This window comes from Malus domestica, chromosome 14 (genome assembly GCF_042453785.1).
Source record: "Malus domestica chromosome 14, GDT2T_hap1".
In the NCBI taxonomy this organism is placed as follows: Eukaryota; Viridiplantae; Streptophyta; class Magnoliopsida; order Rosales; family Rosaceae; genus Malus; species Malus domestica.
In genome coordinates this window covers 13227763-13299851 of record NC_091674.1, presented here as the reverse complement: position 1 = coordinate 13299851, position 72089 = coordinate 13227763, and the positions used below count along the sequence as shown (strand labels likewise).

At 36.0% G+C, this 72089-nt stretch overlaps 3 protein-coding genes and 1 pseudogene across 6 annotated transcripts; 1 reads left to right on the top strand and 3 right to left on the bottom strand.

The window, feature by feature from the left end:
* Positions 1-5303: 5303 nt before the first annotated feature.
* Positions 5304-11608, bottom strand: LOC103440715 (CDPK-related kinase 7-like). 2 transcript variants are annotated; one of them, XM_008379415.4, is made up of 11 exons: positions 10564-11608; positions 9814-9941; positions 9154-9195; positions 8923-9031; positions 7769-7847; positions 7386-7682; positions 6828-6940; positions 6312-6419; positions 6170-6235; positions 5888-6055; positions 5304-5799 (listed from the first exon to the last, which is right to left on the bottom strand). In XM_008379415.4, the coding sequence occupies exons 1-11, from the start codon at positions 11050-11052 to the stop codon at positions 5662-5664; spliced, it is 1737 nt and encodes a 578-aa protein (XP_008377637.3). In that variant the 5' UTR covers positions 11053-11608; the 3' UTR covers positions 5304-5661. The 2 variants fall into 2 exon arrangements, with proteins under 2 accessions (XP_008377637.3, XP_008377644.3); XM_008379422.4 differs by having other exon boundaries at positions 6170-6232.
* A 29028-nt stretch (positions 11609-40636) lies between these two features.
* Positions 40637-46235, bottom strand: LOC103441390 (fruit protein pKIWI502-like; annotated as a pseudogene).
* On the top strand, positions 46163-50332 carry LOC103440694 (cytochrome P450 714C2-like). Of its 3 annotated transcripts, none has more exons than XM_008379406.4 (3): positions 46163-46605; positions 49236-49416; positions 49706-50332. In XM_008379406.4, exons 2-3 carry the CDS (start codon positions 49309-49311, stop codon positions 49964-49966), a joined length of 369 nt encoding a protein of 122 aa, XP_008377628.1. In that variant the 5' UTR covers positions 46163-46605; positions 49236-49308; the 3' UTR covers positions 49967-50332. The 3 variants fall into 3 exon arrangements, with proteins under 3 accessions (XP_008377628.1, XP_008377619.1, XP_008377612.1); XM_008379397.4 differs by having other exon boundaries at positions 46197-46633; XM_008379390.4 differs by lacking the exon at positions 46163-46605 and adding an exon at positions 48033-48224.
* A 900-nt stretch (positions 50333-51232) lies between these two features.
* Positions 51233-53026, bottom strand: BHLH18 (transcription factor bHLH106-like). The gene is given in 2 exon segments (NM_001294355.1): positions 51233-51962; positions 52677-53026. Coding segments are annotated over 2 exon segments (723 nt in total). The 5' UTR covers positions 52974-53026; the 3' UTR covers positions 51233-51536.
* Between the last annotated feature and the right edge of the window lie 19063 nt (positions 53027-72089).

The following is a 72089-nucleotide window of genomic DNA, read 5'->3' as shown; positions in this document are numbered from 1 at the left end:
TCCACCTCTTCTGATTAGCTTGGGTAACCATGACATACGGCTAGGTGTCACTCATGGTTTGTGGAAGCCCTAAACGTGTGTAATCACTAAAGGGAGAATTGAAAATAGTTTCAATTCACAATCGATGTAAAATGGTTTTAATCGCCCACTACCTCGCTAAAAGGAACCTAATGGATCGTACACCGTGTAAGGTAGAGATGGACGAAATAAATGAAATGAGTAAGATTAATTGAATGGTTTAATTATTTATGGCAAGGGTTAATTAATCAAACGAATAAGTTCGTTAAAGACCACGGGATAGTTTTGGACCTTAAGGCCCAATGGGCTTCGAACGTCAAGCCCATTAACTTAAGTTGTATGACAATTTAATGAATAAAGATTCATTAAAGCCCAAAAGCCCAAAAATCCCTAAATGGCCGGCCATAAGGAATGAATTAGGGTTTTGGTTATTTAGGTCACTTAAAGAAGTGACTATATAAATGACTTTATAGCCAAATATTCATTAAGTGAAATAAGGGTTTATTTTTGGGGAAAATGGGTGATAATTGTCTCTCCATTTTCTCTCTAAAGAGGCCAACACCTTGGAGGTGATTAGCTAGTCATCTAATCCTCCAAGGTCACTCATTCATCATCCAATCTCTCCTTGGTGTAGAGACTTAGAGGTTCTCAATTTTGGGAACTTGGAGAACCTATTCTTCCATCCAAATCCATGGATCTAAGAAGCAAGGAATGAAGGCCCTTATCTCTTTGGGTGATTAGCCTTTGCTTATGCAAAGAGGAATCTACAAAGGTATTAATTTCAACTCACTTATTTTTGAGTTGATTATTGGTTCACCAATCTACTAGGCTTTGAATTTCATGGGTAAATGTTTTGTATTTGAGTGCATGTAAGCATGATTCCGCCTTTAATTGTTAATTGCATGCTATATGATGTTGCTCAAATGAACATGTTTTACAAAATAATCCCTTCAGGATGTCACAATCCACCCCACTTAAGGGGAACATTTTGTCACATACCAGTCTTGGCTCTGCCGTAGCTCGATATTTTCCGTTTTTGGCCCTGGCCACACCCTCACGGTTTTATTTCTGGGAACTTAGACGAGCACTTCCCAATGGGTCACCCATCTTGGGAATGCTCTCGCCCGAACTCACTTAATTTCGGAGTTCCAATGGAATCCGAAACCCACTCCCCAAAAGACCTCGTGCTATAGGGAGGGGAGCATGTACATATAAGGCACATCAGCCCCTCTCCGTTAGCGATGTGGGATGTCACATATACTCACTTGATCTTAATGTACTCTTTTTCCATACGATTAAGAGCACTTTTCCTATTGTGTTTTTTCTACCTAACTAGGTTTTAACGAGGCACTCATCCTAAGCTGGTCATACCTTTGTGAGCTCTTCTACTTGCGTCCAGAAAGCGTATAGTTTTGACTTAATGCAACTTCTCACTTTTCTCCTTAGTCTATGGGTTTTTCTCCCACCTTGGGTTTTACCATAACGAGTTTTTGTGAGTTATACCTTTTTATGCGTTCTTCTGTTAATTTGAGACTTGCATTCGCTCATTATGCCGACAACTTCATCAACTATACATACTTCATCGCTGAAGACATAATGTGCCATTTGTTTGAGTATTTACACACTCAATGGGGGGTGTTGCAGTCATATTGGAATATGAATGTGATTGTGTAAATCCTAACATATTTAGGATATCCTTATGAGATTCTACCATATCTCTTAGACTAGATATTATCCTTTTAGAGTTGTAATCGTAAAAGGGTGAGGAATTAACCTTCCCTACTACTATAAATAAAGGCACAATGGGGTGGAATAGAACACACCTTACAATTACACATCTCTCTCTACTCTCTCTACTCTCTCTATATGTTGCACCCTCTCTTTCTGGCCCTCATAATTGTTCAGTAAATTATGCCTACAACACAACCTATTTTACTTATTTCTTTGTTTTTTGAAATATATAAGATATTATTTATACTATGCAGTTAGGGAATTGATTTGATTTTACCTTAGGCAATTATCGAACTAAAACTCTCACTTATAAGTGGAAAAGAATACCACATACCGTAATAATAAGAGCCAATTTGGGATTATCACGCTTTATTAAAAAAATTGTTTCTGATGTTTTTTTAAAAGAAATGCTTTAACAAAAGTGGAGGTATAGTGGTGGTGCCAACAATGGGGTGTGGTGGTTGGGGTGTAGAGGCAACAATGGTGGCTAAGGGCGGCGGCAATGACAGTAGTTGTGGTTGTGGTGGCAATGGCGGTGGCTGTGGGTATGGTGGTAAAGGCGGTGACAACAATGATAGTGGTGGCAATGGCGGTAGTGCAGTTATGGTTATGGTTATGGTGGTGGTAACAAAAATGGTGGCGGTAATGGCAGTGGTGTTGTAACTTTAGTGTTTGTAGTGGTAGGTGGTAGTTGTCATTTTGTTCTCCAAAAAAAAAGGAGTGCAAAAGGTTAAACAAAGTCATTTTCAAAAACTAATGAGGGTACTACAAGAATTAAAGATGTTCATTAAAGGCTTAACTTCGCTTTTTATTAAAACAACTTTTAAAAGCAACCTTCATGATGCTTTTAAAATATGTTCTCTAGAGGGCATTGCTTTAAAATAAACAGGATATTGTTGTGACATTTAGCTTTTATGTTGGCACAAGTTATTTATCGAACCGGCACAAGTTATTAGGTCTTTACCATTAAGGATACGACAATATCTTGGAGGTTCACGAAATAGACCTTAGTTGCAAAAAAATTTGAATTATTCCAAGCACTGCACCTCACTACACCACCACTCGTAAGAGATATGGTTTGAGAATTTTTGAAGCACTTGCTATTTTTTATTCATTGTTAAGTCCAACAATGATTTGTGAAGACAGTGTCGCATGTATTAGCCATATCAAGACATGATACATCAACAAAGTCAACACCAATCATATTGCGCCCTCATTACATCAGTAAAGCATCATAATATTGAAATCAAGCAGATTCAATCCCAAGACAACATTACCAACCTCTTACTAATTTCGATGCTGAAGTTAAACTCCCATAAGCATTTTTCCAAGTTTGGTATGCTAGCCATCTCTTTTGCAACGTTTGTAGTTTTTAGATCATGAGGACTTTCCCAATTGGGTTTTTGCTGCCTGACAAGATTTTAAATATGCACCTATCCTGAGATGGTTGCACCCTTTTCTACGTCTTCCACTGCTTACGTCGTGAAGATGTTAATTATCAACTTGTTGTATTAACTCATCTTTTCTCCAAACTATGGGTTTATCCCAGCGGGTTTACCATAGCCAAATTTGGGTGAGACTTACTCCTATATGCAATCCTCATCAAAGATTCACGTTTGCCACTTGTGCTGAATAAACAAGACGACTTCATAAACCGCTTTTACTTTTGCCATGAAGACTTGATAGGTCATATACTTGAATATTTACACACTTTAAGAGTTGTGTTGCAACATAAGTTCTAGCACATGTGTGATTGTGTAAATTGTATTTAGGATACTAGAAGATCTTATAACTTTATTACTTGCATGGCAAGAAATCCTCCTTGGTTTACTATAAATAAAGGCACAAGGCATCCCAAATGACACAAAATTCCTCAAACCTTTCTTCATCTTTCTCTCTTTGCAGCACCCCTTCAGTAAAATAGGCCACAACAGATATTTTATTTTACCAAACAATTTTTTATTGTTTAATTTTAAAGTGAAGCAGTTTTTTAGGAAAAGCAAACAGTACCAAATGGGACTTAAGTGGCTTCAACCCATTTCATTTAAGATTAAGCCACAATTTGTGGCCCAAGACATTTATAGGCAAAAATATTTATATCTTTGACTCCATTGCAGATGGACTCACGTGCTACTGTTTCCAGTGCTATAAAATGTCACTGACATAGAAAATAGCAATAAGTACAACCTTTTCATCTTCAATTATGTTTGTTGTATATTTACATGTATATGCAAAAAAAAAATAGAAATATTAAGAGAAATTTTATCACCTAACATTTTTTTTAACTCATTATTGGACAGTAACCTTGAGACTGAAAAAAATTTGATAGTCCCCAAAAAAAATTGGCCGGTTGAATTTTCTAGGGGTGGTTCGTTATGGGATCCCAAACTAAAAATGGGATCCAAATCCCAAACTAAAAAAAAATTGGGATGAGAATTTGAAGACCAATTCCGAACCAAAATTTCAGTATTTCCAATTTTCAGGATTCTCGAAATATTTTTAGTATTTCGGGATGGATTGGGATTGCGTTTTGGGCATAAATTTGAGATTTTTGGGTTGTGGATTAAAATTTGGGCCTTTAGCTTATTGAGCATAACTTTGAGACTTTTGGATTGTGGACTAAAATTTGGGCCTTTGGCCCTACAATTTTATTGCACAATTTCATATCAATTGAAATTTAGGCTTTTTATTTATTACAAATTTGAAATTTCTTACCAATTGAAATACCAAATCATTCTTACCAAGTCAAATTGACATTCCAAAGTTCTAAACTAATTATTCATACTTCTATTTATAATATAGTCTACTCTCAAATTACTTAAATTCAACGCAACCAAAATAACTATTTTCGGGTTGGTCCGGGATTCCCGAACCATTGAAGTTGTAATCTCGATTCCCGTACCAAAAGGTTCGGGATTGGTTCGGTATGCATCCCAAAAATTTCAGTATTATTGGTTTGGGAATTTTTCAGTATGGGATCGGAATTATTTTGGTTTGGTTTCAGATTTTCAGAAGAAAAAAAAATTCCAGAATTTTCTATTTTAGATAAACTAAAATATGTAATTTAGCTAAAAGTTTTCTTATAATGGTATGATGCTAAAAGATTCCTGTTTGTTTTGGGTTTTTTTTTTTTTTTTTTTTGTTAATGGGTTGTAAACTTTTAAAAACACTTTTTAGAATTGATTTTTGTGAAATCAACATGGCATCATAATATAGGGTAAGGTTGCACAGTGTTGAGTTCATGTGTGCCACGTTCAGCACAATAACAGAAAAGTTGACAAAATTAGACGAAACAACGACATTGATTGATGTATGATAGTAAAATTCAAATATGATATTGATCGTTTTTCAACTTTACGAACCAAACTGATGAATATATTAATTTCAAGAACCATTTACGATAAAATTTTGTTTATTTATTACTTATTTTTTATTACTGAAAAGTGAAAGCAATAATTGGCCCTTGGCTTGGATCCTAAAACTTGCAAATTTGGTATAAAAAGTTGATCTACTTAACATTAGGCTTTGAAGAAACTAGCAATCTGACATGATAGTTTGTGCAAGATCACAGGAAGATTTTATTAACAAAACTATATTGATAAAGACCACAAAAGTAACTCCAGTTTACAACAGGACAGCTTTGTAATCTGTAAGGGTAAATCCTAAACGCATTCTGAGATCTACCCACTCTCACCTGTACAACCCTCCTCTAACCTTATCAAGGAAACGAAAAGCCGCCTTTGTACAAGTTAGAGGGAGGGGAAACGGAAAGAAAAAATGACACGAGTATGTGCTCCAGACCCTCGTAAAATGAAGTTCTCCAATTAAGCACAAATTTTGTCACCTAGGGACGTTCGAGGTCATCGAGAATAAGGATGGTGGAAACAAGACTTCATGTAGACCGGTTCTAGTTCAAGCCTTCTGAAATGTGCGCGAAGAAACTCCATGCAGTAGTCTGACAAACCCCAGAAAACTGAGCTTGCCATCTGAGTGTCTTATCCAGTCCTGGAGAACAACATGAACTGGTACTGACGGGCTAAGTCCTAATTCCTGATGAATTTCAAATTATAGGGAGAATTCAGTTACCACAAAGATGGTTTTAATGTTTTATTATTTTATTTACTGTGAGAGAGCATACCGTGGCAAGTTCCTCTATCATTATTGGTCTGTTTCCGTCCTTCTCAAACAGCTCGTATGCTCGCCTTGCATGATGTTCCCAGCTCTCCATCCCCTCCAGCTGATACACACTTATGGCAGATGCACAAAATTCTTCGAAATCCAGCTTTCTATACCGAATAGAACTGATCTGCATGATACATATTTACGACCACACTCAGCTACAATTATTATTTTACCTGACTGGGGAGATATAGTTTTGATCAAAGATAAACTAAAGAGTATCCAAATTTAGCGACGTTACCATGTTGACGTAATCTAGAACCAGCGAATCCTTCATGGCATCGGTTGAGTTCCTTGTTAGACCCTGCTGATATACCAATGTTAATTGAAATGACTTCAGAGATGGTTAAATAATAGAAACCAAGTAAAGAAAAAGTGCCAACCATCTTGAAGTTCTGCATAGTGATGAACCCACTTTTATTTGGCCCTAACAATGTAAATTGGTCCCGGAGATAAGCCAGCTGTGCCACACTTAACGTCTTTGCAAGAGTCTGTCAAAACAGAAAGAAAAAAATAATTCACTCCATTTTTCATTGCTTTGAGAAGTGTCAGATATTTACACTAATGACCCTGACAACCGGTACAATGTTTAGGCTAATCCAAAACCTCAAATAGAATAGCTCGGCTTCAACTCAAGAAAAAAATGCTAAAGCAACTGCCAAACCAAAGAGACACCACAAGAGACATTCAAATAGTATTCATGAAGCGAAAATGATGAAAAAGGAAGAGGGTAAAGAAAGAAAATAGAACATTAAGGTGTCACTACTCCATAGTTGTATCACAATAGTTGCAATATTTGGGATATTTCAATTTCAGTCAAATCCAAGACATACACATAAAAGAGAAAAAGATGAATAAACATAAAAGAGAAAAAGATGAATAAACTTGTTACTGCATACCCTTAATGCTGATTTTCGTAGAGCAGATGAGCATATGTAAGCTTTAACAAGTTTGTACACTATCATATCCATCGGTATCTTGACCTCATGATAATTGGCTAACCATGGATGACCTGAATACAAAAGTTGGCTGTCAGCATCCAAATTTCTAACCAAATTTTGAATTTATGACAAAGAAAATGACACCCATCACACCACCCTCGGAATAGATAGACAATAATAAGATCTGGCTTCTCCAATTAACATTCAAATGGGGAGTAACAGTTGCAATCTACAGTCCAAGAATCTCAAGGCCGCTCATATTCAAGAGGAGCCGAAAGCCTGTCACCTTTAGGATTAGCAACTGGCGCCCTCCATTTGAACTTCAAATGGAGAGAACCCTTTTATAAAGAAAAAAGGCCAGAGTTGTCATTTTAGAATGTGTTTCACAAAGGATTGACACAAGATGGAAAAAAAAAAATGGATATAAACAAGTTGTCATCATAAGTACCCATTCGTAACATAGTCCTAAAATGGGTGATAAAAGAAGGGGCTTAATAATAAGACTCGGTGACTTACATAGAGCCTGAGCCGCGGTTAATCTCTTACGGTAGTCCTTGTTCAGTAGTCTCTTTACAAAATCTATTGCATCAGATGATAAAGAAGGCCAAGGAGCTTCATCAAAGCTCGGATCAGCCTTTAGTACAGCTCGAAAGATGCCAGACTCGGTCCGGGCCCAAAAAGGTCGGCTTCCACACAAAAGGATATAAGCAATTACACCGATACTCCACATGTCTGCTTCTGCCCCATATGACCTATGTAGAACTTCGGGAGCGACATAGTATGCACTTCCTACAATATCATTCAACCTCTCATCTGCAGAAACTTAAGTATTAGAACCCAATGGCCTTCAAAATTAACTAGAGTAAGATATATGCTAGGTAGCAGTCCTCCATCCCAACCTGGTTTTACATAGTCAGAGAGTCCGAAATCAATGGCTTTCAACGGGGATTTCTCATCGCTTGAAGTAAAAAGGAAATTCTGGAACAGAAAAATATCAATTCGGGGTCAAGAAGAGAGAGAATAAGGTATAAATAAGGACAAATAAATAATTTTTTTTATCTATCACATTATTTTTCAGACCAGAAAGGAAATTTCAACAATCAAGATTACACGTGTATATCCAGAAAAGGAAGAAAATTACCATCATATGAACTAAATCATATTAAAGAAGGCATGGATACAGTTAGAAAAGAATCATATGGGTTTTTAAATGGCAGTGGTGCAGGATGTGAGATGTCTCTAAATCGCAATAATTACAGCCAGTCGCTCCTATGACACTCCCAGAAAAATCAAATAAAACAAAAGAGAACATTAGAAGTACTTTTAATGCTTTTTTCCACATTAGATAACAAATAAACTTCAGCAATTCTTGTTCTGCTTTCTTTCCCACTTAGCAGATTGAGTGGTTCAAAATAGAAATCAGTAAAACCTGTAATGCAATTCTCTTTCTTCTTCTTCATTTACCAAAGTCTATAAAGACATCCTTTATATCAGCAGATTTCCCAAAAAGTTTTGATAGAGCCATTAGGTTACTTCTTCCCCAAGGAAAACGATTTTCTGAATCATTCTTCAGCCAAATTTCATTTCTTAGTGAACTCTAAAATAACGGAAATATAAAATTTAGAACTATGTTTGTTACGATAAGATATCAGTTAATTAAATATGAAAACAAATTGTCATTGCATAACCAATTAAAGTTGGTCAAAGAACAACAGCTAGAGCAATATTTAGATTAATTGCTTACACCGGCATTGCAGCACTACATATCAAATTTTAATGACATGTAAAATCGAGTGCTACAAAGAAAGTGAGAGTAAAAATCAAACAATTTGAATCTAAAGAAATCATAGGAAAGAAGTTTCGGAATTCAAGATATTTTTCAATGAGCAAAAGTGATTGGTGACCTTCAAATTTAAGGGTAAAACAGGAAAAGTTATTATTACAAATACTTTTAGTTATTATTTTACTTTTTAAATCAATTTTGAGTATATGCAGCTGCCACAATAAGGTAGTATGAACGGACTGCTAAAATTATGTTTTATGAATGAACTACCTCTGGCTTGAGGTCCCGGTGAACTACGCCCTGGAGATGACAGTAGGCAGTTACGCTTAAAATCTGAACCATAACAGCCTTTGCATCAGCCTCAGAATATTTTCCATCCCTTGAGAAGAGAAATGAAAACTTAGTGAGTTTTGAAGATACAGAACAGGCTAGTGACTTTCCATAGAGAAAGAATTGTGTTCTTTTTTGTGGCACAAAAGAAAAACCTATTAGAGCAGGTACCTTGAAAGTATGCTATCCAGCAGTTCACCTCCCTTGCACAATCTGGAGAAAATAACATTGAGTATGCTCCAAAATCTTTAAAGTCTAAATTGTGGCATCACATGCCCTATTTCTATACATAAATAGTGTTTTCCTTTAGTAGTATATGATATCCAGCCAAAAAGGGAAAAAAAATGAATCACCTAAATGATTCAGCACTTGCTACTAGAACTGCTCATTACCCCAATAAAAATGATGTGCTTAAAGTGCCAAATCTGACCGAGTACTAAACTTATTCTGCTGGCCCATCTCTATATTTTAGAAAGCATCGGATTGATCATACCAATATCTTAATCATGGCCATATTAAAGTTACATTCAATGCACCATGTTTATGTAGCAAACATATTACAATGTTTATGGTGTCAACAAAGACACGCGCTAAAGCTAAGTCCAAGTTGTTTTTAAGGGGGTTCATATGTATGCAAGTTGCCGCATGTTCAACAGACAACTTTGGCACCAAATACATAACAAAAAAGGAGAAGATATTAGGGTAATCATATCACAATCTTAAAAGCTAGTAATTCTATTTAAAAAAAACAGAGAGAATAAAATAAGCCACAAGCATCATATGAAATGGAGTTAGATGCATATCCAGAGAGTTATAGCTATTACAACTTACTCCATCGCTACATAAACATTGTCATCGTCTTCATAGGCTTCATAGAACTGCACTAGGTTCTTATGAGTTAGAGCCCTTAGGATCTTCACTTCTCTTCTTACATCCTCTATACTAATTGCCGTGGTCATCTGCAGAAACATAACTCATTAGGCTAATGAAGTGGAAGGAAACATGGGTCCCCTAGAGATCCTCACATTGTAAGAAAATGACTATAGCAATAGAAAAAAGAAAAATTTATAAAGATTTTGTCTGCGTTGAAGTTTTGATAAAATGTCATTACCATTACTACATACTTACAACTTTCCTTCACATCAAGCCAAACAATATAATGGTCCTTCGCTAAGAAAAAGTACTAAAGCTATTAGGCACAATACTGCGAAGCTGCACTGGCTTCACTACGAGTGAGCACCAATTATACATTCTATATCATACTCAACGGACAAACAAGTAGAAAACATGCAACAGTTCTGATATTTCCAGCACAAAGCAACACAGTCAAAACTTAATCAAAGCCTGAGATGTTAAAGATAGCGACAGAGTTCGATAAATTTGTAATATAGGATTAGGAGGTATGGCCTAAAAAACATTAACAACAGGAAATTAAGGTCATATACATATTGGACAGAAGCAATACAATCAAACTCCTATCAGAACTAAGACAATTCAGTTATGAAACTGCATTTGAAACAATAACAGAAAACAGAAACGTAGTTATTCAATAACAAAAGACATAAGGCATGAAAATCCGACCTTTGACTTTGGAATAACCTTGACAGCCACATCCTGGCCCTTCAAGCTTCCCTTCTTGGCCTTGGCACAGCAAGTATACCCGAAATGTCCTCGCCCCACCTCGTCACCAAGCTCATAATGGCTTCCAAACTGTTTTGAAAACCCGAAATTCTTGTCCAAGGCAACCTCACACTCACTTCCTTCAGGGATTGAGGCCTCATTGGGCTTCACAGAGCCGTGCCTCCGAGCAAGCAATGCCCGAATGTGTTTCGCCGGCGACGGAGGCGGGAATGGCCGCTTAAATAACCGCAGAGGCGTGGAGCTGACGCTGGAGTTGGCAGGAGAGTTCTTGAACAGACTTGGCAATGGACTTGGGCTGTAAAATGGGAAGTTGGAGGATTTTGAGGACTGGGAATTGGGTGCATCAAAAGCCTCGTTTTCGCCTGGAATTGTAAGGTCTTGAGAGTGGGGTTGTGGGTTTTCAGTGGGTTTTCCATGACAGAGTCCCATGGGTTAACAGCAGAGCTCCAAAAGTACAGTGAGTGAAAAAATATAATTTACAGAGAATATATTCAAGGGAAGGGAGAGAATTCTTAAAGCAGAAGGACTGAATTGATCAACAAAAACCCAGAAAGGATATCAATCAAACTCCCAAGGAATTTGTAGAGCAAAAGAGAGATGCCCAAGAAGATTAATCTGAGAAACTAAAGGGAAAAGCAATGCAACTTTTTTGTGATGATACAAACAATGACTGAGAGTCTGAGAGAGAGGTGATGGGTGAAAAAAAAAACTGAACAGGAAGGAAATTGTAGGTGAGGAGGAAAGGGAACTGATGGTGGGAAGCACAAGCAAAGGGAAAGAAAACCCAATAAAAGAAAAATTGCAGGAGGAAGGAAGGAATAAGATGAGAGGGAAAAAAGAAAGTGGGGAAGAAGATGCTTGGCAGAGGCAGCAAGAAAAGAAAAGGTAGGAAAAAGGAAAAAACCGGATTCCTCCTTTTTCTGCTTTATGTAAGCTTTTACTGATATTGGTTTCTACGTGTATGTGGCAATGTCACTTTATTCTTAGTAAACTCTTGTACAACGGATTCACTTTTTTGTATTATGTTGCGTCTTGATCTAATACTTTTAATTTACATTTAATATTATGAAGATTTTTTTACAAGTTGAAGTCTCTACCACCTCACATGTTGATATTAATTTTCGTATCAACATCTTTTCTTTTTTTCTTCCTTTTTTTTTATCCCTCTCAACAACCCTCTATTGGTGTCTAATAATAATAATTAATAATAATGAATGATAATTATAGAGAGAAGTGGGGTTTGGGTTTGGGTTTAAGTTTGGATTCTTCCAACCTGTCGTTTTCGATCCCTAAAAACGAAGATAGATATGTTACCTTGTAGTTTTCTGGGTAATATTTTTTACCCAGAAAATTTAAATTTTAACCCAAAAAACTGATGTTTAGCTAGAAATTACTAAAGAATGAATTTAAGATTTTTTTTTCTTAAAGTAACTATTTACAAATTAAAAATTATGTAGAATATTCTAATTTAATTTTATGAACATTTTAACCTAAAAATATTTAGATTCCAATAAATATTGAAAAATCATTAAACCGGGACCATAAAAGTTGTGGAACACTATGAGAAAAAATTAAACACATGAAAAAAAAATTAATTATTTTAGCCATTGGATTTAAATTTGGACTTTTTACCATTGAATTTAATCATATTAGATTTTAGCTGTTGGATTCAATGATTTTATAAATATAAAACTAAAAAAAATACACATATATGGTGGGCTAGCCAGCCCACTAACTTAGGGGAATTCTAACCTAAATTTGCCTCATAATTGAATTTTTAGTTAAAATTTTAAAACCATATTTGGCTCAAGGGTTGAAGCAAGTAGGGGTAAGTTTAGAACCTAAAATTTGAGTTTTACTCTAAAGGTTGGAGTAGGTGGGGATTTACATTTCTAAATATAATGATTTTGAAGTACAAAATTATGGTTTTTATTTTTACAGACATCTAACATATTGTATGCCTCATACAAAATCCTCTTCATTTCTCTTAATATAAATATAAATTAGTGTAAGATACCGTCATATCAAAGGAAAAAAAAGAAGAAGCATGTCATACCATAGGAAAACTAATGAAAAAGGCTTGAAAACTTTGAATTTTAATGATAAGAACAAAATAAAGGGTAAAGTGAATAGTACCAGGTTTGACTTTTTAGTGTAAAAATGTAATTTTTCGTTAAAATGAACAATATTGTGAGCTTTTCATTAAAACTTCCATAATTGTTGTGGGGTTCATTGAAGTGAAGTGAAGTGAAAAAACTTGAAATAATTAATTAATATTTTCTAGTTTCTAGTCCTTCCAAATATAATCCCACACCAAGAAGAAACAAGCTAGTTTATTAGGTTACTCAATAGACTAAACACACCTAAAAGAAATCTTCATGGCCAATACGTACCACGCAGTGACGAATTCTGTCGTGATTATATTAAAGTCCAAATAACGACAAAGAATTTAAATAATCAGATTGGGAAGCTCTTTTTCCCAGGCAAATGGACAAAGAAGATGGATGAATATTTTGGATCTCCGAGATCACTTTATCGTGTTTGTTCATTGTACATTATCCGGTTAATTTTTATCTATTACTATTTGTATTTAATTTTAGATAAAAATTTTGAATAATTTCTAAATGAAAGATGACAAATGAATGTACACAATAAAATTAATTCTTGAGATTTTCTTAAAGAGAATCAGAATTGGATGATGCTATTATAAAGAAGATGATGTATTTTTGCTCCCTTTAGGCTTTATTGTACGGTGGAGCTCTGTGCAAAGACCAAAACAATTATTATTCCTTGATGCTCTCCTCTTTTACCCCTTCTTTTTCTATAGAATATAAACAAAGTTTGGTACATATAAAAACTCATGCTGGGTAGACTTGACAAATGGATCGGATTTGTTGAATTCGTGTTATTTTTATGTCATACTTGTTATTTTAACGAGTTATGTCGTATTAAATATATTATTTTTAATAAATTCTTAACATGTGATCCGATAGCGATCTGATTCGTTATCAACTCGTGTTATTTCATGTCGAGTCAAGGGATTGTGAAAAAAATTGTCTAAAGAATAAAAAGTTAGGAGAGAGAGAGTTGTTTGGTTGGTATAAAAATTGGATTATAAAATTGCATGTGGAACATGCAAGAACATGGAATGCAGATTTTTCCAAGCCATGCAGTGCTAGGATTGCTTGACTAAGAAGACAATGGTTGCCCATAATTTGGACAAATATTGATTGTTTTTTTAGAGCATCCAATACTTTATCTTATGTATGTGTACGTGTGTGTTGGTGGTCACCACAAGTCCAATGAGTTTTATTTGATTCTTAAAACTTTTTTATGCAATTATTATGTGAATTATGGCCATATGGCAACCTATCCATCTTGATTCTTGACAAACGAAAACTTGATTATGTTTGCAATGGACCTATAATTCGACTAATTAACATCGTTTGTTCTGAATTACAAAACGGAGATATTTATTTAATAATTTCACTATCATACGGCCAAATGTGGTCAAATATAACATTTTTTTTATTGCGTATATAAAATCGTGGGATGATAAATGCATTAAAAACGCCTATACTGTAACCGATCTCTAAATCTAAAGTCTAGCAATGGATTTATTTTTCTTTTTACAAAACAAGTATTTGTCGGTTTGCCTCTTGAACTTGTATAGAGCTACCAATTTCTCTCTTAAACTTAAATTTTAGCCGATTACCCCTTATCAACTTTTATAATTGGCAAATTTCTCCCCTAAACTTCAACTTTAGCCGATTACCCTCTAAAATTTTGTAAATAGCCAATTTCTGCTAGCGTTTTTAGATTTTAAAAATTTTCATCCAATTTTCGTCCATCCTATTTTTCTTTCTTTTTACCCCCATACAGTTCTCATGTGTTGTCTGCGTTCTCAAAATAGATGAAAAATTCGATGAAATTTATTAAAATCTAGCGTCAGGGGGAGAATTGGCTATTTACAAAAGTTTAAAGGATAATCAGTTAAAATTAAAATTCAATAGAGAAATTAGCTAATTATACAAAATCAAAGAAGTAATTGACTAAAATTAAAATCCATTAAAAAATATAGATCCATACAAATTGGGGAGCAAATCGATAAATATCCCTTTACAAAAAGGTGTAATAATAACAAGGTATTGGAAATTTTGTTAATGGCTTGAGAAATGTCACTGTTATCCTCACAATGTTAATTTGGTAGACCCCACTTTATCTTGAATACATGATTAATATTGAAATGTTAGGTCTTAGGTGACCCCCTACTACAAGCCAAGTCAGTTTTTATTTGGGAGTTTCTAATCATTCATTCCTCTCTTGCATTGTATGACCGTTTCTTCTCCACAATTTCCTTTGCTTTGGGGAGGGTGGGCGGGATGAGCAATCATCGCTAGCCACGTGTAGAAATGGTGCAGGCCGGTTTCTTTGACTATTCTCTTGCTTACAAAGGTTGGAGAGAGTGTAACCGGAACATTGGATGATACATCACGTGTTATTATACGAATGGTGAGATATATGTGTTAAAAAGTTAATAACTTAAAATATAAAATGTCCCACCACTTATATAAAATCACATAGTGTACCACTTATGTTCTGGTGACAATGAAAATTTTCTCCAAAGGTTGTGCTTTGTTCGGCTTGGACATTCATTGGGATTGGAGATTCTTTGGCAATGTATTCCTCTGCCACTTATTTGGATTAGAAAATTTAAGATGATTCTCAAAAGTGGAACTCTCTAGGGATTTTCTGTCACTCTATGTCCATAAACTTTTTGTCACTTTACGGTTTTGCACAATGTTTTACAGTGTTAACACGAAGATTGACATTAAACGGTAAAATGATAGAGAAAGCATAAAAAGTATCACTTTGAAACAGTCGCCTTAACATTTCTCGAAAAAGACATATATTGTATAATTTTAGGACGCATGTTTATATTGTAAGAGTATGACCTCTTAAATCAAAAAGTCGTACTCTCACCCCAAACATAAGTCCCTATGTTGCTTTACACAAAAGAACAAACATAAATAAAATTTAATTTTACATCAAGGAGTGCAACATAAATCAAGTCAACAATGGATCAATCACAATAAATTAAAACAGAATTTGTCATTAACAAGAATTTAATGTAAGACTTCTCACTTATAAAGGATAAAAAATATTACTCTACAATCACTTAGAAGTTTATAGTAGGATCAACTTTTACGTCAAAGCACAAAAATTCAATAAATTTTAATATTCAAATTCCACCTAACATCGGTGATTTTGTGGTGAAGAATAGAAGGGAATACACAAAAATTGAACCATTCGAACTGCTGCTTTGCTTTCGTCAATTGATATTTGAAACGAGAACGTCAATATAATGTTATTAATATGGTGATTTATAGTTGCAATATCATTGTTCACGTCATCCTAGTCACTTCGTGTATTGTAGTGGGTCACCTTCAACCCGCTTCTATACATTTCATCTGTCTGATTAAAATCAGACTCCACCTACAACCTCTGTATAAATCTCCTTCAAAAAGCGCACTCATTGTAGAAACGTCCAAATGGAAAACAAATTAGTGACAAGCTCTTTGAACACCCTAATTTGAGTCCGATTCACACTAATTCTCCTTTCTCCTAATAAAAAAGTTTAATCCACTAACAATATCGTTTTACTTGACAGTGACAAGCTGCCTTGGGCTAGTCTGGATCTTATTGGCCTTTTCTATACAAAGGCTTTAAGACAAATGTTAATGGGCTCTTTAGTGTAGTTTTGTCCAAATCTGAATAAATATGGGCCATAAACTAATGAGGGGCCTTTATGCGTCTTTTATTATATATTAGTATGTTATATGAGCCCGTTTGATATGGTTGGAATTCTGAGTTTTGGGATTTTGGATCTTACAAAATATTAAATTGGTTTATGCCCATTTTAACTATAATTTGGGCTCTAATGGTTTTAATTTAAATATGCAGTTTCACTTCAAATTCTTTTTTAACAAACGATATTATCTATACTAAGGAGGAGGGGAGGAGTTTTGTCTCACAATGGGCTAGCAATAATGTGGTTCAAATTCGCTTTTGGCGAGAATCAAACCTAAAACCTCTTATTTACAAGTGGAGGAATCCACTAGACCATAGTACTAAATGGTCACTTCAAATCTTAGATGAGTTATTTGTGGATATCTCTTTTATAAGGACCTTTAGATTCATATAGTGTAGGCCCCTTGTACAAAGGGATCCCCATTTTTTGAAAAAAAAAAAGGGGATTAGGTGTGGGGCCCACTTCACATCGAATTTCAACAATCCAAACTGTTTATTTTGTTAGTCTCGATTCGTAGATTATCCTTACAAAAATTCAATTCAATACGAAACAATTTGCCTATTTATTTATCAAGATCAAATTTCATTGTTTCTTATATAACATATTATTTATTTGTTTGTACTATACCCAAATTTACATTAGCTACTTTGATTATAATTATTTCTTCTCTTGCATTGTGTAGACACTTCAAGCACAAGCTTGGTATAATGCCAAAACCAAAAACAAAAACAAATCATTCACCCGGTGGGCATGTTGAAATATTGTCAAAGATTGTCCTAAATTCAGAGTTGTGCTTGTCGGTCCAGAAGTTGTCATGAACAGCACCCCTCTACACTCTTCACCCAATCATAACTCTATGCCTGATCATGACTCACATGTTCATGAAAGCGACACAGAACAAGTGCCGAAAGCAACCCCTGAACAAGGGTTGAGATCGACCTGTTATCTAATTAGGCTTACCTGATCCACGAAATTTTCCCCACTTCAAATATTACTACTAGCTTGTGCCAAGGTGTCTCTCCATGACTAAACGATTGGCTGAGTATTCTCCAACGACTGGACATTGATTCTTTGGTTCTTTTCCCACCAATTTTCTCAAGAAAAAAGGGTATGAATAAGATTCTACATTTATTGCAACTGCATCTCATTACCCGTAATTGGATTATGCGTAAGTTCAACCCAGCTAGAACACAACGTAACATCCTTCAATAAGCATCCAATTCGTACCTGCATCATTAGTCATTTTGTTGGAAACCAATTGGTTGAAACTTTGAGAGAAATATTGGAATGTGGTTGAAAGTATTTGAGAAAATATGAAATTGTGGTGTAAGGTAGAAGATAATGAGAATGTTTTTATAGAAAAGTAAAATCATTTTTTTTCAGATTTTTTATTAATTTTTTACATTTTTTATTAACTTAATTAATTTTTGCAGTTGGATTAAAAAAAATTGAAATCCAACCCTTCAGATTGTGCCACGTGGCACAACGGTAATATATCTATTTCTTTTTTCTTTTTTCCTTATTTTTAAAGGCAAATAATGTGGATCATTGATCTAAAATCCAACGGATAATATTATGCCATGTCATCTAGCCATTAGGGGGGGAGGTTTGAATTTTTTTTTATCGTCGCAAATCCAACGGTCCAAAAAATGTATCCGTTGAAATCCAACGGACGAGAATGTGCCACGTGCCCCTATAAACGGTAACATTTCAGACCTCTGGACCGCGGGCCCCATCGACTGACAAGCTGTCGGTGACGCGCCCCCACGCACATGTGTACGACATGAGCCTGATGCAAATTTTTTAATACGTGGCTGACGTCACCCTGGTCAGCCTTGCATCATCTGGCCTCAGGCACTCAGGCCTGCGATTCAAGCCCACCCTCCTACTCGGGCCCTCCCTTAGCCTAATCACCAGCATGGGTTGGAGCAATGAGCTAGGGTAATTGGGTAGGAAATTCTGCCAGTCAACCGGGCTATTGAATACAGTGGAGTTGCTTTTATCCTCGTAGCCTTTTTTTCCCAACCCCTTCGTCTCAAGTAAACTAAAATAAAATTTTACTTCTTTCTCTCTCTTCCCCCTTTCTTTCCCCTTTCTTTCCTCAGTACGTAATATCCACTATTTTACTTTTTTTTCTCTCTCTTCCCCCTTTCTTTCCCCTTTCTTTCTTCATTACACAATATCCACACCCTACCATCCAATCTTAATAGGAACCACGAGGCCACAACCCACCCCATCAACAAAAACAAAATCTAATTTTGGGTGAAATTGATAAAAGTTGTTTCCTTCTCTTCTATTTGGGTCTGCAAATTGCAATTTCCTTGAGGATTTGGGCGTTCATTGTTCCAGATCATGTTCATCGTTATGGCGTCGTTTCAAACCCCGGGCAATTATTGTTTCAAATCGCAGCACTTGTCGTTCAGTGCTATAACATCATTTCATATTGCCAAGGTGGTGTGGTCTGTGCTTTGAGAGAAACAAATACAGAGGGGATTGATCGATGAAGGTATGAGTTATTTTAGGAATATACATGGGTATTTTGGGTAGAAAACTTTGATTAGTGATGGAGCCCTCTACTCGGATTACAATTAACACCTCTTCAGAGGTAATCCAATTACGGTACCAATTCCGATGAATCATGAATTGCACTCCTAAAATTGGGTGGACCCCACATAAAATCTGATTCCCCAATTGCTGGTAAACGGCAAATTGCTTCGGGAGGAATTCAATTCCGCTTCTTTCCATTCCACTCCCGATTGGTAAATACGCCATAATATTGGAGATAGCCTAATGCACATTCTAAATTTGTTAAAGTTTATGTGGGGAAGTAATTCCACACAAGCATAGAATTGCTTTGGAATTTCTATAACTAAAAATGAAAAGACAAGTAAGACCATGTCGCTTCAATTTGGTGTGAACCAAAAGCTCTCCGATCCTGCGTCGGGCTTAGAAGAGGAGATGAAAACTAAGTGCTTTTTCTTGGAGTAGGATTCTCTCCCCTCTTTTTCCCCTCCCCTTCCCTCCCCTCCTATTTGAATGGTCACGATTAATCCACGTCAACATCTTATATTAATTTTTTATAGAAAGAGAAAGATAAAATAGATAATGTGAGAGGAGTGAGGGGATGGAAGGGGATGGAAAGAGGAGGGGAGAGAATCCTAGTCCCTTTTTCTTTGGGCAAGAAGACCAAGCTCTACATTTCATGGCCAAGGAAAATTACTAATCATTGATGGGTGACATGCCTTTGGCAAGTTTGAGATTAAAGATCATTCATTAGTGTAAATTTTATAGGCTCAATGTGGCCTACCATTATTATCACCAATATTTTTTCAACTTAATCACCTATTACTAGGTGTTGTTTAATCACAAAAGGTATTAGATATATTAGGATTGGAATCTCCCATGTATTAATTGTATATTATTTTGTTGTATGACCGATGGGAGATCCTATTCTCCACCAATTAAAGCATGCATGTCGCTTCTTAAGTGGTTGGTTTGAACTCCAAGTTATCCCACCCATTTTAGTTTGTAACATTTTACTAATGAAGACATGATGAGGGACACCAATTAAGAGGCTCGTTTATACAAGACAATTAACTTCATCCCATGTCATGTATGACTTATGTCTGGCCCATGATAATAGGGATTGTTATACCTCAGTGATCCAATGGATATTTTCATATCGAGCCTTGCTAGGTTAAGTCTCATGCATCTCCAAGCCAATTTGCACTTGTAAATGCTAGCTATGTGTTTAAAAATTATATTATTCTTCCAATAAACAATTAACATGTAGTAAAATAGTTTTCTTACCATGCACAATAAACAAACTAAATGATTTTTTAAAGAACAAACATGTACTGTAGTGGTGGTGGTGCTCCAATATTCGGGAATGTGTTACTTGCAAAGAAGGTTTTCACATCATGAATATGTGACTAGGTACGTACGTGTGTGTACCTAAACTACATACTAATAAAACACCATTTGTCAACCAAAAACTAATAAAATTATTATTTTACCCTTTAATACAAAATTGAAAGGAGATATTAGAAAAGAAAACAATGTGGGCATTAAAGTAATTTTGTACAAACAAGTTTTTACTGTTTGTTTTCTAAACCTCATAACTGCCAACATGTTAAAAACAAATAACTCCTCTCATAAATAAATTAAAAAACAAATATTAATAATATAAAAAATATATTTCTCAACACACAAAATGTGCGATCTTTGCTAGTATATATATATTAGAAGCCTTTAAGGGAAGATATCTCCATATTTTATAAGGATGATCTATGAGGTGCAACTTGTAAAATATATGGTTCGGATTGATGAAGTTCGATGTGGAATGGATCTCACAACTAATCCCTATTTTTTTTCAAAAAGGGGGAAAATGGTGATTAGTTACCGGACCCACACCACATCGAACTTTAACGATCTGAACCGTTTATATTTCTAGTTGCACCTCATTGATCATCCTTACAAAATATTAGCCAAATTGAAAATATTTGAGACATATAATTGAGTTCAAAGAAATTGATGAACATTTTGTTCTCCAAGAAACATTAAAATTTCATCGTGATAATTAAATAGACAAATGGTTTCAGATTGAATTGAATTTTTGTAAGGATGATTTATGAATCGAGACTTACAAAATAAATGGTTCAAGTCATTGAAATTCGATGTGAAGTGGGCCCAATAACTAATCCCTATTTTTTTGAAAAAAATGGGAATCCATTCCTTTAAAGGGCTTGTGTGTGTGTGTGTGTGTGTGTGTAGGTCTTTTAAGGAAAGAGATACTTAACTTTTGAAAAAATAATGGGGATTAATTTGTGAGACTCACTCCATATTGAACTTCAAAATATATGAACCGTCTATTTTGTAAGTCTCTTTTCATAGATTATCCTTGGAAAAATTCAATTTAATCCGAAATATATGCCCATTTGGTTGTCACGATGAAATTTCATGAATATAGTGGTAATCAGTTTCTTTGAACTCAATTAGATGACTCAAATATTTCCGGTTTGACTAATATTTTACAAAAATGACCTATGCGGTTCAACTTGCAAAATAAACGATTTGAATCATTAAATTTGATGTTATGAGCCACACAACTAATCTTCATTTAGAAAAAGAGGGATCATTTTCCTAAAAGTCTACGTATCTATATATGCGCATCACTGTTGAGAAAGAGAGAGAGAGAGAGAGAGAGAGAGAGAGAGAGAGAGAGAGAGAAAGATTGTTACATACAAAAACACAGTCTCAAAGAGCATAGCTAAGCATTTGGAATAAGTGTTGAGTACCACATTGGTTATACAAAAAGAGAAATAATAGTTTAAATATCCTAACCCACTCCAACTAACACCGAGGCCTTTTGTGATAAAACCCCACGGACGGGCTTGTACTGCCAATTGATTAGGTGGGTCCCATTTGGCCCCGCGCGATGGGCGAGACCTGACATGGCTCCACGTAGGTTAAAGTTGCCACGTGATTAGGTGGGTCCCCGTTTGGCCCCTCGTGTTGGGTGAGCCCCGACTTGGCTCTACGTGGCTGTTGATGTGTACATCTTCGCATGTGACCCACAAAATGGGGTCTCACGTGCGGAGGGCATGTTGGAATCCCACATCGGCCAGAAGGAAAGGAAAGAAGCACTTTAAATAGAATTACCCCACTCTAACTAACACCGAGGCTCTTTGTGATAAAACTCCACACCTGACGGATTGTGCAGGTGGTAATTACCAAGTTGGGGACAATATCGGTGTTGTTGGAAGTGGGTCTTCGACCCGTCTCTCTGATAATTCCACATGGTATCAGAACCAGGGAGTGGGCCCATATTGTACTGTCACATAATAGGTGGGTCCCCTTGGCCCTGCACGATGATGGGTGGGTCCTCTTGGCCCCGCGCTTAAGGTGAGTCCCCTTGACTCTACGTGGTTGCCGATTTTTTATCTCCACGTGTGACCCACAAAATGGGGTCTTACATGCGAGGGCGTGTTAGAATCCCACATTGGCCAGAAGGAAAGGAGAGAAGCACTTTAAATTAAATTACCCCACTCTAACTAACACCGAGGTTTTTTGTGATAAAACTCCACACCTGACGGATTAGACAGGTGGTAAAATATGGACAATATCGGTGTTGTTAGAGTGAGTTCTCAGCCCATCGACTTGAAAAATTCTATAATAAGAAGGCAAACAGTAGTAGCTAGGGTTTGTTGAGATCAGATTGAGAATAGAGAGAGAATTAAAACCTAGAGGACAAAGGGGTGGGAGTGGACTGTGGAGTGGGAGGGAGGGCAGAGACTGAAATCACGTCCCTGACAGGCGACAAGGCCACCCAAAGAACAACGCATTTATCTGTTGCTGCCATTTGTAAAAGGCCATTTCAACTTTGAATATGCAATCATCAGTCCCCCACTACACCAATATCTCTCCCTCCCTCCCAATAACCCATCATCATCATTGCCCTTTTTTTTCCTCTTATGTCAAAACTTAAAACTTAATAGATCTTTGGTGCTTTTTGCCAGCCTCATTTTTGCACACTTTTCTACCCTTCTCTCTCTCTCTCTCTCTCTCTCTCTCTCTCTCTCTTTCTCTCTCTCTCATTTTCCAGCGTGATGAACATTATATTTGTATGGCAAGTAGTGTTGTTTTGCGCTTATAACAATTTGTTCCATATGGTCACTCCATGCATGCAATTCAAGTTAGATCATTGGTCCCTCCATTTGTCTAAGGGATAATACTTGCATTCCTTTTAGGGATGAGCTTGTTCTCCCTTTGCGAATAACGTTTATTGTGTTGGAAATGTGCCCTAAAGCCAATCATGTGATGATACTTTACGGATATTTCACATGTTAAACTAATCTAGTTTAACATATAAAGGGCATAAATTATTGTTTGAGCCGTCTCATATAAATGTTATATGCTTAAACGATAAAGTCCAAGGAATATGTGATTGGGAGAATGTAATCTAATGAAGTTAGATTCCTGAGACCATTCTTTCGTAGACACATCCTAAAAGTTCCTGATCATAGGATTGCCAATTGGGCATTGGCAGTCCGTTAAGATCGGTACGTACTATGTCTTCTCTCAGGGAGAGTGAACAGTCTCGATTCATTGGTGTGTGTGACATCAAGACAAGTACGGTAGGTGCTCAATAGAGAATGAGTTCACTGAACGCGATCAACGAAGAGTTCTCATATTCCATGTCACATGAGAACTCATGGTTGGGATAATGCAAAGTAGTCCTTTGACCTGAGGCATCATAGTTGTCTTGTGGTTAAGACCTTGATCTTTGATTATGTCAAAGTCATCCCACCAGGAGGGTGTCCACGGCATCGTTGGGGTCAAGCCGCTTAGCTATGGAGACAAGTGAATGCGCAACAAGGGATCTCTAACCTTCAAACCGTTTGAGGGAGAATACTCTCTGATATGATTTGAATCTCTGGCCAGAGTATGAATGAGATTTGGGAATGCGTTCCTAATCACATTCAAGGTAATCATATAAGCACAAGACACACATTGGATAGTAGACATGAGAAAATAAACTATCAAACCAAACAATGTGGTCAAGAGTATTAGATTAGAGAAGGACCGTATTGCATTTGTAATCCCAGACTGAATAGGTTCTCCACCTCTTCTGATTAGCTTGGGTAACCATGACATACGGCTAGGTGTCACTCATGGTTTGTGGAAGCCCTAAACGTGTGTAATCACTAAAGGGAGAATTGAAAATAGTTTCAATTCACAATCGATGTAAAATGGTTTTAATCGCCCACTGCCTCGCTAAAAGGAACCTAATGGATCGTACACCGTGTAAGGTAGAGATGGACGAAATAAATGAAATGAGTAAGATTAATTGAATGGTTTAATTATTTATGGCAAGGATTAATTAATATGTTAATTAATCAAACGAATAAGTTCGTTAAAGACCACGGGATAGTTTTGGACCTTAAGGCCCAATGGGCTTCGAACGTCAAGCCCATTAACTTAAGTTGTATGACAATTTAATGAATAAAGATTCATTAAAGCCCAAAAGCCCAAAAATCCCTAAATGGCCGGCCATAAGGAATGAATTAGGGTTTTGGTTATTTAGGTCACTTAAAGAAGTGACTATATAAATGACTTTATAACTAAATATTCATTAAGTGAAATAAGGGTTTATTTTTGGGGAAAATGGGTGAGAATTGTCTCTCCATTTTCTCTCTAAAGAGGCCAACACCTTGGAGGTGATTAGCTAGTCATCTAATCCTCCAAGGTCACTCATTCATCATCCAATCTCTCCTTGGTGTAGAGACTTAGAGGTTCTCAATTTTGGGAACTTGGAGAACCTATTCTTCCATCCAAATCCATGGATCTAAGAAGCAAGGAATGAAGGCCCTATCTCTTTGGGTGATTAGCCTTTGCTTATGCAAAGAGGAATCTACAAAGGTATTAATTTCAACTCACTTTGTTTTTGAGTTGATTATTGGTTCACCAATCTACTAGGCTTTGAATTTCATGGTCATGTTTTGTTTTTGAGTACATACAAGCATGATTCCGCCTTTTAATTGTTAATTGCATGCTATATGATGTTGCTCAAATGAACATGTTTTTCAAAATAATTCCTTCAAGTGGTATCAGAGCCTAGGTCTAGTAGTTGGTGAATCCTTTTGGGTTTTGTAGTTCATAGTATGTGATCTAAAAGTTGTAATTGTTACAAGCTTTATTCTTGCTTCTTTGAAAGTAAATTTTGTTGGAAAATTTGCTATCTCAAATGTTGTAGATGTTGTTCATATGAGCATGAATATTGGAGCTAAAATTTGGTGCCATGCTTTTGGGAAAATTCGGCCAAAATCAAAGGGTGAATTTTTGGGTTCTTGTTTGACTTGTTAAAAGTGTTTTAATGTGTTCTTTGGAACCCCTAAGTACCCTAGTTTGGTTAGATGTTATTTCCCTTAAGTAAGAATGGTTTTGGAATGTTTTTGGGTGGAAAAAGTTCATGGAAAAATTTGGGTTTTTCATGGATGTTCTTCATTGTTCTTGATGTTCTTGCCAAGAACAAAAAGGTTTGGTGTATTGATTCAAAGTTTTGAATTATTTCATAAAGTATATGTGATATGTTTTTAAATGATTTATTATGTATTTAAAGTGTTAGATATTTGTATAAATGATGATTGAAATAATTGTGATTGAATTATTTCATAAACTTATCTTACATACACTTGCATGTTTTTGACAAAACTCACTAATCAACACACACACCAACCTTATCCCTCCCTAAAACCAGCCACTCCCTCAAAGGGAGTACTTTTGGGGCTTTTATGCAATTACATAAAGTTTTGATACTTTTGTGTATTTGCACTTTGGCCCAAAAGTTTACGTTTTTACGTTTAGGTCCAAAAACGCTAAAGGACAAATTGTTTTGTTCCTTTAATGATGTTTTTGCATTATTAAAAGTTTGGGTTCTAGTTGTATTTACATGAAGTTGTGACTTTTGTGTATTATACAAAGTGACCCCAAAAGTTTTTGTATTTGCAATATGGCCCAAAAGTTGAGGTTAATTGCAAGATGGCCCAAATAGGATGAGAACAAAATTGTTTTGTCTCTTTAAATGAGAATTGGATTTTCATTTTGTTTAGCTCCATTTAAATCAATTTTATGGATACAAAAACCAAATGAAAATGTTGCATTCAATTAATTAGTTAAAGTGTTAATTAATTAAAGGGTGATTATGAACCTAAGCCTAATATAATTGAGCTATGTGAAAGGCGTTTCAAATTTGTTTGAACCATGGGAATGTGTAGATTAAATTTTGGTTGTAATTTGATTTGATCAAATGTTGTAAAAGGGCTTAAGCTCTTCTTTACTTTAAAGTAATTTGTTATATGCAAATGTTGTAATGAGCATAAGCTCACCTTTACTTTGAAGTACTTCTTTCTTGCTTTATATGATATGCATGAAAATGAAGTAGTTGGGTCCAACGCCCATAAGACAACACGCCTTAATGTGATTAAACGCGTAACTAAAATCAATCTTCATTCCTAGACTGAGGTTCAACACAAGGCTCGTGTTGAATCTAAACAAAGGTTCATAATCATCCTTAGGCCCTAAGGCAACTATGTAGTCCATCAAATGAATGCAAAGTTTATGTTAGTAGTATCATATACTCTTGCTTTAAAAATCGTTTTAAAAGCATAGTGGGAGTATTATGTACAACTAAAACAATGAGATGGACCAATAGTTGTTATAGGACCAAAATAGTTTTAATAGAGATTAAAATGTATGTTTATATGTGATGAGACCTAAAACCCTCAACCAAACCAATATTAAGTTGATAAGCGAGAGATGTTTAGAATATCTCTTCGTGGCCTTCCACCGTGGTGGGATCCAATCGTTTATGACTTGTACACCGGCTTCACCCTATCATGGGGGAGTACACAGTGCATGCTTATACTCAGGAGGAATCCATATACATATGATGAGGTGAGTGTAGGCAACGAGGATAGCTATATATCGTATCATCGTGAGGCTATTCTTGAACCCCTTCACACACTAAGCATGGTGGGAAGAACTTAACTAAGTGCAATGGAACCAATATCATATCATTGTGAGGTTACATTCTCTAGAGGCCAAATAAGATGGGTACTTGCATGAGTTGCAAATGAGTAAGCGTACTCTCTCATTATTATTGTTGCTAGCCATATATCGTATCATCGTGAGGTGGGCTTGGTAATAGTGAGCCTCCCATAACCTACTAGGAGTTTCATCCAAAACTCTCGAATTCCTATGAGGGATATGGAATTTGCCAAAAATAGTGGGTGGTGCTATTTTGATTTAAAGACCCGAATCAAATGGCTTAAAATCAATCAATTTATATTCGTTATGTATTTGTTTACCAATATATTTGCAAACGCTATCCAACACTTGACAAAACCGAATGTTTTAGTTTCCGGACTTAGGTACCACAATCCCAAAGAATGTCTTAAAAGGATTGCATATGTATCTAAGTAGTCTCATCCTCACAATCTTCCTATTGATAATGTATCATTAGAAGAATATGTTAGAAAAGGTCTATCATAAAGAGGACAACACTTTTAATGTCATAATTCTTCAATTACAATTTGTTGTATGAAGAAATAGGAGTTGCTTTGAACAACTCTTAGTCAATGCAAACACTTAGTGCTTGTTTCTTTGTTAAATGAACAAAGAACTTGAGAAGAAAGCACAAAGGCATGAACACTTAATGTGCCATGATTCTTCATTTACAATTGTTGTATGAAGAAATGAGAGTTGCCTTGTACAACTCTTGAAGGTTTGTAATTATGTTTAGAACATAATGGTTGGTTGACAAAAATAGTCCATTAACATGGACTTATGATGATTTTGAATCATTGAATGTTGAAGTGATAAACCACTTAACGAGACGGAAACTAGGCAAGGACTTCACCTTTGTTTCCCTATCCTAATCGTTCACTAAGTTTATTGTAAACTATATAGTGAACAATAACCACATACTCTCCAAAATGTTTGATGTGTATAACACAATTGAAAAAGGTTTCAAGAGAGATAGTGGGAGTTTAGGGACCATGACTAATGTAGTCAAAGGTGAAAGTCAAATAAAGAAGATAAATAACTCCAAGGGAACAAACTTTCTTTATGAAAGGATGGATATTGGAAGGGGTATTTGCAAGAAATGTCTTGCAAGTGTCAAGGACACACCTTTCGAAGGTGTTGTAAATTGTTCTTGAATAGTTCAAAACAGTTGGTTCTTCTACTTGAATGCATGATTCTGTATTAGTGACTATGTTTTACAATCGTTGTAAAAGTGTGGCTAATAAGAAGTAGAAGATAATTGAGAGAAGAGAAAGTACTTCACATTCGAAACGTGAATCAAATGTAGATCTCTGCGAAAGCAGATGGTACTTACTTCCTCATATGAACTACCAAAGAAATTGGAAAAACATAGATTGTCTTTGTATTCCAATTTTAAGGAACTAAATTCAGTCACTATGTGAAATGGATAAATGTTTTGTTTGACAAAACAATGTTCTTTATTAATCAATGATTGGATTATGGTAATCTAATTAATTATCTCTATAGTAGAGATAATATGGTGGTGTTAACTGTTTAGAAAATAATGATGCTTAAAACCCAAAAGGTTGCAAGGTAGTGACTAATCCCAACTAAAGTTGTGATACCTCTAAAAACATAAGTTATGAGTTGGTGAAAGATGGATGCTTTGGATCGTTAGATCCGGATCCAATACCTTCTTGTTAAAATTGTATAGAGGCAAAATGTTTGAATCTTTATTCTTTTGGAAAGAAGAAAGAATCACAAAGTTGTTGAGATTAATTCACTTAAATGTTAGTGGCACTTGTCCACAAACATAATATTACTCATGTTGAATTACATTCACCGAAGATCACTCTCGGTTGGACTATAGTTTATTTTGAATAAACACAAGTCCGAATACTTTGCAAAATGTTTCAAAGAATTCAAGTAATGTAAGTTGATGAGTAAGACGTCTAAAGTATTTACCTCCTTAGATTTGATCCAAGGAAAGGTAACACTTTAGATGAGTTTCCTTGAAAGATATCAAGGAAAATAGCATCATAAGATAATGTATTTCTCCATTAGGAGAAGAACGAACTTGAATAAGATTTAGTTCGTTAGATGTTATCTATTACCCATATATAGGATATATACTTCTAAAAACAATATGATTGTCAATGAGAAGATCTTCCAATATTTTCATGACTCCATAAGATGTAGTTGGAAAAGAAAGACAAATCTTAAGCATGTTAAAGATTTGGGGTTGTGTGCTAACAAGCAATATTTGTTTGATAATAATCTTGTAGGATATCCTTAAAATAACTTTTGGATATCGCTTCTATAAACCAACTAACAAATGTTGTTTTGTTGGATAGTTCATTGTAATTCTACAATGTGATTTGCCTAAAAGCAAATGAACGAGAGATAGAACTCAAAGAATGGGTTCTTTGAGAGACAAGAAAGTAATCAACAAATATAACAACCTAGTTCCTATACCACAAGCTCCAAGGTAGTCGATAAGGATTTAAAAACCGTCTCAGTTGAATGGTTTTGAACTTTATGACTATGTCATAGAGTTGCACCTCTTAATTCGAAAGAAATAAGAATGAAAATCCTTATGACTACATTGAGTGCATATACGATATATACTCAAGGAAATGGTAAAGTACCATTTGACTCGAAATAATGAAACCTTCAAAGCTAATTGGTAGCTTAAGGTGACTACAATCAAAGAGAATGGTTGACTTTAAAGGAACCATTTTTGACGTAGTCTTAGTTTCAATTAATTCGAAGATTGTTAGCTACAACTAAATGGTGATTCAATGTTTTGACATAATATGGGTTTCCGAAACCATTATTAAGATAGTCTTGATAATATATGTCTAAAACTATGAATCACAAGACATGAAAGTTGTAGAGATCCATCCATCATGGATCTTAGCAAGTTAGTGGGAGCTATTTGCATTTTATGAGAAAAAGGATCAAATCGTTTGATTTCTCATAAAGATGTAAATGAATCTTTTGTTTACTAGTTTTACAAAAGATTAGTGGGAGTTAATCATGTTCCTAAAAATTTAAATATATATGATATATTAATTTTGGAAATGAAAAGAATACTTCTTCGTTAAAGTTATGACTTTAATACATTATATGAAGATAGAATGTATATGGGAGATATAGTCTATATACATGGGATGGAAATCTATAATGATATATTTCATGATATAATTGGATTATATCAATCCCTAATAATAGACAATGGATGCTAGGAAGTTTCTCATATGATGATAAACTTCAATAGAAGGACGATTCTAGTGAGACTAGTAAGTTGCCCTTCTCAAAGGGAACGTGCCCCTTTGACTCCCAAAGAAATAATGCGTAAATAGAATCCTTTATGCATACGCAGAAAGGTGATTTATGTATTTCATATTGTATGAAAAACATTGATATGAGTTGTACCTAGAACGGTACAAGATGATATCAGTGCAAGCCCAGGATCAGAACCATGGCAACTGTCAAGTGAGTCCTTAAGTATTTAAGAAATACTAAAGGATAAATTCCTCAAAGATCGAGGAAGAATTAGAGTAACGTAATGGAAGCGTAAATGTATTAGATTATGAATCTAATCCATCATTGGATGTTTCTTCATTATGAATGAAGAGATAAACAGATATCTCTTTATTATGACTAAAGAGATATTTGGATGGAAACATTAAAGTAATGACTTTAGTGTGTTCCATTATGAATGCAAGATATATTGCCATATAGAAGTTTACAACAATGTTGTTTGGATGGGAAAGTTCATTTATGAACTCTCTATTCGATTCCAACCAGAAAGTGTATGACACTAATGGGGCGATAGCTCAAGCCTGGGAATCAAGGTCTCATCAAGATCCGAACACAAATGAGAGACTGAACCACATGATTGAGAATCATGTATAATGGTGACGTCGTTATTCTCAAGGTTGCTTCTGTGGATAACACATATAGATATCCACTGTCTAGGCCTACTATTCAGCCATTTATGAAATGACTACAGAAGAGATATCATCATTGATGATCAAGCTGATTGGCTCTAGTGCAAGTGGGAGATTGTTGGAAATGTGCCCTAAAGCCAATCATGTGATGATACTTTACGGATATTTCACATGTTAAACTAATCTAGTTTAACATATAAAGGGCATAAATTATTGTTTGAGCCGTCTCATATAAATGTTATATGCTTAAACGATAAAGTCCAAGGAATATGTGATTGGGAGAATGTAATCTAATGAAGTTAGATTCCTGAGACCATTCTTTCGTAGACACATCCTAAAAGTTCCTGATCATAGGATTGCCAATTGGGCATTGGCAGTCCGTTAAGATCGGTACGTACTATGTCTTCTCTCAGGGAGAGTGAACAGTCTCGATTCATTGGTGTGTGTGACATCAAGACAAGTACGGTAGGTGCTCAATAGAGAATGAGTTCACTGAACGCGATCAACGAAGAGTTCTCATATTCCATGTCACATGAGAACTCATGGTTGGGATAATGCAAAGTAGTCCTTTGACCTGAGGCATCATAGTTGTCTTGTGGTTAAGACCTTGATCTTTGATTATGTCAAAGTCATCCCACCAGGAGGGTGTCCACGGCATCGTTGGGGTCAAGCCGCTTAGCTATGGAGACAAGTGAATGCGCAACAAGGGATCTCTAACCTTCAAACCGTTTGAGGGAGAATACTCTCTGATATGATTTGAATCTCTGGCCAGAGTATGAATGAGATTTGGGAATGCGTTCCTAATCACATTCAAGGTAATCATATAAGCACAAGACACACATTGGATAGTAGACATGAGAAAATAAACTATCAAACCAAACAATGTGGTCAAGAGTATTAGATTAGAGAAGGACCGTATTGCATTTGTAATCCCAGACTGAATAGGTTCTCCACCTCTTCTGATTAGCTTGGGTAACCATGACATACGGCTAGGTGTCACTCATGGTTTGTGGAAGCCCTAAACGTGTGTAATCACTAAAGGGAGAATTGAAAATAGTTTCAATTCACAATCGATGTAAAATGGTTTTAATCGCCCACTGCCTCGCTAAAAGGAACCTAATGGATCGTACACCGTGTAAGGTAGAGATGGACGAAATAAATGAAATGAGTAAGATTAATTGAATGGTTTAATTATTTATGGCAAGGATTAATTAATATGTTAATTAATCAAACGAATAAGTTCGTTAAAGACCACGGGATAGTTTTGGACCTTAAGGCCCAATGGGCTTCGAACGTCAAGCCCATTAACTTAAGTTGTATGACAATTTAATGAATAAAGATTCATTAAAGCCCAAAAGCCCAAAAATCCCTAAATGGCCGGCCATAAGGAATGAATTAGGGTTTTGGTTATTTAGGTCACTTAAAGAAGTGACTATATAAATGACTTTATAACTAAATATTCATTAAGTGAAATAAGGGTTTATTTTTGGGGAAAATGGGTGAGAATTGTCTCTCCATTTTCTCTCTAAAGAGGCCAACACCTTGGAGGTGATTAGCTAGTCATCTAATCCTCCAAGGTCACTCATTCATCATCCAATCTCTCCTTGGTGTAGAGACTTAGAGGTTCTCAATTTTGGGAACTTGGAGAACCTATTCTTCCATCCAAATCCATGGATCTAAGAAGCAAGGAATGAAGGCCCTATCTCTTTGGGTGATTAGCCTTTGCTTATGCAAAGAGGAATCTACAAAGGTATTAATTTCAACTCACTTTGTTTTTGAGTTGATTATTGGTTCACCAATCTACTAGGCTTTGAATTTCATGGTCATGTTTTGTTTTTGAGTACATACAAGCATGATTCCGCCTTTTAATTGTTAATTGCATGTTATATGATGTTGCTCAAATGAACATGTTTTTCAAAATAATTCCTTCATATTGACCGTACAAATTTTATAATTGGAATTATTCAATTTCACAATCTTCTTTTGACTTCCACCACTACAAAAACTCATTTCAATAAAAAATCATTTAGTCATTCAATATATAAAACAAATTAACGGTGTAAGTACCAAGTAATATATTCATGATGAACTGCAGATTATTTTAAACGTTTGGATGATTAAACGATCTCTGATTCGACTGAATTTTTGTAGGATTAAGCTTCAAATGAAATTAATAAATTGAATGGTTCCGATCTTTGATTTAATTCAGTCAAAATACGCTATTCACAAATGGTAGAATTTATCCTTCTCTAAGTATCAAAAAATCTTACTGCAAAATGTTACAATATTAGCCTCTTTATCTACCCCTAAATATCGTTATAGCCAGAATTTTTTTACATGCCACTCTGTGGGCTGGTCTTTTTCTTACTCAAACGCCATATCGATGTCACATGGGATGTTAAAACATAATTTCTTTAGGATAATGTTTGCATTCCCCCCTTGGGATGAGCTCATTCCCTACTTGCAAATAATGTATCTTCACTACATAAATTGCATAGTCGAAACCACTCAATCTTTTAATCTTGGATTGAAGACCATCACTATAAAAACTCATTCGAATCGGAGATTGTTTAGTCTCACTTTTTTTAATATAGTACGAGATCGCATACAACTAAAAATCACCTAAAACAAACGTTCAGGGATTAGGCAATAAGATAAAATTCTTCAACAATTAGAAACGTATCATCACGATTTAGCGGTTATTTTAGCTCTAATTTTGATGATTTTTTGCAATTACATTGCTCGACCGTAGAATAATATAATGAACTAATCCGATCATTAATAAAATATTTACACTAGTGGTTATCTCAAAAATATTAATAGAAGGAGAGATAAACTCTAAGTGTTTGTTGAATCTTTTGTGTTGATGGAATACATACTCTACTAAGCTAATTTCAAGTTTCAACAACCCAACTGTCACACCTTTTTTTTAATATAGTACGCGATTGTTATGCCAAAAATCATCTAATATGATGTGATATAAACTAACACACAAATTAAACCCTCTTTTAGATAATTGTAGTATGCGTAAGTAGGGATCGTTCTAGGCCCGGGATTAGGAGGGACTACTAATCTACTCAAATTAGACTTAATTATACTTAACTAGACTTAAAAATACTAAACTAGACTCTTATGACTCAAAACTGACTCAAACTACTCAAAACTACACAAAACAAATAAATTGACTCAAAACTAACACTAAGGATGACTTTGGACGAAAATTGAACTAAAAAGACTCAAAACATTAAAAAGACACCAATTGGACAGATTCTAACCTAAGAACATGAAATATAAAAGGGGGTTTTGTTTTCGACAAATTTAAAGCTTAAACTAAGTTACTTGCAGAAAACAAACTAATTGCTATGAATTTAGGGTGTTTTAAGGGTGAATGGCTAGCTAGAGGGTCCTTCTCCACACATGACACATATACATACGAATCGATTTCCAGTTATTCTTCCTATAAACCATGAATGACAATGCCCCATATTAACCGTGAACAACACTAATTAACCTTCAGATTTTCCTAAGTTCATTGAATTGGACTCAGCGTCGCAACCAAATTATTCTTATCAAGTTCCCTACATGAACAGCATGATAGAGATACATATCAAAGAGCATTAAGTTCTATGAAAATCATAAGCATTGACAAGACATTCGTAACTATGAACAACATGATACTCCTGCCAGGAATTCACTTAACACGATCATGACCAGTGACCTCCATTACTTGTAAATATAAGTTCATAACTATTAGGTGAAACTCACTTATATTTTAGCATCAAATTCATGCATGCAAACTAAATAGGCCTCCTTAATCAACATACAAGAATAAGTTCTGAATTAAACAGTTAAGCAAATTGCATTCATGATTCATGAAATCATAATTGAACGTAATCAATTCATATGCAATATATGTTCATGGCTTTGAATTCGCCTCTAGCCAAAATGAGTTTAGTTCCTCATGTTCGCACTTAAACAAAGATAATTTAAATTAAACATTGAAAACAAAAGATAGAATACACCTAAGAATGCTCCAGCAATCCAAAGGTCTTGAATGGTAGGGCACGACAAAGGGTCTCCTCTCATTTATCCTTGCAAAGTTGCAGCACAAGAGGGATTTTCTGTGTATGATGGATGTGTGGTGTTTGGTGCAAAATTGTGGTGAGAGATGGGTAAATTCTTAGTGTTGCGGCAATTGTATTTATAGGGAGAAGGGAAGGCAAGGCATAAGCTGAGAAGGAAAGGAATTAGGACTCCAAATTAGCAAGGATAAAGGACACTTCTCATCAGATTCCAGGGAGAAAAAGGAATAGTCCTTGCAACAGGAAATATAGCTTCTAGAAGGGCTAGGTGCAGCACCAATTTAGGGATAGGGTCTTGGCTTCTAGAAACCTGATATTTAGGTTATTTAATGTGAAATTGATGCCTCATTGCAGCTGGAATTAAAGTAGGATAAGATTAGGATAGGATAAGATAAGATAAGGTTAATTTGGATAAGATAAGGTTGGATAAGGTTGGATAAGGTTGGATAAGATTTTGGATAATGTTCCTTCCTTCTAGCTGATTCCTTATCTTCTTTGTCTTGAATTTATTTTCTTCATCTCTTCGGCATATTCCTAGCCTCTTGAACTTCAAAAATGTCCATCCACCTTGCTCCATTCATATGCTACCATTCTTGGCCCAAAACTACTCCAAATTGCACTTTCTTACCAACTTTGTCGTTTGAACCTAAAAACACATGAAAATAGCTTAAATCACCATAATAAATAGAAACTAGCTATGAAAAAGCAAGAAAACAAGCTAACTAAGTCGCATAAATATGCTCCTATCATAATACAAACTTTTAGAGATTAGGTAACGGGATGAACTCCTTTGAAAGTTAGAAACGTATCACCACGATTTAACGGTTATTTTAACTCCAATTTTGATGATTTTTGCAAGGATGCTAATTGAAGGTCTTTTAACCATTTTAAAATAAATAAATAAAAGGGGAAAATTGAAATTTGGTATTTGCGCTACAAAATTTACAACTATCATCGGCAAACTTACCTAATTTCCTCGGGATCAGTACTAAATATCTTAGGCATGCCCTCAAAATTCCCTATTTTTCCCAAAAAATTAAACTTTTCTCTAGATTAAAGGGTTTGCTCGACAAAATATTGTAAACATTCGTCGGGCAAAAGTCTTTTCCCACCATTTTTAAATAAGGCAGTCATTCCTGTGTAATCTTTGCCCCGACAAATTAGTTAGTTTGCCCAACGAATGTTTTAGGTTAGATATACGTGTCAAATTTTTAAAATCTTTGCCTAATTAACAAACCAATTCATCGAGCAAAGGTGACATGTCTTGATCTAAAATATCCATATGTATACCTGAGTTGAGATGTGTTGGTCGATACCTGAAGAGTGACGTAGCCATAAAGTATAATTGATATGTAAAAGTACGAGTAATTTTGAACTTGAATTAAGTAAAACAGGGGTGCACAATGTGAACGGGTAAGAACCCTTATTACACAATATTAATATCTTGGAAGGGTAGTTATTAATGCAAAAAGTAAAAGAAGCCTACTTTGACCGTAGCACAACTCATCTAAAATCTGAAGTATCCTTAAGTAGCTCAGTTTCTATGTCTTAAAAGGGGAAAAAAGCAAAGGTGAGTGAGTCTATACAATGAATTTTGGTAAAATCGTTTTCGAAAAGTGTAACCCCTTGCTATATTAATCTTTATGAATTTTAATGGCTTTTGATAATTTAGAGGAAAAACATATTATAGTAAAACAGTTCATAATAATTAATTTACAAGTTTGAAAAATGTGAAAAAAATATGCAAACGTTCGTGATTACATCATTTACGCTTTGACGATAGTACATCATCGTTTGAATTTTTTAAACTCTCAATTTGACGATAGTCACATTGTCGTTTGGATTTTAAGGGTTCTAGGATTTAGAGTTTTAGGGTTTAGGGTATGTTGATACTAATTTAATATAATGTTTTTCATTTGATTATTGAAGTAAAATATATTTCCTTTAACGGATAATGAGTCCGATCATATTACCTGTTAATTTTAACGAGTCGGGTCCTATTAACTGTTAATTTTAACAGGTCAAGTTCGGGTGGGATCAAATTACCGTTCATTATAATGGGTTTGACACCACATGATCCGTTAAGATATCTAGAACGTCACAAAAATGATATACAGACATGACAAATACGACACAATCGCCATGTCTACTTTTGTCCAACGAATTCTTTCGTCAAGCTTGTATTTTGTATTTTTTTTTACTTTGAATTTATTGCCCAAGACTGTTCTGTCGAGAGAAATATTTTTAAATTTGTTTTTATTTTTGGAAATGCGACGAAATAATTGCGTCGGGCCATTCGTCAGGCCAAGTTGGCCAATGCACTTTACTCGAAGAAATACCTTCATCTGTCAAACCATATTTGCCCGATGAGTTTTAAATATTCGTTAGGCAAAAGTTTGAGTGATGACTTTTGTCTGACTAAAATTGCCCAGCGATTTTTCATCCAGCAAAAAACTAGGCTATGGAACCTTATTTGGCTCGACAAAATAATTTCGTCCGGAAAGGTTTTGTTTTTTTGTCTTTATTTTCAACTATTTGAAGTCAATTAGTGAAATTTTTCTACTTGCCCTTAAATTGTTAACTTATAATTTATACAAGTTTTATAACTCTGCCCATAAGCTCGACCGCTCAAATGAGTTGGCTAAGATACCGTAGGATAAAGTTCTCCCAAAGTAAAAGCCTCACTTCAACCATGGACATAAAACTACTAGCTTTTTCGAATGAGAGCTCTTTTGGGTTTTGTGATCAGAAAGGAGCTAGCTCGGATCTCGCACATCGAATCAACCCATTTGATGAACAAATTATTTCAAAAGCCATAAATATTGCAGTGAGTTTAGAATAGAGTCTACTTCCATGATTCCATCGTTTTATCTTTCTACTAAAGAAATTAAAGCTTTGCAACTTTTGATTATCTTCTGGTGTTCCCTTGCGAAGGAACCAAAACCAATCCATAATAGAGCACTGCGATTACATCATATAAATTAGCAAAAGGCCACACATTTTGTGTGAGAAACATTTTTTTTTCCTCAAATATTGTTTTTAAAATAGAAGGATAAAGAAAGAGAGTGAGAGAGAACGTGAGCATGTGGAGAAAGGGGAGAGAGTTAACTTTTTTTTTTTGTTATTATTAGAATATGTTAGAATGACATGTAGATGAGGTTTTGAAAAAAAAAGTTAAATTTTGATTGTGTGAAATTACATTTCTGCCCATATTTCTTATTCTTGTTCATCTTTAATTAGAGGGTTATTTCATAGAATTTTGGTTGACAATTAGGATTCTATTACTATGTAGTTTATATAAACAAAAATCCAGAACTAATTTTCTTTTTTCTTTGTTCTACAATGAATCAAGCAATTTGTAGATAAAAAAGTACTCATAAAAGAATTTTGAAGTAAGTAATAAAAAAATGCATGCTTTGGTTCCTTTGTCGTGGACTTAGACGTGGACAAAAATAGTTGAATCTCCAGTACATGTTGTTAGTGGATGAGAGCAATTTAATTACACTAATACTAGAGAGACTAAATTTGTAAACAAAATTTTGGAAACTAAAGGATATGGATATTGATGATTGATTTTGTTGATGCACAAAACCGGAGGTCTTGGAACAACGTAAATCCGACCGTGAATCTACATGTAATGTAAATAACACAAGATGTATCGTGGTTCACCCCAAGGTTTAGGCTACGTCCACACTGATTATTTATTTATTTGAGGGAGAGAGAGCTCTAAGAGTGAGAGCTTTGAGCGAGGAGATGAGCTTTAGGAATTGGCCTCCTCTACTTGTGAAGGTGAGGGGTCCTTTTATAGAATAAGGAATCCTCACTTATTACATATTTGCCCATTCCTTTATCACATAATTACATTTAAGTCCCCCGAGTATTTGTACGAGATCTAAATACGAGGCCCTAAATATGGTATAAACAGTAGTCCCCCAAGTCTTCAGTCAATAGAGTCTTTTGGCTGGAGACTTGAAATTCAGTCCATGTGTGGGCCGAAGTAACTAGATGTTGTCTTAAACTGATGCTCGATGTGAGGTGGTGCTCAATCTGAAATGATGCTCAACTAGAAGTAGCACACGCTGCGACGCTGCGAGGCTCGTGGCTTATGTTGCCTTGGTTGGCTCGGCTTGTGGCGTTTAAAGGTGAGGGAGTCCCTTTTATAAAATAAGGGCTCACTCCTCAATACATGAATGATGGGCTAGAGTTGATGCTCTCTAATGATGGTGAAGGAGTCCCTTTTATAGAATAAGGGCCCGCTCCTCAATACATAAGTGATGGGTTAGAAGTGATGTTGGCGGCGATGCGGTTGCTCAGCTGGCGGCGATGCTCTCTAATAAAAGTGAGGGAGTCCCTTTTATAGAATAAGGGCTCGCTCCTCAGTACATAGAGAATGGGCTAAGTCCCCCAAGTATTTTTTTATGAGGCCTAGTTGAGGCCCAATATATGGTACATAATGTAGTCCCCAAGTCTTCGGTCAATAGAGTCTGTTGGCTGGAGACTTCAAATTGAATCCATGTATAGGCGGAAGTGGCGGTTGTTCGGAGGCGGTATTTGTATACCTTGCACTGAAGCTTTGTAAGTGAAGTTTTGAAGTTGGAGCTCTATAAATGAAGCTTTTAAAGCTAGAGCTTTTGTAAATGAAGCTTTTGAAGCTGTTTGACTTAAGTGATGCTCATGAATGTTTGATTGACATAAGTGATGCTCATGGATGTTGACATGAGTGATGTTCATGAATGTTTATGTATGATTGATATGAGTGATGCTCATGAATGTTTGTGTATGATTGACATGAGTAATGCTCATGTATAATATGAAGTACTGGGCGTACTTTTGATCACCTGGTTGGTGCATGAAGGAGAGTACGGGTTGTACATTTCATCACCTGGTTGGTGGCATGAATGGCTAGTTGCCAAATGATATTAAAGTACGGGTTGTACATTTCATCACCTGGTTGGTGGCATGAGTAGCTAGTTGCCAAATGATTTTAGAGTACATGTTGTACATTTCATCACCTGATTGGTGGTAATAGCGGCAGGTTGCTGAATAACTGTGGAGTATTGAGCGTACTTTTAATCACCTGGTTGGTGGTAATAGAGGGCCTGGGTCTTTTGGGCATATGGGCCTTCACCCATGACATTGTAGCCCATTATTTTTGGCTTTTTTTCTTTTTTAATTACCCTCTGATAGGGTTTATACATATTACCCTCTGATGAGGTTTATACAGACGTCTCCGAAAGATAATAAAAATAAATTACATCATTCTGGTGGGGTGTTTATTCCTTGCTTTTACAGTGTCCCCATGTGTCTTCCTTTTGCTTTCTCTTTTGCTTTTTGCTTTTCTCGTAATTTTCTCAGAAAAGTGGGTTTCTTCACAGTTGTGCTGGGGGTGGAGCTGAGCTGGTTGATGATTATCCCGTCACTTCACCCATCATTAGTGGCTGTCTTTTTTCTTTTTATTATTTATTTATTATTTATTTATTGCAGATGGCAGACATCATCATGGAGAATAATAGGAATATTGTAAAGAAAAACTTATCTTCTTTTCCGCGGGAGAGGGAACCACCACATGCATTTGCAGCAGCCACCGCCATTTTCTTTGTTGCTTTTCTTAGTTTTGATTATGCAATGGACGGTTCAGTCATTTGCTTTTGCCCGCATAGAACAGCAGCTGTGGAGAGAGGATTATCAATTTGCTTTGCTCTGGAAAAAGCAGCATGCACATAACTAGTTTGTCCCGTCCAACCATCATATGGTTATGCTAATACTAGCACAATCTCAACACCTGAAGATTCCCAATCCTTAAATCTATCCTGATACACCATTCTGTCAAGGTTTCTAGCGCCATAAAATAGCTTCACGGCAGATCTCTTACCGACGCAAAACCCCAATTCGATCAGAGATCAGATTGGGCTGATTCCAGATCCTGTGGCGAATATGAGATATGTAAGGTAATTCTCTGGCGGTTCGATCTGATCAATGTCGAAGCTTTTCCCCATAACTTGGTTGAGCTCCACCACGTCCCTTCTCTTGAGCCTGCACAAAAGCTCTGCCGTGGAACCTGCTTCACCAAAAATTAAACATGCCTTTTACGAACACCAACGATGGAGGCGACGCGATGGCCGGAAACGAGGGCTTCGATTCGTTAGGGACGCGAAGCTGGAGGTACTGGTCGGCTCGCATGTGGGACGAAGCGAGGTCGGGGGCGTCGGACAGGTCGACGTGGACGTGGAAGAATGACTCTGCTAATCTTGTGATGCAATGGATGGCTCTATCTCGGAGAGAGGGGTCGGGGACCAGAGCGCGGTGTCTTGGCGTACGGTGGCGGCAACGCTGGCAGCGAAGTTTTAGGTGGTGGGGGTTAAAGACTTTGAGAGAGCTACGTGAATCTCTTGGAAATGGCGGGATGAGGGAGGCGGGTGGCGTTGTGTCTGAGAATTGTTCGTTTTCCATCTCCTGCCCCCAATATATGATTGAGCTTCTGGTATCTTTCTTTACAGACTGGAAATTGGTTGGCAGCAGCTAAAACAATAAAGGCAGGAACAGAAGCAGAAGCAGTAGTAAATCTATGAGCCCTTCATCCAACCCGTATAGCTCGATCAACAATGCTTTTTGTATTTTTCTGTCGTACTAGATAGAAAGTAAGATTTCTATAATTTTGCACTGGGAAAGCTTTGGGTTGTTTGGGTTTTTGCAGATTTTGATTTTGTAGATTTTGCAGATTTTGTAGATTCACAGTGGAGGTGAAAAAATGAAAGAGAACCGACACAACTTTTCGTATTGATTCCCACAGACGGCGCCGAATGTTGATGCACAAAATCGGAGGTCTTGGAACAACGTAAATCCGACCGTGAATCTGCATGTAATGTAAATAACACAAGATGTATCGTGGTTCACCCCAAGGTTTGGGCTACGTCCACATTGATTATGTATTTATTTGAGGGAGAGAGAGCTCTGAGAGTGAGAGCTTTGAGAGGGGAGAAGAGCCTTAGGAATTGGCCTCCTTTACTTGTGAAGGTGAGGGGTCCTTTTATAGAATAAGGACTCCTCATTTATTACATATTTGCCCCTTCCTTTATCACATAATTACATTTAAGTCTCCAGAGTATTTGTACAAGATCTAAACACGAGGCCCTAAATATGGTATAAACAGATTTATTAGTTAAGCATTGATCAACGTGCTTATTTCTATCGGTGACACATCATTACGTTTGCAAATTTGGTCTCCTGATTTAGTTTATCTAGCATTACCCATTTAATTATAAATCTTTTACATAGATAAAAAAATAGTTAGTGTGGATAATTCAGAAACTTAAGGCAAGTTGTTAGGCACTAGTACAAAAACATATTTGCACGATGACAATTTGCGTGACGGAGCAAATTGCATCACACAAAGTGTGTTTGCACAATGGTGACAACAAAACGTTATGCAAAGACATTTTGCGCAAAGAAATTTTGCGCGACGAAGACTGTCGTCGCGCAAAACAGCTTTGTGCGATGAAGGTGTACATTCGTTGCTCAAAATAACTTTGCGTGACGGAGGTCCACCTTCATCGCGCAAAGTCACTTTTTGTAGACCTTAATGAATGGTTCCAAAACTAAATTATTTCTTCCTTAAGATTTTGTGGTATCCATTAGTGTAAATATTTTAAATCGAAGATCGAATTCATTCATTGTAGTCATATAGGATCAAGGAGTGTAGATCAAAATCGGAATTAAAATAACCATTAAATCGTGATTTTTGTTTATAACCATCGAAATTTTTTGTCCCGTTACTTGATCTCTGAATGTTTGTTTTTTGCGAGTTTTGGCATATACGATCTCGAAGCATAGACAAACAAGTTTGACGGTTGGATCGTTGAAACTAATTTCGTAGAAAGCGTATCCCATCAAAATGATAGATTCACTAACACTTAAGAGTTTATTTATACTTTCATTATGTATAACATAAGATTTTGTGGTATCCACTTGTGTAAATATTAAATTGGCGATCGAATTAGTTCATTGTATTCATATATGATTAAGGATTGTAGCTGTAAAAAATCATCAAAATCGGAGTTAAAATAACCGTTAAATCGTGATTTTTCGTTTATAACTGTTGATAGGGCTTTTTACCACCTGCAAAAGTAGGGATAAAAACACTTAAAAATACTTGCAAGAGTACAAGGTTATCGTAGTATAGTAGCTCAAGCAAAATCGATCTCCACAGGGATTGAATGAATAATTTATGTTAAAACCAAATCTTACTTAATTATTTGAAAACAAAGTTTAGAAGAGGTTGATTTTATGACCTAAAATATAAAAAACGAATTTAATTATTATTTGAAAAAAAAAGTTTGGAAGAGGTTGATTTTATGACCTAAAATATTAAAAATAATTTAATTAAAAATAATTATATAAATTGACAACGTAAATAAAACAAAAGAAAATAAATTTGAGCACTAGGGTTCCGCCGTCATCTTAACAATCCTACGTAGTTATTCTAATTACTTATGAATTACACATGCATATTTTGAAGGTTAAGTTTTTCTAAAGTATGTCCTACTTGGAATCTCCAACATGGAACGTATATCAACATGCAATCCGTTCGTGGCGTCCAAATCGAATGTGAACATGCAAGACTCATTAAGTTTTGTGAAAACCTTTTGAAAAACCATACAACCCTTAAGACGTGTCGTCCATCCTAAGAAGTTACACATATTAACCACAAGAAGCTAGCGCCAATTTCAGGAACAACCCTCCGCCAAAATTACATCAAATTACTTTTCTAAATACCTTAATGGTGACCAATCACTAAGACAAATAGATAGTTTAAAGCACAATGATTAACCATTCAAAACCTGCATGCATAATATCATAAGTAAATTGAAAAGAAACTACATATTCTTACTAAGGCTCATGGCCTCGCCCTAACAAATGAAACTAGTTACGAATAATCATAAAATAAAATATTATTAGAAACATGGATAGAAAACACCTTGAAAATAAACTTGAATCGTCAAATCTCTCTAAAGCCAAAGTGCGTGTGCTTGCACCTCATTCTCTTCTCCCCCCTCTCTTCCCTAATGGCTAAAAAAGCCTTATTTATACTACTACAAAATAAAATCCTTTCTAAAAAAGGTCTTAGAATAAAACTAGGAAACATAATAAAATAATAAAACAGAAAATAAAAGGTTTCCTATTTAAACTAAAATTCGGACTTATCAGAAAATCACACTTTTGACTGACCAAATAAACTCCGATTTGGTCCCAAAAGGTATAACATCCCACATCGTCCAGGGGAGTGGATCCTATAAGCCTTATATGTATATTCTCATCTCTACCTAGCACGAGGTTTTTTGGGAGCTCACTGGCTTTGGAGTTCATCGAAACTCGAAAGTTAAGCGAGTAGCGCACGAGAGCACTTCCATGATAGGTGACTCACTGAGAAGTTTTCGTGTGAGTTTCCAGAAACAAAACCATGAGGGCGTGGTCGGGACCCAAATCGGACAATATCGTGCTATGATGGTGGAGCGAGCCCGGTATGTGGTGGACCTCGGGCCGGGATGTGACAAAATGTCTCTTTTTAAAGCTGAAGACGCCTCCTACCAATTCTCAGAAGGAATCTTCCTAAAAATACACCATCGTGACCTTCAAAATACCCAAAACGTCCAAAAACGTCAATCTAGAAAAGCTGCGTGCTGGGCATTCTTTTCTTCATCACGGTCAAATGGCTTGGTAGAAAAATATGAAATTTTGACACAATCATATTGAAAGGCACGTGAACATCCTCCAATTAGAATTACTCCAAAATTCATCCGTTTGATCACTTTTTGCTCCAGAGAAAGTCAAATGTCCTACATTGTAAATACATAACAAAGTATCAAAATTCTACCAAAATGACTAATAAATTAATACTAAGAATAGGGTCAAATATATAGTATAATATCGCCTCATCAACTATCGAAAAGTTTTGTTCCGTTACTTGATCTCTGAAAGTTTGTTTTTTGCGATTTTTTGCGTATGCAATCTCATAGTATATACAAACAAGTTTGATGGTTGGATCGTTGAAATTAGTTTCGTAGAATGCTTATCCCATCAAAATGATAGATTTACTAACACTTAGAGTTTATTTATACTTTCATTATGTACATAAGATTTTGTGGTATCCACTTGTGTAAATATTTTAATTGACGATCAAATTAGTTCATTGTATTTATATAGGATCAAGGAGTTTAGCTGTAAAAAATCATCAAAATCGGAGTTAAAATAATCGTTAAATCATGATTTTTTGTTTATAACCGTCGAAAAGTTTTGTATCGTTACTTTGATCTCTGAAAGTTTGTTTTTTTTTGCAATTTTTGGCTTATGCAATCTTGAAGTATATACAAACAACTTTGACGGTTGAATTGTTGAAATTAGTTTCGTAGAATGCGTATCCCATCAAAATGATAGATTCACCAACACTTAGAGTTTATTTATACTTTCATTAAGTATAACATAAAATTTTGTGGTATCCATTGGTGTAAATATTTTAAATTGAAGATCGAATTCATTCATTGTATTCATATAGGATTAATGAGTGTAGCTATAAAAAAAATCTTCAAAATCGGATTAAAACTACTGTTAAATTGTGATTTTTTGTTTATAACCGTCAAAAAGTTTTGTTCCGTTACATGATATCTGAAAGTTTGTTTTTTGCGATTTTTGGCTTATGCAATCTCAAAGTATATACAAACAAGTTTGATGGTTGGATCGTTAAAACTAGTTTTGTGGAATGCGTATCCCATCAAGTTCAATGATATATGTATTTATAAAGTAGCTTTAATTTTATTTATTTTGTTAAAACACTTAAGAAATTGAATGATATATATATTTATTAAGTGGTTTTAAATTTAGGGTAAATTACATAATACCCCTCAGGTTTGAGGTTTATTATAACCCCATACAACATCTTTAAAACATTCTACTTTCATACCTCATGTACTATTTTATTTCAAAATAATACATTCGTTAGATTTTTCATCTATTGGTATGTTAAATGCTGACATGGCTGCCACATTTGTGCTGATATGGCTACTACGTGGCAAATAAGAATAATTTTTTATACATTAAAAATATTATAATATTAACCTTATTTAAAAAAAAAAAAAAAAAAAAACAAGAACAACCAGAAAAATCCAAACCCAGAAATCCTTCCTCGTCGACATCAGACCACCCTTTCCCCTTCAACAACTCCATCTCTCGCCCTTCAACGTCTGAGCATCTTTCTTCAAATCTTCCTCGATCTCCTTTTTGATGAGTGTTGATAAGAACTCAGGGGTTTCTCCTTCTCCTTCTTATTCTCCGGACCCGAACCTAAAGCCCCTCTCCTCTTACCAGCTTTGGCGAGTTCATGCCATTATTACGCTCACTCCTCAACGCGGACTAATTCGCCTTCTTCTCCTCGATTCTCACCCTCTTAGCACCATCGCCGTCGCCGATTGGAGTCCTCTTCGTCCTTAGACTCCACGACTTCGTCTTTGGCGGCTCTAGTGTGAGCGATGGCACGATCAGCTGCATATTCGTTTGATGGTGGAGCTCATTGAGATCGGAGGAAAAGAGGGAAAGGGTAAGTGTACAGGATGTTAGGTGGAAAGGTAGGTTGAAGGCTGTAATTGAAGATCTGCAATTACAGATCTACTTTTTGCTTTTTACATCTTGTTTTTCATTTTAAAAATTTTAATTTGGTTTAATTGATTATTTCCAGTATTGAAAACTGGAAACGAGAGAGCTCTGCGGTGGTGATGGGGGTGGTGGCTAGGTGGGAAGATATGGGTTTTTTTTTTTTTTTTTAAGTTTTCTTTAAATAGAAGAGAGGGGAGATGTGGGCGATGATGATTTGAGTAATTTGGGGGGAAATTAGGAAAATCGAAAAATAAGCAAAACCTAGTTTGCAGAATCGAAAAATGAGTAGAACCTAGATGGGGATTTGAGTAATTTGGGGAAAATAATTAGGGTTCTTACCTTTGAACTTCATGTGCAACTACATCAGTTTTTGGGTGTGATGTGGTTTTATATAATGATTAAATTAATGGGAAAGCTTAATTGCAATAATTAAATTTGGGAAAAATGTTGTAACTTTTGTGCTAGGGTTTGAAAAGATGGAAGATTGGTTGTTGCGGTTGGCTGTGATAATGACAGTCGTGGAGGCCATCGAAGGAGGAGTATGAAAGAGTGGGAAACTCTCTCTCTCTAGGTTCTGCCTGGCAGACTCTTTCTAGGAGGTTTATGGCATAGCTCAAATTGGGTGGTAGTGTGGGGGAGGAGAGATGTTGGAGAATGAGGGCGGAGGGGCAACCATGGAGTTTGGGCTCTGCATTTGCAGCAGGTTGGGGTGGAAATGGTTGTAGCAGCAGAAGTCAGGGGGGAAGATTTTTGGGTTTGTTTGCACAGGGGGGGATGCGTGGAGGTGGGTTTCAATTTGGTTTTTATTTTTTATTTTTTTTAAGGATAAATTATTATACTATTTTTTAAATGAATAAAAAAAAAATTGCCACGTGGCACACATTTGGTAGTCAAGTCAGTTTTTTAAAAGATTAATGGATGGAAAATGTAACGAATGTAATATATTGAAATAAAATAGTAGTTGAGGTATGAAAGTGAAATGTTTTGAAGATGTTGTATGCGATTATAATAGATTCCAAACCTGAGGAGGTACAGTGTAATTTACCTTTAAATTTATTATTGTAGTTCGGATCGAGTTTTTGTTAGAAAAATATATTATTGTGTTTTATATAAAAAATGAATTTGAAAGGAGTAAAGTCACATTTTCAGTAAATTTTATAATATTTAAAAAAAAATATATAACTTGCATGACGTCGTTGCGCGACGCACCAACCAATTTGTTACGCAAAGACTGTTTGTGTGATGCACCAACAAATGCGTCACGCAAAGGTTATTTGCATGACGTCGTCATAATGTGTACTTGCGTCGCGCAATTTGTTAAAATTTTGGTGGTGCAACTGTAAAAAATAGATGGTTTTTTTAAATTTTCCCAAATTTGGAAAAAAATTTCCCAGATAGCAAAAACGCTTTCACAGACGTCTCTCTTCACTGTCTCACACTTGGTCTCTCTCTTCCCTCTCGCTCATCTCGCCCTCTCTCTCTCACTCCGTCTCTTTTGTTTTCTTTTCCGTAGCCTTCCTCCTCATCTTCTTTCCATCCCTCTCGACCGCACCCAGACAGCAGGTAACTATATTTTCTTAATTCTTAATTTTTCTTCTTTCTAAGGTCAAAATCACGCTTTAATCCCTTAATTTGAAGATTTTGGTATTGTAATTAGATTCAATTTGGAAAATTAAATTAGAAAATCGAATATTAAGATGTTGATGGTGTTGTGAGAGGAGGGCACGGCAATTCGAGTCGGAGAGAAGGCTACCAGCGTTGAAAAACCCGATTCGGTTCGAGTTCCGTCGGTTGTCGGTGGCTGGTGGTGGTGTGTTTTGTTGGTATATATAAATATGTGTATGTCTCTGTTTTGCTATTTTTGTTGTTGTTGGTTGTGTGGTTTTAGGGGAGAGGTGAGAGAGTTGGAGTTCTTTTGTTTGAAGAAATTTCTTTGTAGTAGGATTCATAAGGTTAGAATTTAACTAGCTTTGGGTGTCTGGAACAAGAAGAAGACGAAGAAGAAGAATAAGGATTTGTGCAAATTTGTGAATTTTAAGCAATGTATCAATGCAATTCAAATTAGGGGTTCAAATTGTATGTAGGATTTGGGAGGGTTTTGATGGAGGAGGAGAGAGAATGAAGGAGAAGAAGAAGAAGAAGAATTAGGGTTTTAGTTGGAGGTTTTTCTGTTGTAACTGGAAAGGGCTTTCCAGAATTTCAATTTTATGATGAAAATATTTATTCCAATCGTCGTTCTATCTCCCGACTAATCCATCCTCGTGCTTCATATCCAATTATGTGACATTTTGTTATATTTTCTTCCTACATTACATTGCTAGGTTTCGTGATTGTTCGGGTTATGAATTTTGTACTTATGCATAATATTTTTCTGGTATTGGTAAATCATCTTTCGACTACTTTGCTAGTCGTGAGGTGTGTTCCAACTATTGAGGTGTCGTTCTATTAGGGGATTGGATGCATTTGTTTGCACCATTTATTTTTCTCATCACACTACTCCTAAAATGGTTTCCAGATTTTTTCTACTTTACCTATTACTTTTTAACTTTTAATTTGAATGGAAAAAAAAAACAGACCGCTTCATCGTTGATAACTGCAAGAACATACCGGGTATGAAACCACAGCAGTTTCAGCCACATGGTGCCTCATGCTGTTGGCTTCAAACCAAGAATGGCAAGAACATGTGAGAGCAGAGGCCCTTCAAGTTTGCCAGGGCCACATTCCAGATGCCAAAATGGTTCGCAACATGAAACAGGTATACGATCTTAATAAACGTGTGTGGGAGGTGAAAAATGGTGTGTGAATAGCACTACCCATGTTTTATTATTAAGACATAGTACAATATAACTCCCTGATTAAGATATACGTTTTACATGATCAACGTCTAGAATTTTCCATGTTCGAAAACTACATGTTTTGAGATAATCTCAAGAAAGTCTTGCATAGTAGTATACAACGCCCAGTCTTTAATCTCATTTACATTTAAATTTTTGGGTTGCACGTATCAGTTACCATAAACTTGACTGTTTGAATGATGTGTGCAGCTAACAATGGTGATTCATGAATCATTGCGCCTATATCCCCCGGTTAGTGTGGTGTCAAGGGAGGATTTCAAGGACATGAAGTTCGGGGACATTCAGGTTCCAAAGGTTATCAATGTTTGGATAATGGTGATAACATTGCACACTGATCCGGAATTATGGGGACCAGATTCGTATGCATTCAACCCCAACAGGTTTGCGAATGGGATCACAGGCGCTTGCAAGCTTCCACACCTGTACATGCCATTCGGAGTTGGTCCTTGAGTGTGTCTCGGACAGAACTTTGCCATGGTTGAACTCATAGTATCCAACTTCCCCTTCTCGCTTTCTCCCAAGTACCGCCATGCGCCTACTCTTAGATTGGTCGAAGAGCCAGAACATGGTGACGATCTCTTGGTGAAGAAGTTATGACAAGGAGCAGCTAAAATTTTGCTGGAAAATAAGAGGAGTTACTTGGGTTCCCTGCTCTCTAGAGTTTTAGTTTGTTCACTTGTAAGCTTTTTATTTATATCGCTGGTTCCAATTCGGCTTGTTTATTTGTACTGCTTCTTGTAGTTTTTACTTTTATGTTCGAACATCTTGTGTGTAAATTTTCATATATTTTATAATTAAATATTTTTTCTTGGTTTATTAATTATTGTTTATAATTTATTATAATATTTATAAAAAAATAAATAAAAAGTATTTTTGCCAAAAAAAAAAAAGAAAAAAAAGACTTTGCGCGACACAGGTTCTCTCGTCGCGCAAAGGCCTTTTGCGTGACGCAAGTGCTGTCGTCGGGCAAAAGGACTTTGCCGACACAGGTACTGTTGTCGCGTAAAGGCCTTTTGCACGACACATGTTATCTTTTCATTGTGCAAGCCCTGTTTTTGCAGACTTTGCACGACGGTTTGTGCACGATGAAGATGTCGTTGGGCTAATTATCAAGCAACGTTTTTTGACTTTGCGCGACGAAGGTACATGCGTCGCGCAAACTGTTTTTTGTACTAGTGAAAGGTCCTCCTTGGTTGGTGTGAGAATGTTTACTCTTTCTCAGTGTCAACATATCATCTCTCATTGAAATCCATATATATGTACCAAAAATTTCACAACCCCTTACATGCTTTCTTGAGAATCAGTTTATATAAGGTCAGAATCCAGATTTCAGAGGAGCTCAGCTAGCTCTCATATACATGCAGCAGAGACAGCTAGCTAATACTCTAGTCAAATGTATATAATTGTTTTACGTATGTAATTTCCAATTTTGAGCTTGTAGACTTACATAAGCATTTATATATCTTACCGAAAGACTTACATGTCACGCATATACTGGTATCATTGTGTTCCATGCTAACAATACAATGATGTGTAAGTTTTTTTTTTTTTTTTTTTTTTTTTTTTTTTTTTCTATTTAGTATTGTACTATTAACACGGGACACTGCAATACTGCAATACCAATATGCATGTGCATATAAGTTGTTCGCAATAAGCATTGTATTCAACATTAGGTGCACTAATATCTATCTACTTCATGATCATAAACTCGTCAGATTCTTATAATTCATCAAATATATTTCTGCAAACTTACATGAATACAAATATCACATGCATGCATTGCAAAAGCGGTACTTTCAAAATCCAAAACCCTAAATCAACAAATTGAACCCCGTTGATTACTTTCATTTCCCATCGATGTTTCTCATGGGAATTAATTAAAAACAAACCCACACAACTAATTCCAAATAATATTACATATATATATATATATATATATATATATATATATATAAGAAAATACATATATAGAATAGTAGCCAAAGTTTATATTGAAATTAGGAATAAGTACTACTACTAATTATAGGACTATTGTGCCGTCTAATACGCGTCTTCTTTTCGATCTTTCACTAGAGTTGGAGCGTTCAAGTAATGACTTCAACGCATTCTGCAAGAAGTTGACTGATTCAATCGTGTGATCTTTATCTGCGGCAACAATAAGCACGTTGCGAATTCTTCCCCCAAGAGTGGCAATTTCAGCTTTGATTGTCTTCAAATGGAGGGATTTTAGAATTTCAATTAGGTCAGGTAGGAGGTCGGAGCGGTCCTCGCAGCACAAAGAGGCCTTGAAAACAATTCTTCCGTCGTTTGTATAATCATTAGAAGAAAGTACAGTGATTTCATCAGTTTCAGAAGGGAAGGTCTCGAGCTCTGCGATCTCTGACGTTTGTTGTTTCAGCTCTTTTACTCTCTGGACCACCTTGGCCAACAGGGAGGCTTTGTCTGTCTGAAAATTTTGTTTAAAATAAAAAAAAAAATTAAAGGAGGAAGAAGAAAGATAAGAAACCCTAGTTGTGAAAAGCTCAGCAACTTTCCCAGATAAGCATTTACCCTAAAGACCAGAGTCTGACTACAACACCATATTGATCCCTTTTTCTTTTTCAGAAACGGAATGTGCCACCGTACTTACAATTTGAACAATCAAAAGCTTCAAAAGACTGAATATATCCCAGACTTAGATTCTCAATTGTAATTTGTAAAAGCAATTCGTGACCATAAATTCATAGGATTCTTGTTGGTATTGAGTACGTAAGAATGAATTAATTAATATCTAAATTAATTAGTACAAAAAGAAAACTGTACATTAAGTCAATGAATGTAAAATCTATGCTTCCTTGGTCAAAAGTAACATAAAGTAGGATTCCAGGTCCAGTAGTAGTCTCTTTTCTCGCCAACTTTTTTGGTTCTCACCAACAAAACAGTAGTCAACAAAGAGAAAAAAATGATTGTGGAAGTGAAAAATGATCGATCTAGCGGAAAAGAAAAGTAAACTAGGAGGCGTCAAAGCTCAAAATTTCAAACTTCAAAGCGAAACCAATAGTAAATTAAACAACAACAATATTATAACCGGTTAACTTTGCAAAAACAAATTTGATAAATATTACCACAAAAATAAGAACAACAAATTTGATAATAATCGAGTATGTATATAGATAGGTACCTTGGAATTGCAAGGAAGAAGGCCTCGAAGCTTATCCAGGTGGGAGTTGATTCGCTCTCTCCTTCTTTTCTCGGCCTCCTTGTGATTCTTGAGAGCAGCAAGGGCTCTATCCTGAGGCGAGGCGTCATGTTCAGTACTAACCCCAGACAACTCCAAAGGGTAATAACTATAATTATTAGAAGAAGAGCTGCAAAAGCTCTGCATAGCTGACAACTGATGATCATTATTCACGCTGATTAAGCCGTTTTGGGCAAGAAATCGGTAGAGTTCTTGGCTTTGATGATTACCCGGCTGCATGTTTGTGTGTGTGAGGAATTAGGGTTCTTTCTTGTGGTTCTGATGAGTCTTCTCTCTGACTGGTTTCTGTTGTTGTGTAATTTGGACCAACCAAGTGATAGCTATATAAATGAGTGATGTATATGATATGAGTAGTGCTGAAATGAGTGTTGAAGACTTTCGGTGGTTTACTCTTTTCTCTTTAGGGTTTTTTATATATCCGTGAATTTTGGGGTGCAAATGGGTTCCAATTGATTTCTTTACTTTGTCCTTTATTGGGGAAAAAGTGAACTTCTTATATGATATGAGTGAGGAAAAATGCTAGTTGGGTATTCTATATTTTTCTTAAAATAATATTGGCTACTCAAAGAATGAGTTGGAGTTCTTTCTCAAAATTGTTCGCCGATTCATAGAACTTCATACTTATAATCAGAATCGTTCATATTATAAATCATTCTATAAATATCGCCTCTACAAAAAATCAATTAAAGCTGAGGTCATTTAGTCATCGAACTATACAACAGATGAACGGAATTTGTAAAAGTATTACGAACCGGTTACATATTTGTTGGAATACACTGAATAAACGACCTTATTTTTAGTTCATTATTTGCAGAGATGATCTTTATAGAATGATTTATAATATGGACGGCTTTGATCATTAGCACAAAGTTTTATGATTTGAACACAAAGAGTCTTGAGTAGAAGTTCTTACTCATCCTAAATAGCCAAGCATTGTTTTTTTTTTTTTTTTTGTATCACAAACGACAATACTACTTTAATCTATACTAAAGAGATTATCATATTCATCAAAACAATCTATCACTTGCAATCCCATATTTTTATTTCTTCATGACATTTGCCATATAATATTATTAATTAGCACATCGTTGCTTTTTACAAATAAATTGATGTCTATAGCATTCTATATTTTTATTGTATATTGATAAACTTGTCGCAACCCAGCATTCCAGCAAGACCAAGCTTCGCATTTTCAATGTTACAATGTGTACAACATGACCCACCTACTATTTTACCATATTAATTTCAAATTAATGGCACCTACCTTGGATCCAAGGTGAGCGTGTGGTGCGGGAGGTGAACGATCACGTGAATGCTAGGTCCTGTCCTTGGGCAGAGCACTAACACCGGGGTGTAGATTTATGAACTATAAATGCATCTAATATGGCATATACTACTCATAGGCAACCTGTATGACAATGTCGGATTTGCTTAAAACATAAATGTAGTCATGCCATAACTCAATCATTTCAACAATACCATAAACTCACCTGAACTTACCTGTGCGTCCTGCGTTCACCTTCGCACTTCAAAGCATTCACAATAATTATGTGCAGGTAATATACCTATGGATATGGCATAATGCAATATGAAATTCAACCATATCATAACATTTCCATATATATATATATGATAGGAGCATATTTATGCGACTTAGTTGGCTTGTTCTTAAGCATTTATGTTGTTTTTCTTTAGTTATTTTAGTGTTTAAAGTCATTTTCGTGCAATTTCAGGTTTAGAGACGAAGTATGCAAAGAAGTGCAAAATGGAGCATTTTAGAGCAAAATTGAGCTGGAATGGAGTGTATGCTAATGGAGCACAAGGAATGGACGAGTTTGAAGGTCAAAGGAGCTTAAGAAATGAAGAAATGAAAGTGAAGAACAAAGAATTCAGATTTGGAAACCAAAGTTTCTAAAGTTGGAAGTTTCTATTCTTGGAGGTTTCCATTTTCGAGAGTTTCTATTCTTGGCTTTGGGCTTTTAGATGACCTAAACCCTAATTCCTTGTGGACCCTAACCCTAGCCGCACCTAGGCATCTAGAATATCTGATTTCCTTGCCTTGCAAGGCATTCTAGAAGGCCCATCTCTAAACCCTAACCCTAGCCGCACCTTAGGCCTTATTCCCACTAAAAATCTGATTGTTTTAACCTAATTTCTGGTGGATTTGGGCTTCTAGAAACCCTAATCTGATTGCTAGGGTTTTGAAGTGCCTATATATACTCATTAAACCCTTTTGGCCGGATATATCACCTCCCATATACATGATTCACGTCAGAAACAAAGAGGCTCTCTTTGCCGCACCTTTCCACCACCATATTCCATATTTTATGCCCAAAATCATCCCTAGCCGCACCACCCATCAACCCTACACCTTTCCATACCATTCCCCATCCATTCTACACCATAAATACCACCCAAAACCTGTTCTAAAGTTCTCTGCCGTAGCAAGGAGGAAGGAGAATTCTTGGATGCGCTTGCTGCCAAGTTGGAGCGTTCTAGGTGTTTTCTTTCTTTGGATTTTAATTTCTAAATTTATGTATCTTTGCTTTGCGAGTATGAGGAACTAAACCCCCCTTGGCTAGGGGGGATTCGAAACCATGTTTATGCTTGCTATATGATTTGATTACTTCTAATTGCGTTTCATAAGTTGTGAATTCAATTTACTTATCTACAAGAATTAAAACTGATTTGTGTATGTTGGTTGAGGGTCGACACTTAATTTGCATGCATGAATTTGATGCTAGGATATAAGGAAATTTCACCTAATCGTTATGGACTTATATTCATAAGTAGTAAAGGTTGATGATCTCAATCGCGTTAAGTAAATTCTTGGCATAAGTTTCATGCAATCATAGTAACAAGTGCTTCGTCAATGCTTATGGTTTTCATAGAACTTAATGATTCTTGCTTGTATCTCTATTATGCAATCATGTAGGGGACTTGTGGGGAATGCTTTGGGTTGTCGTATGCAATCATCCAATTCAATAACGTTAGGAAAATCTGAAGGTTAATTTAAGCGGACCTAATTAACTTGGGGCGTTGAGAATTCATGGGTTATTGAAAAGCAATTGGAAATCGTTTTGAATGCAAGTATAACATGTGTGGAGATGAACCCCTTAGCTAGCTTTCTATCCATTCACTTTCACCAAATTCGTTTTAAAATCTGTTTTGATTTACAAGTTTATGTTTTGTTTTCAATTTCGTAAAAAACAAATCCCCCTTTGTTTTCAAGTGTCAAATTAGTTAGAGAGTGTGTTAGTTTGTGTTTTTAAGTGTTTTGAGTCAAGTTAAAACCTATTTTCGTCAAAATCTTGTTTAGAGTTCAAAACTACCCAGAAAGTGGTTTTAAGGCAGTTTTGAGTGTTTTTGTGTTATTTTGAGTCTTTTGGTTTGTTTTGGTGTTTTAAGTTATAGTTTTACATTATTTGAGTCTAGTTTAGTGTTTTAAACTTTGTTTTTACGTTTTTGAGTCAGTTTTCAAGTGATGTAGCAATCCCTCCTAATCCCCGGCCTAGAACGATCCCTACTTACATACTTACTACAATTGATAAAAAGAGGGTTAATTTGAGTGCTAGTTAATATCATATCAATATATATATATAATATGGCATAAAACGCATAAGCTGTAACGCCCCACTCTCGAACTATTACTTCAGGGAATAATTATCGGTGATAAACCCAACTAAAAACTAGTTTAATTAACTATCATTACTTACTATTTTTCACTTCAATTTCTCGATTCCTCACACATTGATTTATGACCAAAATTTAACCACCAAAACGGAAGGTTAAATCTCACACTTTCCACCAATGTCCTTCACTTTGCTCAATTCCCCAAATAAGGCTTTTGTCTCGATTATTTAATCTCACTTATTGTATGACTGCATCTAACGTCTCGTTAGACTGCCTACGTACCCTAAATAGGGATCAAGCCATTCGTAGTTTGCATTTCTAAAATTCAAACCAAAACCGAATATCTTCATTTAATCCAACATCTACTACAATCATACTAATGTTCAAACCACAGCAGTTAGGTCTCAAAAACATAATTAGAATAACGAAATTCGTATAAAAACACAATGTCGACTCCTTGGCTGTGCGCCGCCGCACCAGCCGCCATGGGCGGCGGTCGGCAGTCCCGGCTTATTCAAAAAACTCAACTATTTTTAAAAATTCTCAAAAATTACAGAAATGAAGATCTCAAAGAGTAGAGCAACCTTTATATCTGCGGCCAAGGCCAATTTGGCCGGAAAACACCTCAAACTGGCCACGAACCACCGGAAACCCTTGTTTTGGATGTTCTTGATTCGTCTCTAAAACAAATCAGACGCACCAATCAATGAATGGGCTTTGTTCCAGACCTCAAGAGGAGTCTAATGGTGGTATTAATTGGATGGAATCACTTCAGAATTGGGGGAATCGAAGACATGGATTCATCGCACCCACCTGTGCGGTTTTCCCAAATTCAAGGCCAAATTTCATGATTTTTGGGGTGTAATAGGGAGAGGGAAGGTCATGGAGGGTTTCAAAATGGTGGTTTGAAGTGATTTGCCGGAAAAAAGGGCTAAAATTCGTCGAAAATGGCAAGAAAACCCGATCGGGTCGGGTCGCCCACTCACGGGTCAGGCCGCACCCCCTTCTCTCATTTTCTCTCCTTTCCTTTCTCTCCCATTCGTCCAATCCTCATCTCCTTCTTCTTGATAGGGCAGCAGCCCTCTCCACTTCTCTCATCCGATTAGGCAGCTCTACCCAATCTCTTCATCCCCCCTTCCACCAGCTACACACATATATCAATAAAATCATTTTTTGTAATAATAATAAAATATAGTGTAAGATAATTAAAATAGTGATTCATTCCAAATACTTTCAGGTTTGTAACTCAACAAAACTTTTACCATAACTCCAATTTCACTTTTACGTGTACCTACGCGTCCGTAAGATCGAGCTCTATCCAAATATGTCAAGAAACATGACAAAATATACGAGAATCACATACGTCCTCGAAAAACATGCTTTGTCGCTAGGGTATTTTCGTAATTTTACAAATTAAAATTATAAAACCATAACTTTCAGGGATGGGCTGTTACATTATGTCTTACCTCAAAGATCATTTATATTTCTTCACTTTCATCCTTACTTGGTGTATGATCCATTAGGCTCCAATTAGCGAGGCAGTGGGCGATTGTTACTCTTAATGATCGATTGTGAATTGAAACAACATTTCAATTCTCCCTTTGTTGAAGATTAGTGTTTGCTAATCTTCAGGGCTTCCACAAACCATGAGTGAAACCTAGCAGTATGTCATGGCTACCCAAGCTAAGTAGAAGTGGTTGGAGAACCTATCCAGTTACAATTACAATGCAATATGGTCATTCTCTAATACAATACTCTTAATCACATTGTTTGAGTGATAGTTTGTTTCATGTCTACTATCCAATGTGATACTTATTTATATGATTCAATTGAATATGATTTGGAACATACTTCCTAAGTCATATTCGTATGCTTTGGCCAAAGACTCCCGAATCATATCTTAGAGTATTCTCCTTCCACCATGGAAGGTTAGAGATCCCTTGTTGTGCATTCATATGCCTACATGACTAGATAGCTTGACCCCAACAATGCCATGGACACTCTTGATGGAATGCCTTTGACATGATCAAAGATCAAGGACCTAACCATTAGATATCTATGATGTCTCAGGTCAAATGACTACTTTGCATATTGCAACTAACGAGTTCTTACATGACATGTATGTTCGAACTATCTTTTTATCGTTGTTCAGTGTACTCGATTACTCTTTCGAGCACCTATGTGTTCGTCTTAGTGTCCAACACTAAATGACTTGAGATTAGTCATACTCACGCTTGAGTTGACATAACACATACTAACCTTAGCAGATTGTCAATGCCCAATTGGCAATCCTATGGCTATGAACTTTTTAGGAATGAACATAAGAGAAATGTCTCGTTAATCTAACTTACTTAAATCTCTTATCTCTTAGATCAAATACATTCCTTGGATTCCCTTATTGCTTAAACACATGATACAATAAATAGTGATTAACAATAAGCTTTGCCCTTTATTAAACATATAATAATTTAATACAATAAGTATTCCAAAAGCTATTACATCAAATGAGTGGCTTTGTGGGCATACTTCCAACAATCTCCCACTTGCACTCAAAGCCACCTTCCCATGTATCTAATACCCATCTTTTCCATATGGCGGTCAAGTTGGATTTGAGACATTGGCTTTGTCAGTGGATCTGCTACGTTATCGGCTGAGGCAACCTTGAGGATGTTGACTTTCCCCTCGGCAGCATATCTTCTAATGATATTAAAGCGCCTGTCAAAATGCTTGTTTTTTTTATGAGCCCTGGGTTCCTTGGCTTGAGCTATCACCCCACTATTATCACAGTACAAAGTTACTGGTGATGTAATGGTTGGAACCACTCCAAGTTCAGTAATGAACTTCTTCATCCAGAACGCTTCTTTGCCGGCTTCAGCTGCAGCGACATATTCTGCCTCCGTTGTGGAATCAGCAATTACATCTTGTTTCTTGCTTTTCCAGCTAACAACCCTACCATTTAGAGTGAATACATATCCGGAGTTGGAACTTCTATCATCGACGTCAGATTGGAAATTTGCGTCTATATAGGCTTCCACTCGCAACTCTGTTGCTCCTCCATAAACGAGGAACATGTCCTTAGTTCTTCTTAAGTACTTAAGGACCGTCTTGACAGCTACCCAGTGTTTTGATCCTGGGTTAGATTGATATCGACTAGTAATGCTCATAGCATATGCGATATCAGGCCTTGTGCATATCATGGCATACATGAGACTTCCTATGGCGGAAGCATAAGGAATATCACTCATCTACCGTATCTCTTCAGGAGTCTTAGGTCCCATGGACTTAGAAAGGTGAATTCCATGTCTCACAGGAAGAAGACCTTTCTTAGATTGTTTCATCTGGAACCTACTTAGCACCTTATCTATGTACATAGATTGGGATAATCCGATTAATTTTCTGGATCTATCATGATAGAGCTTTATCCCAAGTACATAAGATGCATCTCCTAAATCTTTCATGTGGAAGGTTTTGGACAACGACATTTTTACAGAAGAAAGTACTGCAGTGTCATTCCCGAATAGTAATATGTCATCTACATATAACACTAGGAATACAACTGCATCCCCAACGACCTTTTGATAAACACAATTGTCGTTTTCGTTTTGAGAAAAACCAAACGATTTGATTTCAGTATCAAAACGAATGTTCCAGCTCTTGGAGGCTTGCTTAAGTCCATAAATGGACCTCTGAAGCTTGCATACCTTAGTCCTTTCAGACTTGGACACGAAACCTTCGGGTTGAGTCATATAGAGCTCTTCCTCTAGGTAGCCATTCAGAAAGGCCGTCTTCACGTCCATTTGCCATATCTCATAATCATGGTACGCAGCTATAGCAAGCAAAATCCAAATGGACTTAATCATGGCTACAGGAGAGAAGGTTTCTTCATAGTCAATCCCTTCTCGTTGCTTATAACCCTTGGCTACTAGTCTAGCCTTATAAGTCTCCACATTCCCATCAGCGCCTAGCTTCCTCTTGAAGACCCATTTGTTTCCAACATGTACTATACCTTCTGGAGGGTTTACAAGAGTCCAGACCTGATTTTGATACATGGAATCCATCTCAGATTTCATGGCCTCTTGCCATCTCTTTGAGTCAATGTTGGACATTGCTTCAGTGTAGTCCCTAGGGTCCTCCTTTGTGTCATTGTCACCTAGAAGGTGCAATTCCCCAAAGTCATTATCTAAGCCATACCTCTTAGGTGGCTTGCTAACCCTTGCAGATCTACGTGGAGCTAGGGGTTCAAGAACAGGGTTGTCAACTTGTCGAGTGCTTGTTTGTGGTTCATCATTAATCTCATTAATTTCCATCGTTTTACTTATAGTTCCTTTGAGAACAAATTCGTCCTCTAGAAACTTAGCAGGTCTGGCGACAAAGACTTTTTGGTCGTCAGGATGGTAGAACTCATATCCCATAGTTTCTCTAGGATATCCTACAAAATAGCACCTAACTGATATTGCTTCAAGCTTCTTGACATATGCTTCACAACCCTAAATCTTAATGTGATTAAGACTTGGCTTTCTTCCGTGCCATATCTCATAGGGCGTCTGTGAAACTGACTTGGAAGGTACTCTATTAAGCAAGTAAGCTGTTGTATATAGAGCGTATCCCCAGAATGTTACTGGTAGATCGGTGGAACTCATCATAGAACGAACCATGTTCATCAAGGTTCAATTTCTCCTTTCAGAAACTCCATTAAGTTGTGGAGTTCCCGGTGGAGTCCACTGTGATATTATTCCACTATTTGAGATAATCTAGGAACTCGCTACTTAGATACTCTCCCCCTCGATCTAATCTTAGGATCTTTATCTGTTTCCCAGTTTGCTTCTCAACTTCATTCTTGAATTCTTTAAACCTTTCAAAGGATTCTGACTTGTACTTCATAAGATACACAAAGCCAAACCGAGAGTGATCGTCGGTGAATGTGATATAGTAGGAGAAGCCTCTTCTCGACGTAGTAGACATAGGTCCACATACGTCAGTGTGGATTAACCCTAGAATTTCAGTGGCACGCTCTCCTTTCCCAGTGAATGGAGATTTTGTCATCTTCCCTTTTAAGCAACATTCACAAGTACCCATTTGGTCATTACCTAATGGGCAGAAATATCCGTCTTTCGACATCTTGCGAATCTTATCAAGGTTCACATGTCCAAGTTTAAGATGCCACATCTTTTCTTGGTTAACTTCTTCTCTAGCCCTTTTGGGTTTTGAGGTATTCCCGCTTTCAATACAATGCATCCCACTACTTGTCTCTAGGTGAAAAAGTTCCTCTATCATATTACCATGAGAGATAATACGACCGTTCAAGTATAAAGTGCAACTCATTTTGTCAAACAATATTGAGTGCCCATCTCGCAAAAGCTTAGAGATAGAAATCAAATTCTTTATACATGAAGGAAAATATAAACAATTTTTAAGTTCCAGGACTTCCCTAGAGGGTAGTTTAAGCATGTAGGTGCTTATTGCTTTTGCAGAGATCTTAGTGCCGTTCCCAACTCGCACAATCATCTCCCTATTGCTCAGTATCCTGCTCCCTGTTAGTCCCTGCAACGAATTGCAGATATGTTGACTAGCGCCTGAATCAAATATCTAGGAATTAGAGCTCACTGTAAAAGCACTCTCTATGACAGAAATAGTCACTTCTAAAGTTCGTGTCATAAGGCTCGCAATGCGCACCCTGTATTTCTTCTTCCAACGTTCATCCTTTCCATAATAAAAGCATGTTCCTTTGGATTTTATTGCCTTCTTCTTATGTAACCTTTTCCTTGTGATTGAATTCTCACTTCCACTGTCCTTTTTGAAACCTTGTTCAAACTTACAGTACATGTCAATCATCTCGGTAAAAGTATGATCAAATCTATTCACTTTATAGTTTACAATAAACTTAGTGAAATCATCCGAGAGAGATGCAAGGAAAAAGTCTTGGGCCATTTTCCCATCGATGGAAGTTCCTAAACTCTCAAGATCTTGAAAGATCATTTCCATCTTTTGTCCATGTTTATGAACCGATGTCCCCTTTGCCATTTTGGCATTCAATAGACTACAAACATTTGAGAATCGTACATTACTAGTCTCAATGTCATGCATCTTATGCAAAATTTCAATCATGGCACAAGAAGTGTCCATGTGCTTATGTAGCTTCATAAGCTCCTCGCTAAGTGAAGTGAGGATTAAGAATTTGGCTTGTAAGTCATCCTCACAGTGTCTATCATAATTTTGACACTCCTCCTTTGAAGCTAGTTTCGTAGGAGGTACATGAGGAGGGGATTGCTTAAGCACATACAATATGTCTTTCACCTTTGAGACATTCTCAATGTGGCGATACCAAGCAAGGAAACGTTGGCTCCTAAGGCCTCTTTTGTTAAGTATAATGGTGGGTGTAATTTTAGGCATGTCATTAACTACATAACATAACAGAAATCGTATTAGATTGTTGATTTTAAAACTACTTGATTGGGTCTTAAATCAAATAGTACCACCCACTATTTTTGGCAAATTCCACATCCCTCAATGGAATTCGAGAGTTATGTTGAACTCTTAGCGGGGTATGAAAGGCTCACCATTACCAAGCCCACCTCACGATGATACAATGTTGGTTAGCAAAAATAATGATGAGAGAATAACACTTTAATCATTTACAACTCTTGTAATTACCCATCTAATTTGGCCTATAGAGAATGATGCCTCACAATGATATGATGTTGGCACCATTGCACTTAGTTAAGTTATTCCCACCATGGGGTTCAAGAATAGCCTCACAATGATATGATGTCGGCCATCCTCGTTGCCTACCTCACCACATCATGTATGTACATATGGACTCCTCCTGAATGTAAGCGCATACTTTGAACTTCCCCATGATAGGGTGAAGCCGATGTAGGAGTCACAAACGATTGGAGCCCACCATGGTGGAAGGCCTCTGAAGAGATGTTCAAAGCATCTCTCGCTTATCAACTTAATATTCGTTTGGTTGAGGGAGTAGTGTTGGGCTACATCAATTTTATTTTAATCTTATTAAAAGAACTTGGGCCTATCACAACCATTGGTCCAAGTTAATATGAATTAGTAGTATATAATACTCCCACTATTTCGATGAAACAAGCGAGACTATATGGAACTACTAACAAATGCATTGCATCCTCATATGGACTATATAGTCATATTAGGTCTTAGGATGATTATGAACCGTTTGATTTGATCCAACACGAGCCTTGTGTTGGACCTTGGGTCTAAGGTAGGTAGTTGTTGATTTTAGTTACGCGTTTAATCTAATTAAACCGTTATTTCTTATTGGGCGTTGGACCCAACTATTCCAATTTGCATACAAATAAACAAATAGGAATACTTGAAATAAAGAGAAAGACTTATGCCCTTTTACAACACATTAGATGGACTTATGTCCATTTACAACAAATTTGAACTAATCAAATTACATTCAAATCTAAACTACTTAACCCAAGCATTCATAATGTAAAGCGGCCAATCACATAGCTCAATTATCAAGGCCTTTGGTTCATAATCATCCCTTTCTTAATCAATCATATTAACTAAGAAAGCAACTTAAACAATTGGTTTTCGGATTCATATAATTGATTTAAATGGAACTAAATGAAATGAAAATCCAATTCTCATTCAAGAGACAAAACCATTTTGTTCTCATCATCTTTTGGGCCGAAAAACAATGACCACAACTATTGGGCCATAAATTTAAAACATAAACTTTTGGGGTCACTTTGTAAAAACATAAGAGTCCACAACTTCATGTAATTACAACTAGAACCCAAAAAATTCAACAATAATAAAAACTTCATTAAAGGAGCAAAACAATTTGTCCTTTAGCGTTTTTGGGCCTTAACGTAAAAACGCAAACTTTTGGGTCAAAGTGCAAATACACAGAAGTATCAAAACTTTATGTAATTGCATGAAAGCCCCAAAAGTACCCCCACTAAGGGGTGGCCGGTTTTGGTAGTGAAAAAGGAGGGGGGGGGGAAAGGTTTTTGGTGAAAAATTCAAAATTTGAAAGTGTTTGGTGCAAGTGGATTGGTAGGTGAGGAAAAGTTGATTAGGATGGGTTGTAAGAAAAATGTTTTGTCAAACAATAAAAGCATAAATCATCCATCACCAATCATCCATCATCTATCAATAATAAACCAAAACTTTATTCAAAGCAACAAACATATTGAATCAAAACACCAAAACTTTTTGTTCTTGGTAAGAACATCAAGAACATTGAAGACACACATGAAAACTCATAAGAGCTCCATGAGTGTTTTCACTAAATAAAACTCAAATTTTCACTACACAAAAGAGAGTTAACATCCTAGGGTACTTAGGGGTTCCAAAAGTCACTTTAAAACTCTTTTAACAAGACAAACATGAACCCGAAAATCCACCCTTTGGATTTGGCCGAATCTCCCCACATACATGGCACCGAATTTTAGTTCCAATATTCATGCTTATATGAACTACATCTACAACATTTGAGATGCTAAATTTTCAAGCAAAATTTATATTCAAAAGCAAGAACAAAGCTTGTAACATTTACAACATTTAAATCACAAACCATGAAAAACACAAAACCCAAAAGGATTCACCATAAACTAGACCTAGGCTCTTGATACCACTTGAAGGAAAAATTTTGTCCTCGCTAAGAACATGTGAGAATATTTGAACACATAGGCAAACTATTAACAAATTAAAGTAGGCATGCATTCAAAAACAATTCTAAAACCCATGACTTTCAAAGCCTAGTGAATAGTGAACCATGAGACTCTTTAACAACATTAAAGAGAAGGAAGGATTTAGAGATTCATTACCCTTGAAGCTCATCCTTGTTTACACAAGGGATTCACCCAAGTGGAGGGTCTTCAAGTCACCTCCTAGCTCCTTGGATCTTCCTTGTGATTTTCTTCCTTATGATGCTCCTTTGCTCCTTGAGGATGTGTGGAAAGGATCTCCAAAAACACCAAAGATTTGGTGTCTCTAAGTCTCCACACCAAGGATGAGGTGTGAAGATGAAATTGATGACTTAGAGAAGAAAAGATTGCTAGCTATCTCTTCCCTAAGTGGCTGGCCTCTTTTAGAGAAAAAGAGAGAAAGTGTTTCTCATCTTTGTCTCAAGAAAACCCTAATGAGGTAAAAGCTATAAAGATGCTTTTATATCTCTTTTCTTAGGTGAGTGGCAAACTTGCAATTAAGCAAAATTCCCACTACCCTTGCTATGGCCGGCCGTCTTAAGTGATTGGGCTATTTGCCCATATTTGTTTTAGTTGTCATACAACGTAAACATAATGGGCCTAGTGGACCAAACCCTTTTGGACCCCGAAGCCCAAAACTAACTTAAAAACCCAATACGAACCTTTCGTAAAATTAATTAACTAATTAATTAATCTTGACCATTCTCAATTAAACCATTTAATTGCTTATCCATCTCATTTATGTTTCTTCACTTTCATCCTTACTCGGTGTACGATCCATTAGGTTCCAATTAGCGAGGCAGTGGGCGATTGTTACTCTTAACGATCGATTGTGAATTGAAACAACATTTCAATTCTCCCTTTGTTGAAGATTAGTGTTTGCTAATCTTCAGGGCTTCCACAAACCATGAGTGACACCTAGCAGTATGTCATGGCTACCCAAGCTAAGTAGAAGTGGTTGGAGAACCTATCCAATTACAATTACAATGCAATACGGTCCTTCTCTAATACAATACTCTTAATCACATTGTTTGAGTGATAGTTTGTTTCATGTCTACTATCCAATGTGATACTTCTTTATATGATTCAATTGAATATGATTTGGAACATACTTCCTAAGTCATATTCGTATGCTTTGGCCAAAGACTCCCGAATCATATCTTAGAGTATTCTCCTTCCACCATGGAAGGTTAGAGATCCCTTGTTGTGCATTCATATGCCTACATGACTAGATAGCTTGACCCCAACAATGTCATGGACACTTTCGATGGAATGCCTTTGACATGATCAAAGATCAAGGACCTAACCATTAGACATCTATGATGTCTCAGGTCAAAGGACTACTTTGCATATTGCAACTAACGAGTTCTTACATGACATGTATGTTCGAACTCTCTTTTGATCGTTGTTCAGTGTACTCGATTACTCTTTCGAGCACCTATGTGTTTGTCTTAGTGTCCAACACTAAATGACTTGAGACTAGTCATACTCACGCTTGAGTTGACATAACACATACTAACCTTAGCGGATTGTCAATGCCCAATTGGCAATCCTATGGCTAGGAACGTTTTAGGAATGAACATAAGAGAAAGGTCTCGTTAATCTAACTTACTTAAATCTCTTATCTCTTAGATCAAATACATTCCTTGGATTCCCTTATTGCTTAAACACATGATACAACAAATAGTGATTAACAATAAGCTTTGCCCTTTATTAAACATATAATAGTTTAATACAATAAGTATTCCAAAAGCTATTACATCAAATGAGTGGCTTTGTGGGCATACTTCCAACAAAAATTACCCAAATTCGGAACCATATGACCATTGGACTAAATTTTTTCTAATTTTTTTTGCAAAAATGATCTATGAATGATGTACTAAACTATAAAGGGTTCGGATCATGGAAATACAATACAAGCGGACCCTAGAAAAATGGGTGTCAAAATATGTTTCAAAAGCATGTGTCCTTGAATCTCAAGCCTAGATATTATATATATTTATTTTCTACACACATTTTCTTAATTATGACCCTTGATTATTTATTGATTATTCAATGGGTAATGCTATGTTTACTAAATCTACAAACTAAATGATGTGTTGCATTAGGAAATAAGCAAGTTAATAAACACTTAAGTAATAATCTAATTATCAACAAGCACATAATTTGGTTAACAAAACTTAGTTTCAAAACTTGATCTCCCTAGATTAATGATTGGAAATAATGAAAAAAAAAAAAAATACTGTGCGTACAAATCATTTAAAAAAATTAGAAATTCTTTTATTTTGGTTAAGAAATGGGCTGGGCCTCAAATATGAAACTAAATATTAGCTTGAACAAGAAAATCAAATTTTTTTTGGTACGTCAATATATTTTTACAATAAGGAGAAGTAGTTCGGTTAAGTCACACAATAAGTAGCTTAATTTGGTATCGAATTCACCATCCATGAGATTCGAATGTAAGACCTTTTACTTCCAAGTGAAGAGAAATACCATCAGACAGTAGTACTGAGTGACAGCTTGAACCAAAAAATCTAATCGAAATCCTGGACTGGACCGTCATAGACATCAAAGCTAGGGCTAGCCTAAGGTTACCATTTTGCTTACTTTGCTTGCTTTTCTGTTATCATCAAGTGTTTAGCTTTTCTCATATTTGAGTTTAAATATAAAGTAAAACATCTCCAATGCACATCAGACCTAAAATTTATATTTGAGTTTTGAGCTAAAGTAAGACCCAAATTTGAATTTCAATATGAGATTTGAGTTCAAGGTGGAGCCTATGTCAACAAGAAAACATGTCATTAACCAAAAAATAAAAAATATTGAGTTTGTGTCTTGAGTTTTGAATCCAATATTTTCTCCTCCAATGCAAGACTCAAATCTTATAACTCATAATCTAGGATTATGAGTCTAAAAATATAAGTCTTTGCATTGGAGGAGAAAATCAAAATACTTAAACCCATAACTTTTTTTGGACCCAAATATAAGAAATAAGTCTAAAATTTGAGTCCACATATAAGACAAAACATCTCCAAGGCGTATGAGGCTTAAAAAGTATATTTGAGTTTTGAGTCAAAATGAGACCTAATTAGGCCACCCATTATGTGGCTTGCCGAGCTCCCTCTCCCCTTAGTGTAAAAATATCGATGTACTCAAAAAAAAAAAAAAACATGATAGAGTTTTTAGTCCAACCACTTCTAATGCACATACCTAAATTGTCAAAGCTCCAATTTGAGTTTTGAATCCAACAGTTTCTCCTCCAATTGAAAAAACTCAAATTTTAGGAATATAAGTCTAAGAATATAAGTCTTTGCATTGGAGAAGAAAATCAAAATATTCAAACCCACCACCTTTTTTGACCACATATAAGAATACGGGTCTCATATTTGATTTTTAGGTTGGAGACAGTGGCGAAGCCAGGAATTGACGGGGGGAGGGGCGAAGTTAAAAGAGTGCAAGGTTCAAAAGTTACAATTGTTGCCGACGACGTTTCATACCATGAAAACGTCGCATAATAGACTCATTATCAATAAAAGCAAATACATCTCTCTCTATGTAAACAAGCATGCTATCACTCAACCATTGATCTCCCATTTTGTTACGCAATGGTGTTTTCACAATCTTCATAGCAGAAAAAGCTCTCTCCACCGAAGCGGTTGCAACCGGTAACACCAAAGCCAATGTAAGAAGCTTATACACTAATATATAGCTTGCACACCTCCCAGTCCACCAACTCCTTTGCAAGATCACCAATTCCTCTCAGTGATGAAAACTCACTATGCATCTTCATATCGTGAATGTAATTGTCAAGTTGAATTGGAAGATTCATGAGGTCCATACGATCAAAATCTTGAGGATAAAGTTGAGCTAGACGAACAATTTTTGCTTTGTCAAAAGATGCAAAATTATTCACCGGACTCAAACATGCCATACAAAGAAGCAACTCGGTGTTTACCTCATTGAAGCGATCATTCAATTCCTTTAATTGTGTATCAAGGACTTGAAAATAGAGGTCCACACGATAGTAATGGAAGTTTGTGAGTCTTGGAGCTTTACGCCTTGATTTTCCAGGCGGATGACTACTTGGAATATTTGAAGGAGGATTTAAGCATTGTTTCTTATAGTACCGTTCCATTACGTAACTGTAAAATGGAAAGAAAAAAAAATCTTAGACTCTTAATCCTATAGTCTATACTAATATGCATAATAACCCAACCAACAATTCAATTAATCAATACCAGTAAGCATATAAATTATTAAATAAATAAAAAATTCATTCAACTAATCATATGAATACAACTAATCAAAAATTCAAATTTTAATTTTCACCCTAAAAAATAATTTCATAATTTCATATCAATCAATAATCATAGAATCATATCAATAATCAATAATCAATAACCATACTAGTGCATTACCATATGATTCTATATTAATTAAACAAAATTCGTATTAAATAATTAATTAGGGTTAGGGATTATAAATTTAGGAATTAAAAAATTTACCTTTGAAATTGAAGGCTAGAAGTCGGCTTAGCGGCTGGAGTGGCTAGTGTTAGCAGCAAAAAGCCAACAGAAATCAGCCAATGGGGATTTATTTTCCGTTTCGTTGGGGTTGGGCGTTGGCTGCAGGCTCAAGCTGCTGAGATTTTGGGAGAAGCTTTGCACTCTCTCTCTCTGATTGGGAAGGGAGAATTTTGGAATGGTAAAGCATGCGGGCTGACTAAGTGAAGGAATGAGGGACATGCGGTCCCCCCAATACATTATACATATATATTTTTTTGGTTTTTTTCAAACATTGAAAGTTTCACGTGGAGAGGGCACTAATTTGAAAGACATGGAGGGGCTAACTTTGGGACATGTGGGCCAGATTTTAAAATTTTTATTAATTTAAAAGGAAAAAACAGAACCAGTGCTGCTGCACGCAGCAGCAAAACCAGTTCACCTGTGCCAAAACAGAGATGGAGGGGCTGGGTTTTCTGGTGAGGGGAGGGGCGAAACCTCGGCTTCAGTTGTGTTTTCCGGCGAGGGGAGGGGCGGTCGCCACTCCTCGTCCTCACGTGGCTTCGCCACTGGTTGGAGATACTCTTTAGACATCTAATTGCAGCCAAGAAAATAGATTAGCATGATATTGACTTGAGTTGTTAAACAATTTTAGATTTTAGTGAGTTACTTTAAGGAAAATCTTTAAGAAAAGTCCTAAAAGTAGATAGTGTTGGGCTATGATTTTCTAGTGCCGGAGTTAGACAGATCCGAATACATATAACTCAGAAGTCTGGAAAGATTCATGTTTGGCTTGGGAAGGGATCGTGGAAGTGGCCAACCTGACAAATAGACATCCACATGAATTAGCTTATCAACTCCTGAGATATTGAAGGTGGCCATAGGAATGGGCTCATCATGATGAAAGGGCAAATTTGCTATTTTTTTCTTTAATCTCAGGCGAAATACGATCGGAGTTTTCGAATCATTGACTCAAACTCTTTGTCGAACCCCACTCAATAAATTTAATTAAACTTTGATTTTTTTTATTTTTTATTAATTCTTTCTTGATTTGTTTCAAGATGGATCTAAAGTTTTGAAGATGAAGATGGGGTGGGTGCAAAATGATTGAAGTTTTTCTATTTGGAGGACACACATTTTGACACAATTTTGTATGGCTCACTTCGTAGTGAATTTCAACGATCCAAACGTCTATCTTTTAGGTCTTTCTTCAAAGATCATATCTACCAAAAGTCACCAAAATCCGAAAACCATATGACCGTTGGATTAAATTATAACCATTTTAGTGTTTGTTTGCAAAATCGTATTTGTTCATTTTCTTCATTATAAATGAATGTCATTTGTCTAATTTTTTTTTGCAAGAATGATCTATGAAAGATGAATTAAAATATGGATGGTTCAGATCGTTGAAATACAAATTATACGGTTAGGATCCAAGGACACACATTTTGACATGTTTTTTGGGCTCCAATTCCATTACTATTTTCAAGGATCCGAACTATCTATATTTCAACTCATTATTCATAAATCAACATTGCAAAAAATTAGACAAATTCAAAATCATTAAGACATTCGTTTGTAGTGAAGAAAATGAACGAATACAGTTTTACAAAGAAACATTGACATTTAATCCAACAGCTATATGCTTTTAGACTATTGGATATTTTTGGTAGACATAAATGATTATTTTGTTAAAATACATTAAAAAGTTAGCACTACAAAAATATGTGGGAAAATGTCTGTTCCGGATCCTATCATATATACATATACTATAATAATATACACCACATACAAGTATTGGGGTGAATCATTAACAGATGAATCCAAAGTACACAAGCACTTTAGTATTAAACCGTGGAAAATAGAATAAAACGTCGAAAGGGGGGAATTGTGATCCTAAGTGTCACACGTGCTGCACATTCTTTGGAAAGATGATTAAAAATAGGGTACAAAGCAAAGGTGGCTGATGGGTTTCATCATCATATTCTGTACAATCATCGCACTCATTGCTCTCTAAATTGTAATGCTCCTACTCATACAGACCTTTTCCTACTTCAATTAGGTTGCCATGAAAAGGAAGAGAAAAAGGTGGAAGCACTAGCGGCTTAATAAACATAAGATATTATGCAAACAACGCAGAGTCCCTTCGTTGAGATTGGTGTCTCTTACAAATAAAAGAATATATATGAGAACAACATTTGATATGAGAATAACTTCCAAGATCCAAATTTACCGTCATTCAAATTTAGCAAACGGATAGAATTTGGAAGGGCAGTGGGTTAGGGTGGGACCTTGTTGACTGGGCTTGAAGGTTGCATCGATAACTTGGACAATAAAAAATCTCGTCTTCCAGAATTAGCTTGTACATGGGTCCGTGTGGCTGCCAATAAAATACAGCATATGAACAAAATTTATATATGTTTTTATTTTATTAGCACAAAACGTTATTATAGCAGTATATTTATGTAAATCCTTCTCATTTGGTAGATCACATATGAACCACCATA

Bases quoted from the DNA above. Each gene is read 5' to 3' on its own strand.
- LOC103440715 (XM_008379415.4), bottom strand. From the start codon at position 11,052: ATGGGACTCTGTCATGGAAAACCCACTGAAAACCCACAACCCCACTCT. The intron at 7,848-8,922 runs GTAGTTCATTCA...TTTCTGTTCCAG, and splicing joins ACCGGGACCTCAAGCCAGAG to AATTTCCTTTTTACTTCAAG. The intron at 6,056-6,169 runs GTAACGTCGCTA...TGTATCATGCAG, and splicing joins TTCTAGATTACGTCAACATG to ATCAGTTCTATTCGGTATAG.
- LOC103440694 (XM_008379406.4), top strand. From the start codon at position 49,309: ATGCTGTTGGCTTCAAACCAAGAATGGCAAGAACATGTGAGAGCAGAG. The intron at 49,417-49,705 runs GTATACGATCTT...TGATGTGTGCAG, and splicing joins TGGTTCGCAACATGAAACAG to CTAACAATGGTGATTCATGA.